Source organism: Prionailurus viverrinus, chromosome B4 (assembly GCF_022837055.1).
Source record: "Prionailurus viverrinus isolate Anna chromosome B4, UM_Priviv_1.0, whole genome shotgun sequence".
Classification (NCBI taxonomy): domain Eukaryota; kingdom Metazoa; phylum Chordata; class Mammalia; order Carnivora; family Felidae; genus Prionailurus; species Prionailurus viverrinus.
The window spans coordinates 40,888,658-40,960,746 of record NC_062567.1 but is presented as its reverse complement, the minus strand read 5'-3'; the positions used below and the strand labels follow the sequence as shown (position 1 = coordinate 40,960,746).

Genomic DNA, 72,089 nt, shown 5'->3' with positions numbered 1-72,089 from the left:
CTCTACCCTATTTACTGTAGTTTTGGGCGGGGGCTGGGGGGACAATGGAAGGTTCTGCAACAGGCCACTTTCTCACTTGGGCCTTACGGTTCAGCAGATCCTCTGTCACTTAAAGTGGCAGTGGCAGATGGGGCTGCAATTGGGAGTGCTTGGCAGGCCCATATAGGTGACTCACAGCACAGACCCTTAGTATTTTAGAGAAAACCACCGCCATCTTCAGCACATAATAATTCTCCTTTTGAGAAACAGCACTTGGCATACTGGGCCACCAACCCATAAACTTGGGCAAGCACTACCGCACTCTATCATCAGGTGGCAGTGGTATTTACTGGATCGGAGCTGAACAAACCCCGAAAGCACAAATAAGTTACATGAAGAAGGAGCCCCAGTGCTCATGGTCCCCAATTCTGTTATTTCTAATTATTTCTCCCACCCGGTGCCTACGACCTGCTGGGGGGAATTCCTTGACGTCGGTTGACAGGGGAAAAGAAGACGTGGGCCTAGTTTACAGATGGTTCTTTATGAAATGCAGGAGGGCACTTGAGAGTGGACAGATGTCACCCTACAGCCTTTTTCTTTACCCTCAAAGACAGCAGTAAAGGGAAATCGCCCAAGGGGGCAGAATGTGAAGCAGTGCATCTGGTGGCTCATTTTGTTCGGAAGGAGAAATGACCGGATGTGCAATTGTATGCCAAAACATGGGCTGCATCCAGTGGTTTAGCTGGATAATCAGGGGCACGCAAGGAACATAATTAGAAAACCGGTGATAGAGCAATTTGGGGAAGAGCTGTGAGGATAGATATTTCTAAACGGGCAAAAAAAAATGTGAAGGTGTTTGAAATGCATCTAAAATGAATGTTCACCAAAGGGTGACCTCAGCAGAAAAGGTGTTTAATAATCAGGTAGGTAGAAAGACCTGTTCTGTGGGTATCAGTGGGCTTCTTTCCTTAACAATTCCTGTCATTTTCTAATAGTCTCATGAGTTAAGTGTCATGCTAGCAAATTTGGAGGCAACGCATGGGCTTAGAACATGAACTTCCACTCACTGAGGCCAACCTGGCCACGACCACTGGGCATGCCCAATCTGCTGACAGCAAAAACCAACACTGAATCCCAAAAGAACACCATTCCCCATGTGATCAGCTGACTGGTTATATTCGACCGCTTCCATCACAGAAGAGGCAGTATTTTGTTCCTACTGGAATACACAGTCTGGTCTCAGACATACCTTCCTGTATGCAGTGCTTCTGCCAAAACTACCATCCATAAACCTACAGAATGCCTTATCCACCATCATGGTATGACTCCTGATCAAGGAACTTATCTCAGAGCCAAAGAAGTGCAGCAGTGAGCCCATGTTTAGGAAGTTCACTGGTCTTCCCATGTTCCCCACCATCCTGAAGTAGCTGGCTTGATAGAATGGTGGGTGACCTTTTGAAAATTTAGTTACAGTACTAGTAAGGGACAATACCTTGCAGGGCTGGGACAACGTTCTCCAGAAGGCTGGATATGCTCTGAATCAGCATTCAGTATAAGGGGTTGTTTCTCCTATAACCAGCAATCATGGGTTCACGAATCAAGATGTAGAAATCAGAGTGGCACCACTCACTTTTATACCTCCTAATCCATTAGCAAAATTTTTGTTTCTGGTTCCCATGACATTATGCTCTGCTGGCCTCGAGGTGTTAGTGCCAGAGGGAGGAATGATTCCATCAGGAGACACAATGATTTCATTGACTTGAAATTTAAGACTGCCACCTTGGACTTCTCATGCCTCTGAATCAACAGGGAAGAAAGTTACTGAACTGGCTAGAAGATTGATCCTGACTACCAGGAGGCAATTGTGCTATTACTCCACAGTGGAAGTAAAGGAAATTATATTTGGAACATAGGAGATCCTTTCGTATTATCATGCCCTGTGAGAAAGGTCAAAGAAAAACTATAATAACCTAATCCAGGTAGGCCTATTAATGGTCCTGACCCTTCAGGAATGAAGGCTTGAATTATTCCACCAGGCAAAGAGTTTATGACCGGCTGAGGGGCTTGCTAAATGAGAAGGGAATACAAAAAGGGGAGTAGAAAGATAGAAGGAAACACCAGTTATGGCCAGATGACCATTTACAGAAATGAAGTTTGTGATTGTCATACTTTCTTTTTATTTTGTGTAAATGCATTTATAGACAGATGATAGATGGATAGATAGATACATAGATAGATAATAGAAATACCTTTAAAAATATCTTAAATATATCTTAAATACTTTAAGATGCCTTAAATATCTTAAATACCTTAAAAATATATTTTCTTTCTTCTCTTATTTATCATGTAACATAAGATGTATTGACGTTATATTATAGTATTTAAGTACCATTAATTTCACACCATGGTATTTAAGTTATGATGTATCAATTAGAAGAGTAAACTTTACAGGGCGCCTGGGTGGCTCGGTCGGTTAAGTGTCCAACTTCAGCTCAGGTCATGATCTCACAGTTTGTGGGTTCGAGCCCTGCATCAGGCTCTGTGCTGACAGCTTAGAGCCTGGAGCCTACTTCGAATTCTGTGTCTCTCTCTCTCTCTCTGCTCCTCCCCGGCTCATGCTCTGTCTTTCTCTCTCCTTCAGACATAATAAAAATTAAAAGAAACATTAAAAAAAAAAAAGAAGAGTAAACTTTACTCAAGCTCTTTACTTCTTTTTCTGAGAAAGGGGTTAGTACATTTTCAGTTGTATACAGGATAATTATGTACTGTTAAACAGAATTATGATCTTGTGAATGTCTTTATTTGGAGATTAAGCGGGGTTTAAGGAGGGGGCCCTGGGTGGCTCAGTCACTTAAGCTCCGACTATTGGTTTCAGCTCAAGTCATGATCTCACAGTTCTTGGGTTTGAGACCCGTGTCGGGCTCAGTGCTGACTGCTCAGAGCCTGGAGCCTGCTTCAGATTCTTTGTCTCCCTCTCTCTGCCCCTCCTCTGCTCTCACTCTGTCTCTCTCTCAAAAATAAATCAATGTCAAAAAATTATTTAAAAAAATATAGGGTTTAAGAAGATGTGTATGGGTGCCAGCCAAGTTTACAAGAAATGGGCTTGTGATAAGTTAATTTTGTGTCAGCTTGACCAGGCCATGCATTGCCCAAATAATCAGCATGATTTCTGGATGCATCTGTGACGGTGTTTCTGGATAAGATTAGCATTTGAGTGGGTAGATGACTGAAGCAGATTGCTTTCACCAAGGTGGCTGAGCCTTGAGGGGCTGATAAAAAGGGCTAAGGGAATGAGAATTCACTCTCTCTCATCTTTGAGCTTTAACATCAAGTTTCCTGTCCTTGGACTGAAACTTACATCCCTAGCTTTCCTGATTCTCAGGCATGTGCCCTGAGATTGTAATTTACACCAGTGACTCTTCTCAGTATCTAGCTTGCGGACTACAGATCGTGGGACTTCTCAGCCTCCCTAATCATGTAGTCCAATCCCTTACAATCTCTCTGTCTTTCTCATTTATTTATGAAGTTGGCTTGAATTTTCTTCTTCCCAGAAGATTAATGCTGTAACTGGTACAGTTTAAGAATTTTGTATTTAGTACCCGAGAGTGCTTTCTTAAAAGTGTGCTTCGCGAACTCTGGCATTTCTACCTCATTGAGGGCAGATCACCATATGTTCCAGTTTCATATAGCCAACCCAGCAGATTATTAGGACCAGATAAAAATGTCCCTCATGAGCATGTAAAGTTTCAAGTTATGAATGAGGGCCCCCATATCAATATGATTTAAGCGTCTCTCGTACAGCCCTATGTTTCTTCCCTCCTTACACCACACGACTCCATACATAATATCCCAGTTACTGCCAGGCCCCATAATTTTTTTCATCATGTAAATTATTACCTCTCAAAACATACACTATTCTTCCCTATTCAGATTATGTTCTTTGTCATCTGGAAGTTATCATCAAGAGGCATTGGCAGTAAGGAGAAGACTCATCCTACGAGGTACCTGCTAAAGATAAGATTATTAAATGGTTTCCAGTCGTAGAAAGACTACTGTTCTTTGGCAGCAGATTTTTTAAAAAGTTATAGTTTCTGAGGGCACAGAGGAATTTTGGAATCCAAGATTCACAGACTCATCTGGCCTAAGAGTCCCATGTCAGGTCTCTGGAACACGATATTCATTTTTTCTACTCAAGGCTAATTTTTACTGGCAGGCATACATGACTTTTCCAATGGGATTTTGAGCCAAATTCTTATCACAGTCTACCCTGAAGATCCAGAACAGGAAAATTTTCATCAGAGCTGCCTTAGAGACACCGCAGATTTTGTACAATTCATCCAATTTTCAGCTAGCGACTAGAAGCTTTCATTTCCTTTTTCTAAGTTTTCTACTAGCCAGCCCTCACCACAATGCCTATCATTACCTCCATACCAACCACGGGCCACACTTTCATATACCCCAACTCTTCATCTTCCACGCCACTCACAGAAACTGACGACAAGTAAATATCTTATTGTTTTGACTCCTCAATGGAGTCTTCCTTGTCCTCACCCTGACAGTTTAATTTCAAAATTCCATTTAGAAAATCCACTTCTTGAAACCACTCAGTTACCAGTTTTTCTAAGAAGTGTGGTACCTAGAAAAAAAAAATGCTGAGTCAAAGGCATGTAATGCGTTTTGCAGAAGTGCAACACAGGACAACAAGAATGAGTTGTCCCTCAAGGGAAATGAGATAGGACAAAAGAAGGAGTAAATAGAAGTGGCACATTAATGGATATCAAGGGTGATTTTTTATCTCAGGATCATCTTTAGAAAAGCCATTTAGACGACTTTGTCTCAGGAGCGGAAAGCAGAACAAGGGAGGATAACTTATCCATAGCTGTAGTCTTACATTGGGACCAAGTTTACATGCATGGTACTACCTTTACCACATTCGTGCTCTGTGCATGCATGTCCACGGAGGAAAATGTCACTCTTCCATGGCAACTGGTAAGTCACAGGCTGGGAGGTGAGGAGTACATAATGAGGGCACGAGGAAAGGTAACCTCGGGCATGCTTTGAATCAGTTGTCCTAACAATTAGTCTAAATAATTGTCCAGAATCCCTGAACGAGGTATGGCCACGATGGTCTGAGGTTCTCAAGGGATGGTCAGTGCAGAAACGATGGTAGAGTGACTATAGGGGAGATGGTGATCATATGTCGATGATAACCCTGAAGAAGATCTGTGGGTCCCAAGGCAAATTCGTTAGTAGAGTATGACTCTACCTTACCAAACATAGTGTTGCCCCATTCAATATCATAAAACGTCAGTGTAATCAGTCTGCCACCAGGCTAGCCAGCTGTCCCACCCTGAATTGGTATTTTCTCTGAGACTCAGATTCAGCCTCTGTCTTTGGTAGCTTAGGCATTCATCAATTGCAGGCCATCCTTGGGTAGTAGAAGACCATGTTGATTTCATGAATTGTCTGCTATTTGGCTGCGTGGCCACTCCATATTCGTCCGTTGATCAACTGTCAGTGTGTCTGGAGAAAGAAACTGCTAGATGCCCACAGCACATATCATTTTATCTTCCTGATTATTGAGAGTGTCCTCCTCGATTGCGGATACCACTTGTTGGAAGTTACATGGGAATGAGTATCTTCACAATTTGTGCCCATTCGGATCATCCTTATATATTCTTCTCTCCCAAATTTCTTCGTCCCTAATTTTCCAATTTTGTTCTTTTTTTTTTTAATTTTTTTTTCAACGTTTATTTATTTTTGGGACAGAGAGAGACAGAGCATGAGCGGGGGAGGGGCAGAGAGCGAGGGAGACACAGAATCGGAAGCAGGCTCCAGGCTCTGAGCCATCAGCCCGGAGCCCGACGCGGGGCTCGAACTCACGGACCGCGAGATCGTGACCTGGCTGAAGTCGGACGCTTAACCGACTGCGCCACCCAGGGGCCCCAATTTTGTTCTTTTTGAGTTCTCAACCAGCCATCTAACCTGTCAATCTCTGACAGTGAGCCAGTTTAGATTTATATCTCTAGGTATTCATCTTTCCCGCCAGATGGGCAACCAGATATAACACCCAAATCTGTACTGAATGTGAAGATTTAACTTCACTTTTGTCTTTCAAAGTCACCCCCCGAATGGACTGTGGTGCGGCATCTATTTCTAGCTGGCATATTTTTCATTTCCACTGACAAAGATTTTCTTTTTACTTCTCCACATACGAGCATATGGAACCTTTTCCAAAACCACATCCGACCCTACCCCAAAGCCCGATACATGGTTGGAGTGAAGAGAGAAAATTAATACAAGATGTACCATGGGAGTCTGAAGCATCTCTTCATGCAGTTTACTGAGCCTTTTTAGAACTGCTCAGACCTAGACTCCGATATAGCCCTTTTGAGTTTATGATAGGACACGGCTGTGCATTTCTAAATTTAGGGTCCCCTGGGTCAAATTGGTCAAATTAAATCAGATTCTTGCTGGTGAACATATACTGTATTAAAGTTATAGGATGTTTGCTACTTATTGTTCACCGGATACAATTAGCATAATGTCGTCATCAAAGAAACAAATATATTTTGGCAATAATTTCTGAGCTACATCATGTCGAGATATATCAAGACGATCTAGTTCCTTCTGGGATATCTTACGGCAGAGATCAGGACAGCTAATATATACTTAGGTTAGACAGGAAAGAAGTGCTTATGTTGTTTATGCTTGTAAATTAAAGGGAGCAATCCACTTTTGCAGAATGTAATCATCCAAGATAATGGCTGGAGGTTTTCTTTCAGGCTGGGTTAGGTTTGGGGGAAGAAATGTCATAATGATACCTGTGGCCATGTGACAGTGTCCTCCAACAAAGGGACTCAGTCTGTCTTTTTCCCAAGTGAGGGATTCCTGATCTGGAAAGAGCTTCTGCTAGTAACTATGTAAGTGGGGGGCTGGATAAAGGACAGGGAGTCCTCTCTCTGAAAATTTAAGTTTAGATTCTGGCCACTATTTCTAGCATCTTCTCAGCATATCAAGCAGCTACTTAGTCCTCCCCACCAACCCCATTTCTAGGAATCAACCCCAAAATCAACTATCCATGGTCACAGATCTCTGTGAATCAACACCCTGATTACCAGTCAGTCTCTCTGGCTTATTGCAGAAATTGAATACACCTCACCTTTAAAACCAGCTAATTACCAGTGATCAGAAACCTGATTCCACTGTCGCATCTTCAACTGTATCTCTGGTCTCCAAAAACAGTCGTCACAACAGGCCATCACCAAATGGGTTCTTAAGGTGTTGTTACAAAGCATGCCCTCTGAGCCCTCCAGGGGAATATCACTAAAAAGTGGTTGAGTAGGTTGCACAGATTAGATTCATTTCAGCATAATAATTTCCCGGAGCCTTAAGATTCTTTCCTATCCTATGTTGTGCCCTGGAATTTCCAATATTTAAGCGTCATTAACTATATCCGGGTTTTTAGTAGCCAGCCAAGCTAATCATTAATTCACCTCCTAGATGATGAGGCAAACATTAAATCCTAATTCGGTGTCAAAAATATTCATCTCTGTCAATTCATCTATTTATCCCATTGCAATGACGTTCTTAGAATTCACTCTAATGTAGGCTTTCAGGCTCTTGGCAATACAAATTAGCTAGTCGTGTGATCCTACCTCATAAAAAAAAAATCCTTTATCTTCTCTGTTCAGGCTCTGTTGATATCTAATTCTCTAACAACGAGTCTGATTATAATAAGAGTCAGTGGGATTGAATGCTGATATAGCTCAGAGATGTCTCATTGAGAGAGATCTCTATTTGAACATATCTAAAATTTGTATCATAATGTTTACCCCAAACTTTAGATTTATCCAGCGTTTTCTACTCAGTTAGTCATAACATCCTGTCAGTTTAACCCCCTGAACATTTCCCTAGTCAATTCATCACTGCCCATCTTAAGAGGTGGCATTTTAGTGCATCGTCCACCTTGGTCAATGCATACGCTATTTCATGGTAACATTTAGTCTACCTTGGTCCTGTCCTCTGGTTGACACGTGCAAAACAAAAGACAGAGCCATTCCATACTAAATGTTATACCAAATCAATGTGATGACAAAGAACAGATGGTAAAAAATAAGTTTCTGAGGGGCTCCTGGGTGGCTCAGTAGGTTGAGCGTCGGACTTCTGCTCGGGTCATGAGCTCTCAGTGCGTGAGTTCAAGCCCAGCGTCAGGCTCTGTGCTGACAGCTCAGAGACCGGAGCCTGCTTTGGGTCCTGTGTCCCCCTCTCTCTCTGCCCCACTCCTGCTTGTGCTCTGTCTCTCTCTGTCAAAAAAAAAAGTTGTTGAAAACTTACACCTTTTACAAACTTCGTGTCATCATTTATGAATTAGTTAGTAGAAGAAAGCCTTTATCCTCTCCAGAAATGTTATAACTATATTCCCACTGAAATTGAGGGTTTCCCCACACCCATTCCAAATCATCACTTTAATCTTAAAGGCACATTTTTTAGTCTGATAAGCTGTTTTATTATTCCACTTTACATTTCTCGGATATCTCTTGTGTTGAAACACCTTTGGATACATTTATTGACTATATTTCTTTCATTATTTGGGTAAACTATTCATTCCTTTACCCTTGTTTGTTACTAACTTCTTAATCATCATTTATATGTGTGTGTGTGTGTGTGTGTGTGCACTCATCATATATTAATTCATTCAATAAGACTTTTTGAATACACATACACATACACACACACATACACACACACATACACACACACACACACACACATAGAGTTCCAGGCGCTGTCCTAGGCACTGAGATAGACCAATAAATGAAACAGATAAAAACTTTTGATTTGGAACTTCCATGTTACTGTAGGAGACACACAATCAGCAAAATGAATAAGTAAATATGTAATCATACCATATATATGTACATGTTCCTGGAATTAAGACTTACCTCTGTGAGCAGCAAGTGGGGTTAGCTTGAGTTTGCAATTTCAATAGAATTATCATGAACAACTTCACTGAGAAGGTGACATTAAGCAAATGCTTGAAAAAGTGATGCAATGAACCTCATTGCTGTTTGAGGACATAAATCTCTAGGCAGAAGGAACGGGAAACTCAAAGTTCATGAGACCGTGAAGTCACTGTGGCTGGTGTGGACTGAGTAAAGGGTAGAACTGTTGGATCAGTGAGTCCATGAATACAAAACTAAAATATGATGAGCACTTTGGAGGAAACATGTTTGGTCACTAATGAAGACATTATTAAGCGAAGAGGCAGGATGAAATAAGAGAAAGTTCGCAGTCTGCTGGGGTTCTGGAGAGTTATTCAACTATGAACACACTTTATCTTTGAAGAAAAGGGAGAGGTAATCCTAAAGACTATAAGGGATCATCAGGGCCACCACTCTGACTGCAAGCCCAGAAGATACAGCAAAAGGAGGAAGAGGGGCAGCGGGGCAAAGCTGTTTGCTTCTCAACTTCAGAGTGTGACTCCACCTCCTGAGTTTCAGAGGCCCCTACTCAGGGCCTCAGGGACAAGACTGCCCCCCAGAGCTGAGAAAGCAGGGCCACCACCTAGGACCCTGGGGATGACACTGCTGTCCCAGGGGGCCCACAGGGCAGAGCATTCAGCCAAAGAGAATTACCCTTGAGCCCTAAGAGTAGTGGAATTTTCCTAAGTTTTAGACTGGCCTGGGACCTGTCACCCCTTTATTCTTTCTGCTTTCTCTCTTTTGGAATAAGAATGTCTATCCTAAACTTGTTCTACCATTTGTCTTGTGAGTATATAATGTACCTGTTTCAGTTTCACAGCTAGAGGGTTGTTGTGTCTCAGCATGAATCACACTTGGAGGTTCACCAGACATAATTTAGATAAGACTTTAGACTTGGAATTGATGCAGGATAGGTTAATACTTGAGGCTACTGGGATGAGATAAAAGTATTTAACATGCAAGGACGATACACAGTTTGAAGGGCCAGAGGATGGAATATTATGAACTAAATTTTGTCTCCCCAGATTCATATATTGAATCCCCCATGGTGCTATATTTGGAGACACGGCCTTTAAGGAGATCATTAGGGGTAAATGAGGACATAAGAGTTGGGACCTAATCTGACATGACCGGTGTTTTCATTTTTTATTTATTTAAATATTTTAATGTTTATTCATTTTTTTTTCAACGTTTATTTATTTTTGGGACAGCGAGAGACAGAGCATGAACAGGGGAGGGGCAGAGAGAGAAGGAGACACAGAATCGGAAACAGGCTCCAGGCTCTGAGCCATCAGCCCAGAGCCCGACGCGGGGCTCGAACTCACGGACCGCGAGATCGTGACCTGGCTGAAGTCGGACGCTTAACCGACTGCGCCACCCAGGCGCCCCTGTTTATTCATTTTTTAGACACAGAGAGACAGAGTGTGAGCAGGGGAGGGGCAGGAGAGAGGGAGACACAAAATCAGAAGCCGGCTCCAGGCTCTGAGCTGTCAGCACAGAGCCCGATGAGGGGCCCAAACCCACAAACCGTGAGATCAAGACCTGAGTGAAAGTCACACAGGTGCATCATGACTGGTGTTTTCATAAGAAGGGATGAGACACCAATGAGATCTGTTTGTCAACGCATGCATGCAGACAAAAGGTAATATGAGGAAACAGCGAAAATACAGCCATCCGCAAGCTAGGAAGTAAAGTTTCATCGGACATCAGTTCTCTGGTAGTTTGACCTTGGATCACCAGACCCCAAAACTGTGAGAAAATTAATTTCTATTATTTAGAAATACCACCGAGCTGGTGGTATTTTGAAATGGCAGCCTGAGAAGACTAATATAAATAAATCCCTTTGGGATTGGATTGAGGGAAGCAATATGGTTTATACTAGCCATGGTATTGAAGGGGTCTTCTCTCTGAGGACTTGCCTTTTTCTCTAAAAACTGGGTCCTGAGTCAGAAAACTGACCCAGCAGAAGTAGGACGAGGTAATAGTTTATAACTTTGGGGGAATGGTTTCCCTTAACCTAGTGATCACCCAGTTTTGATTTCTTTTTATTGTAGGTGTTGAGCAAAACCCAGTAGTATGCTTGCAAGGTCTGATTGCTAAATTTTCAGGATCTTGTGAGCCAATCATTAAATATAGTTGTCATTAAAACTTACATTATCAGGTGTCTAGGTGGCTCGGTTGGCTGAGCATCTGACTCCTGATTCTGGCTTAAGTCATGATCCCAGGGTCATGGTATTGAGCCCCAAATCGAGATTTGCACTAGGTCTTTTGGGGTGCCTGGGTGGCTCAGTCGGTTAAGCATCCAATTTCGGCTCAGGTCATGATTTTGCAGCTCGTGGGTTCCAGTCTCGCATTGGGTTCTGTGCTGACAGCTCAGAGCCTGGAGCCTGCGTTGGATTTTGTGTTTCCATCTCTCTATGCTCCTCCCCTGCTCACATTCTGTCTCTGTCTCTCTCTCTCTCTCTCTCTCAAAAATAAACATTAAATAAACATAAAAATTTTTTTAAGTTAAAAAAACTTTTAAAAAATCCTCTCTCTCGCTTCCTCTTTCTCCCACTCATACTCTCTCAATAAAAGAAAATAAAATAAGATAAAATAAAATAATAAATTACAGTATCTAAACCTAAAATTAAATAAATTATATTTTAAAAAAGGTAATAGATACTTAAGCATAAATCAATTTTTGGGTTTTTTTTTACTGTATTTTACCATTATCTACACATGAAGTTTTTTACGTCTCCTATGTCTATATAATAGAAATACTATATAACTATAAACTGCTACATATCTCTTTTCAACTTTGGTGTTACATCACAGAAATCAGAATTATACAATCTTTTTTTTTCTTCTCTGTAGCACCGGGTTAAAGACCAGCACGTAAGTAAAAATATCCTTTTTAGCTCAAGACAGATCAATCTGTCTTGCCTCAGGAACATTTAATGTATCTATAACTTTCTCTTGGTCAGTAATCTAGATGCTACTCCACACTCAACCCTCATTACAATATTGTGACAATCTTGTTTTAGAGTTGAGCTATGCCATCTGACCTTTAAGACTCCAAGATCATATCAGTCTCAATGCTGTCTATAAATCCAATTCTGTGAAGACATCTATTGTAATCCTTGGCCTGGGAAGGAAAGCTTCAGTAAGCTTCTTCCTGATGCTTATGTTCTTCTTACATTCTTATCACTTTAATAGGGTGTCCATAATACCATCCCATAGAACATTTGGTGGATTTTCTGTCCATCCAGAGCATATCAACTATGGAATGCCGACTGCTCTAAGTACTGTTGTATTTTTATCTTCTCTTCAACTAACTCCCATAGCAATTCTGGCATTTTACTCTGCTTAGCATGAGCTGTTACTTTCTTCAATCTTCTTTGAGTTATTTCAGCAGTTTTTCAACACTGTCTCACAATATGTTGTCAACTTACTAAATTTTATGACTAAGAGAGGACCCCATTGTTGATATAATCTCCCTCATCCAGCTTTGTGTTTCTCTCTTGGTCTAGCACCCTTGGAATCCAACCCCATTGTGTACTCTCTAGGTTGTCATTACATATTGTTAGGTCTGAATTTCTCCTGAGTATCAAGGGTAACAGTTAATCTTAGTTATCGGCCTTACGGTCAGTAGGGGAAGGAAGGGATCTTCATAAGGAGGGTGTGTATTTTCTTTGATGACAGAGGATCCAGAATCATATTTAAGCAAGGATAAACTCTAGACTTTAACAATGGAGAATACGCCACTTTCAAAGGTCTACAGAACTCAACATTTACAGGGTTCTAGGTTTTTTTTAAGGTTTTTGAGAAAGATTTTGTGAAAAGACACTACAAATGGTGGAAAGTATTTGTGTGTGTGTGTGTGTGTGTGTGTGTGTGTGTGGCAAAGGAATTATTTCCATATTGTTTAAATACTATTTTACAACTCATTATACATATTTTATGGGATTATTTGCCTTCTTTTTAGTGAGCTGTAAGATATAATGGATATAAGATATATATCTTACACCTCACTAAAAAGAAGGCAAATAATCCTGTAAAACTGGCGAAATATTTGAATAGAGAATTCACCAAAAATATATATATTAATTGTCTTAAGCATATGGGAAAATGCTCAACAGGTCTTCAGAGATATGCAAACTAAAACTATATTTAGATATCACCACATACCTACTGGAATGATGAAAACGAAAAAGACGGACCAACCACCTCAATTTTTGCTGTTGATATAGAGCACTGCAACTGTTGTACGTTAATCGAGGGAATAGTACAAACTCCTTGGAAGATATTGTACGTTTATAAAATTAACCACATATTTTATTTTTAAGAACAGCCTTATTGAGGCATAATTTATATACAAAAAAACTACACGTATTTAATGTGTACAATTTGATGCGTTTGGACCTATGGAAACACCCATGATACCATTACCACAATCAAGGAAATAGACATATCCATCATCTCCCAGATGACATGTTGAGTGTTCTTATCACAAAAAAAGAGGGAGAGATACAAATAAATTTTCTATATGACCTAGGAATTCCACTGCAAGGTATTTCCTTGAGGGGCACCTGGGTGGCTCAGTCAGTTAAGCATCTGACTCCTGATCTTGCCTGGGATCATGATCTCACGGTTTTGTGAGTTCAAGCCCCACATTGGGCTCTGGCCTGACAGCACAGAACCTGCTTGGGATTCTCTCTCTTCCTCTCTGTCTCTCCCTCTCTCTTTGCCCCTCCACCCCCTCTCTCTCAAAATAAATAAATTAACATTAACAAAATTTTTTAAGGTATTTCCTTGAAAGATTAGAAAATAAATGTCCACAAAAAGACTAACAGAAATATTTATGCTGCTTTTATTTATGATAGTCAAAATGTGGAAATAGCCATATGGAGTAATGGATAAGCAAATTATTATATATTCACACAATGAAATTCTCCTCAACAATGAAAAGGAATGAACGGCTGGTCTGCCATAATATTGATAAAACGCAAAAACATTATACTGTGCAAAAGTTATGAGACTCACAAAAGTGCACACTGTGTGATTCTGTTTACAGAATATTCTAAAACCAGCAAAACTCATCTCTGTTGATAGTAGGTTAGTGGCTGCCTCGTTCTTGGGACGAACCGCAAAGGTACATCAGCAAACATTTTACGGTGTTGGAAATATTTTATATTTTGAGTCAAATTTTATATCTTGACTGTCGCTCTTCAGGAACAAAACCTAAATTTCACCAGCCATCATAGTGCAGTCCCTATATTCTCTTCTATATGTATTTCTAATAGTCCTAAGGGTAGAATATTTTGGTGACAAGATAGAATACGTTCAATTCTCCCCAAACTTTCAGTCTTCTTTCTGTCCCAAAATGGAAGGAACCCTTTTGTTACCTGCATTTCATCTTGCATAATTTTGTTTTGAGAGCTGATAGACAGGACCAGAGCTATATATTTAAGCCCATCCAGAAGAGTTTAATGCTGTGTTAAACAGGATTATTCTCTTCACATTTTTTTCCCCTTTTCATTTCTTCCACTCTGTTCTCAATCCCTTTTCCCTTCACAGTGTGCCTGTCAGAACGAACGTGGTGTTAATCCTGAAACAGCTTGTAGGAAGTCAGCTATTTCTCTGTAGTTTGTTAACGTATTTACTGAAAGAGAATATGAAATCATTTGAAAATTTTCTGCTGAGGACAGTTTTGAGAAGGAAACTGTTTCCTGCTACCCTAATACTAGCATAATAGCATTACCATCTTCAATTTTGATGATAACGTTCTGAGCGCCTTTTAACTTTATTTTCCTCTTTTTCTTTTGTTCAGTGTGTGTATGTTTGTGTGTGTGGGGGGGGGTGGTGTAGGTGTGCCTGTGACTATGATTGCCACTGAGAGAGAAAACAGTTTTTGTTCTCGTTTCAGTAACCCATTTAAAACACAGCTTTCTTATCTTTAATTTCATCACCTTTAAGACAGTCTTTCTAAACACAGGATCATCGAGACAGAATGACTTAAATCATGCCTTTTAATCAATTAATATTCTTATCTCCCGTGGCCCTGGAAGGATGCTAGTTAGGTGCTGCTCTTGAAACAATTGAAAAATAGCTTCTGGAATATTTTTTTGTTCGAATGTTTCGATGGGGCTCCCCTGTTGAGAAAGTCAGAATCTATGAGTTTGTTACTTCTTTACGGTTTAGTTAACTTCCTCCTTCTCTAGTAATGGGTTGGTTTTTTTTTTTTTTTCATTTTACAGGAAGATATTGTGGGGAGAAGACAGCAGTTTGACTCAATCATAGATGCGCTGTTAACTTTCATTTTGTTTTTCCAAAGTAGAGTCACCGTAGTGTGAAGCTGCTATAAAAAGAAAATAAATAAACAAATAATAACATTTTGACACTAAATTTAAAACTTTGAAGACAGGCTTTGGACGGGATGACACAAAGCTCCCTGTAGTTACCCAGACTGCTGGCAGCAATCAAGGAACTGACGAAAAGAAACAAGGTAAGGACATTCACAATTGTTCAGAACGAAGGTTATTTATGAAAATTCTGACATGCAGTGTTAAACAAAGCCTTCAAAGGCATGAAGTGGATTTTGTTGCTTTTTTTCCCCATCAAGGCAGAAAAATCCTTTTTTGGGCTAACGTCTCCATAAAATGAAAATTGTGATGACAAAATTCAGATTTGCCATGGACTGTTTTGACTTCTTAAAGGGAGATCGACTTATCTTATCTGAACTGATAGTGGCGAGGGATTAACCACAGCTTAAACCTGTTCAAGATTTCATTTCATTTTTACTGAGTATTTAATAAAACCACTACTGGAGAAAATGTTAAATCTGATCCATGTCCACATTCAACATGCAGAATGCAGACACAATAGGAAAAGTCTGGCCAATTTTTCTCCTGTTTTAACAGTGAGTGGAGTCAAGATAAATTGGACTCTGGGGGTGCTTAAGAGCAGAAAGTAGCCTCCTCTCCCGCTCTCATTGAAACAATTGCTAGTGCTCGGACATCCTTGAAGATGTCTCTGGCAACCTTACACAAGATAAGAAAAGAAAATGTACCTAAAAAAAACGAGAACTAGAAAACCACTTGGGAGCTTTGGATGCACTAAATAGCAAGTTTGGAATATGTAAGATCTGAAGTCTAAATCTAGCAGAAAAAGCTTTCAAAGTTATTTCAACAGGGGTCATAAAAAAGGTGAAGAATAGAGGCAATGAAACGAAAATGCAGTAAATACAACAATGGATGGTTTCGAGATGATGGTGGGTTTTGAACACTTGCCATTTAATTTCTTCCAGCCTACTAGTTTATGCAGAAATCTAAAGTGCTGCAGTTCATAGTAGAATGCGCAAATACTTTATTCCTCTTTTTTTGACAATGTAATCATTTTGTCTAAGGTTAGATCAAAGAGGGTTGGGGACAATGGGATCAAATATTAGCTGATCACATGAAAATATCGGAACCAAAAGTTTTACAGAAAGCTTTCTAGCCACTCATCCAATCAGTGTTAATTTCTATCTTACATCTCAAACAGTGTGAATTTACACATTTTATGTATAAATAAATTTTATATATTATGTATATTATGTATATGTATATAAATATATATAATTTATACATTATGTATATTATATATTACGTATATTTTATGTATTATGTATATGTACGAAATATTATGTATATTCTGTAATTTACTACATAATATTATATATATTATATTTAACCTATATAGATGCATAATTTGAACTTCAAAACGCCCTTGTTAAATTTAGTGCGTGAGACAATTTATTTTTAAATATTTTATTTTTTCATTTTTCTTTTATTTTATTCGTTCCACTTGTTGGTAATTTGTGATTTTTTCTATAGCTGTCAACTAGGGACAAGGGAATTTTATTTGGTTTTAAATTTATTGGTCACCCTAGATCTTTCCTCTTATCTCTCCTTGGAGAAAATTAGAGATGATTTTAGTATATGTGCTGCGGAAGACAGCTTGAAGATCAGGCTCAGAAACTGAAACTAACTACTTGAGTCCATGAAACTTTTCTATGGGGAAAGTAATTGGAATCCTTAGCTGTTTAGATTACAATAGGGATGAGTGTAAAACTATTTTAGTTACATTTATTCATTAAATAGGTTTTTGCCGAGTTACCCTGGGATGTTATCTGTTTCTTACATTCCTTTGTTGCACAGATTATGAGGGCTGAGCAATTTCTTTGAAATTCATCTCTCAATACTAAATTCATAGCAGGAAGGAAACATTTTCAGGGGTTTTTTGTTTGTTTGTTTTTTGGATAATTTGAGAGAGAAGGAACTTATAAAATGAAAGCTATTTAAATTGAACGTTAGAAAATTAGATTTTAGGGCTCAGGAAATGGATAGATTAATTAGAGAACAAACAGGTAGCATGTTTAAATGTGTACCTGCAGGTTCAGAAGTGCAATAAATGTCCAATTCATTAGTGCCTTACATCAAACGAAATGCCACTCCAAGTCTCCATCCCGATGAGCTGGCAGGACATTTAATCTTTGCCAATTGGTGGTATTGAGAAAGTTGGGGGGGGGGGAGGGGGGAGGGAGGTACTTCCAGGGTTATGTGAAGTTTCCCAGCTTTTAGGCAACATAGAAACATCAAGACTCTTGAGTCACTCCTTTTCTCTGATTATTTGTGACCAGATATATCCCAACAGTGATTAGCCTTTTGATTTTAGCCCTGCTAATTCTGTGCTGCGCCTAAAACAAAAGCCACACTGTTTCTTTGCCACATTCATGGCGCCGACATCTTTATTGACGCTGATATGGTCTGCCCACGAGATCTGACGTTGTCACATGCACCACAAAGTTACATCGTCTACCAACTCTGCCCTGGAAAGGACTCTTGTGTCATAATGCAAATTAGCATTTCTAATAGTATCAGGAGGTACGTGCCCTTCTTTCTTTGTGTTGGCTTCAGAGGCATTTCCTCTTTTTAAAACTCCTCCATGATTCTTGGATTCAGCCACTTAAAAAGCTAGATTTTTTTTTTTTTTTATGAAGGGTCATTGATTTCAAGCAGGTTCGCGTTTTTTCCGGCAATCATTCTGGAGGTAAGGATTCCAAAGAGCCTGGCTACCCACTTAAAATAATAAATTACGTTTTAAAAATTCCACTTAGGGGCGCCTGGGTGGCTTGGTCAGTTAAGCCTCCGACTTCAGCTCAGGTCACGATCTCACGGTCCCTGAGTTCGAGCCCCGCGTTGGGCTCTGTGCTGACAGCTCAGAGCCTGGAGCCTGTTTCCGATTCTGTGTCTCCCTCTCTCTCTGCCCCTCCCCTGTTCATGCTGTGTCTCTCTCTCTCTCAAAAATAAATAAACGTTAAAAAAAAATTTTTTTTTAAATAAAAATTCCACTTAATATTGAGGTAAATAGTCTTCACACACACCACAAGATAAATAAAATATGGAAAGATGGGAGAGCTATAACATGAGAAAAAAAAATACCACAAGCTTTCATTTAGTTACTTACTACGATAAGCCTGAACTTCTGAAAACATATCAACATATATATTCTTTAATTAAAGCCAGAAAGAAAGATAGTGTCACTTAATGGATGAGGAGATAATAGGCCCACAATAGGTAAGAAAATAAATTTATACGCCAGAAACCTTTGATCAAGATTTTGAACCTGAGGCTCTTTCGTCCACTCTGCCAATTCCCAGACAAACAGAATGGCATGGTGACGTGTTGACTTAGTTGATGACAGAGAAAAAGGAGAAAACGACTTCTTTTCTTGACACCTGACACTTAAAGAAAACTAGTAGGGAAACAGGGAAATTCATGAGGTAGCACTTGCAAGGTGATCACAACCCCATTAGAAAGAACGTGGACTCAAGTTCTGAACTACGGCATCAAAAGGTTGAAAAGACAGATGTGCGTTTTGTTTCTTCCCTTTTGGACTTTTGCCGCACTGGATGTAGGGTCATTTCTCTTACCTAGAAATCTCTCCATTTGTACTTCAGACCACAACCCCTCTGCCCTCTGCGAGAATTTTTTTTTATGTTTATTTGTTTATTTTTGAGAGACAGAGAGACAGTGTGAGTGGGGGAGAGGCGGAGAGAGAGGGAGACACAGACCCTGAAGCAGGCTTCAGGCTCTGAGCTGTCAGCTGAGACCCCTGACCCATGAATGGTGGGATCATGACCTGAGCCGAAGTCAGACGCTTAACCGGCCGAGCTACCCAGGCACCCTGAGAATTCTTCTTTTTAATTTAATTATTCCCTCTCCCTCCTGCCTGCGTTGACAACCTATCCCTTCCATGTTAACCATCCCCAAATGCATGGAAACTTTAAGTGGTGCATCTTTTTTTTTTTTTTAAATCTACAATAACCGCTCATCTCATTCTGACTACCTACCTTCGCTTCCTCTAATTCCCACAGCACAAGTTTTTGGAATCCACCTGCTGATTTCACTTCCTTACTTCCAGCAGTCTAACATTCGTCTGTATGACTCTGAAACCACTCGATCAAGGATACCAGTGGCCTCCAAGGGTTCTATTTTTGCTTCTATCTCCACAGCTGCCACCCCTGTTTAAGAGATCACCCTAACTTGACTTGTCGGAGTTATAGCTCCCAAAATAGTCTCTCGGCTCACGAGTCATAGGAAACTTTAAAAACATAAAGGTGACAACGCCAAACACCTACCTAAAACAATTCAGTGGCTTCCTGTTACACTTTGAAGAAACTCAAGCTCTTTCGCAGGGGTTTCAAAGCTGAGCATCATTTTCCCTCTACCTAGTTGCAATCTCTGCTACTTCGGGCTCTATCACACGTGTTACTTTGCCACATTCTTTTCAAGTTTTCCTGATTCAAGGCCCTGGCATTTGCTGGTCTCTTTGCTTAAAAGGCGATTTCTGGTTTATTTCACATAAATGGCCGCTGCTCATGTTCTCTGTCCAGGTGTTAATGTCATTTCCACAGAATGGCGCTCCTGGCTACCTTTCCCTGTCATTTTTCCCTTTTATCGATCAGAGCATCCCGTTTATTGCCTTCCCACGCTTGTTGCAACTTGCAACTTTTAAATTCAGTTTCATCAGTTTACTGGGTCTGTTTCACCAAATATAAATTCTAGGAGGGCAGAGATTGTGCATGTCTCGTGTGGACTATTAAATTTATGGAAACTAGCACATCGTAGGCGATTACTAAATATTTGGCAAAGAACGAACAAAAAAACAAACACAATGCTGGTTCAAAAGTGATGCATTGCAGATACTACAGCCCTTGCTGACTGCAGAGCTTTTGAAATTGCGGATGCTCAGAAGAAATGCACAGCTAACGACCAGACTTTTCAGAAATTTGGCAGAAATCCACGAAGTTAGACATGATTCCCCATTATCTTTCTCACAGAGTTGAAATAATAACACTTTGGTGGCTCAGAAACAATGCTAGTTTTCTCTTTGTTGCAGTCCCTCTCCCTCCTCACGGTACTTAAAAAAAATACTTTATTATGAATTTCTATGAGTGTCAATATCTTCATATGTTACTCATGAGGGTGTAGATTACTGCAGTACTTGTGGAAGAGCATCTAATTGATATACGCCAATTTGCTTATTGTTGAATTTTTTTTCATAAGGTAATTAGACAAGTATGTGAGATATTTAAACTATGCTCATGCTAGTTCTGGATAAAACTGAAAAGGGTGGGGCAGCCTAAATACCCATCAGAAGACTTTTATTTTTTTCAACAGCATAACTACATGAAAGTATTATCAGCCATTAAAATTATGCTGTTAAAAGGGGCACCTGGGTGGCTCAGTTAAGTGTCTAACTTCAGCCCAGACCTCGATCTCCGGTTTTCGAGTTCGAGCCCCGTGTTGGGCTCTGTGCTGACAGCTCAGAGCCTGGAGCCTGCTTGGGATTCTGTCTCCCTCTCTCTCTGCCCCTCCCCTGCCTGTGCTGTCTCCCTCTCTCAAAAACAAGTAAACCTTTAAAAAATCCCATAAAATAAATAAATAAAATTATAATGTCAAATTATTCTTTTACTTACGTATAAATTTAGCCATTGCTCTGAATGAACAACCACCCCCAAATTTTCGTGGTTTAAGACAATCCTTGTATTGCCTGTGGTTCTATGGTTTAGGAATATGGGTACATTCAGTAGGAATGTCTCCTGTCCCCTCTGTTATGCTGGACTCCAGAACAGTGAAAGTAGAAATTCTGAAGTCCCGTAAGCCCTGGACTCTGAAGTTTCAGTTCTCTTCTACCACCGTCTTGGTTAAAACAAAGCATTAGGCAATTCATATTCAAGGGTTGGGAAACACTGTATATCTTTTGATGACAGGAGCAGCAAAATGTGGCAAAGTGATGGGGGGCACAGGGGGACACGATTCACTGGGGGGGCCATTCTTAATGGTCAACCACACATGAGAAGAACCAATTGTTAACCGAAAACATTAGAATATAAAACAGTGGGTACATGATGATGGCACTCGTTTAAAATTGTGTGCTTGTGGGAGATGTTGTACATGTGAAACTATGGATAGAAGGATGTTAACCCAAAAGATGATGCTGGTTATCTCCACATAGTATAAATTGATATGTGCTTTAAATGTAGTATCTTTCACTCATCCACAAAGGAAAAACAGTTCATTCAACAACAGAACAGTTCTTCACTAGGTGGAAAAGATAGGAACGATAAACGCCCTCCATAAGTATGCCCGTCTATTAAAGTAACTCCTGTAATTTTTAGAATTTAATAAAACTTTACAATAAGGGCGGATACTTTCTAATCATACAAAATAATACAAGATACAAGTGTTTTATTTCAAAAAACCTATATGCCATGTTTCCCCAAATGGGCACTCATAAAAGAAAAACAATTCTTCACTGAATATTTATTCTGTTCTCCTGACTTTGCAGCGGAGGAACTATCAGACCAAAACAAAACAAAACAAAACAAAACAAAAAAACCTGTCTTGTCCAAGTTCCCTTTGCTTGTCTGTAGCAGAAAGCTCAATTCCAAATCTTCATGAACTTTCATGTATGACATACTATCTATCCTTTAAAGCAAAGTTGTCATTAGTTAGAAAGTAGAATTTCTTAGAAATATTTAAGGACTGTTAGGATGTGCTGATATTGCACCATAGAAGAAAGATACTGAAGGCCCTGGGGGCAGCTCCAGGCCTAAAGAAATTCTACCCTAAACAATTCTACCTATTTGATTCCTTGGACTATAGCAGTAAAATCCACGGCATGGTAACACGTGGATTGAATGTAACGATCGTAAGACATTTCAAAAAAAAACCAAGGTTGTTGTTGTTTTCTACATAACACGCAGAAAGAGTATGTTTGTGTCATCTTGTGAAATATCAGAATAAATTGCCTAAAGAAGTTTGTTAGTTATGATTATGAATACAAATTTCGTATTTCTTTTACCTGTCTCTAAATACAACTTTTTTCAGGTGTTAAGGACAAGTATAAGATGACTCGTTTAAAGTGCGTTTTAGTGACAATATTATCCAGCACCAACCTTCTTCTTCTTCTTCTAATTAGTTTAATGGGTGAGTAAATTACATTTTTTTTATGTCTTTACTTATTTTTTTCTCTCGTAGGGCTTCCTACTGAACGATCATTTTCTTTTCTGCCTCATTCATGATCTTTTCTCATTATTCTCACTCTTTTCCCATTATTCATGATCCGTAAGGAGTATCAATGAACCGATTGTTATGAATTACATGACCTACATAAAGCATTGGGAGACACAAAAATGATGAAGACGAAATCGTTCACCCGAATAATCTCACATTCCATCCAACATTCCCATACCAATGGCAATCACTATCTTGATTTCTGTTGCATAAGTTGGTTTTGCCCATTTAAGCATTTTTCTATGAATAAGATCATGCAATTTTTACGTATTCTCTGCATCTTGTTTCCTTTGTTCCACATCATGTTTGTAGGATTTTTTCGTGATATAACATGTAGCAAAAGTTCATTGACTCATTGAATGGGGTTGGAAAAATGTTCATGCAAAGAACCAGAGAGTAAATAAATTTGGTTTTGTTAGCCATACAATCGGTATTGCAAGTTCTCCATTCTGCATTTGTGGTATGAAAACATTGCCCATGATGCACAGACAATTGAGCTTGTCTGTGTTTCACTGAAATTAGACACGGAAATTTGAATATCATATAATTTTCACATGTCACAAAATATTATCCCTCTTTTAATTGCTTTGATTTTTCTATTATTTTTTACTGTTGACTATTTTAAAATGTAAAAACCTTTTCATCTCTGATTTTGGCTTCAGGTTGTACTTTTCAGATCCTTGCTATAGAGTATTTCATGCTCTATATCAATCACTCTATTTTGACGGACATTCAGGTTGGGCCACATTTTGACTACTGCAAATGATGCTGCTTTGAACATCTTTACACATTTAGTCTTTTAGGGACTAGTGGATATTGTGTGGGATATACTTATGAGAAGAATTATTAAGCCATGGAATATGCATAGGTCAGTTTTAGCAAATATTTCCATAGATAGTAGATAGTCCAGCCCAAAGCCTAAGAGAATGCCAGTTTTTTTTTTAACATACTGGTCAACACTTTGTTCCCAATTTTACCCATTTTTGGCATTCTGATAAGTGTGTGTTGATACTTTATTGTGACTTTAATCGACATTTTCCTGATGACCAATACTGTTAAACTCCTTGTCATATTTATTGCTCACTTAGCCACAGTATTTTGTGATGGGTATATTCAGATACTTGCTCCATATTTTTGTTGAGTTACCTCCTTGGTTTTTGTTTGATTCATAGTGTTATTTAGTATAGTAGATAAAAATATTTTGTAAATGTCTTCTACTATGTAAATATTGTAAGTACACTAAAAATATTCTTTAACTATGAAGCTTAAGTTTATTTTCTGTATGATGTCTTCCAATGAATGGAAGTTCTTAATTTTTAGACAATTTTAATCTAAAAATTTATTTTCTTGGGACGCCTGGTTAGCTCAGTCAGTTAAGCGTCTGACTTCACCTCAGGTCATGATCTTGTGTTTAAGAAACAAAACAAAAAAAAGGAAAGAAATGGGGGTGAGAGAGAGAGAGAGAGAGAGAGAGAGACAGAGACAGAGATAAACCAAGCAATAGACAATTAAAGAGAATAAACTGATGGTGATCAGAGGGGAGGGAGGTGGGGGATGGGTTAAATAGGTGGTAAGGATTAAGGAGTGCACTTATCATGATGAGCACAGGGGGATGTATGGAAGTATTCAATTACTATATTGTACACCTGAAGCGAATGTATGTTAACTAACTGGAATTAAAATTTAAGAAAAAAAGAAAAAGGCGTTAAAGCTTTCCCCTTCTATAGGTGCTTGGCATCAGGTGACTGTAGGTGATAATTTAATTGTTTTACCTTCATATATCACCAGCATCCCATTTACAACTGGTGTTTGAATCCATGCCTCTAAAGAGAATCACATGGACAATTAATACTCATCCTTAAGGTTTTGTTCCTTTAGACCCATTTTTGGTACCAAAAACTGATTCAGTCTGGGTGCTTTCAAGAAAATAGTCTCGGAAAATGCTAGAACAGGGCTTTAATATGGGAATTAGGGATAACACGGCTGTGGAAGGAGCCGGGGAGGGATGATCTGGAAAGCTGTGTAGCTGGAGGAGGAATAGTTACTGATGACTTTGGCTTAAAGCATTAATGTGTTTGGAGAACCTAGAGATTTGGGGAAAGTCTAAAAATACATCTAGCTGTCAAGAGTACCAAAGGCAAACTCATTAAAAAGCTCGGGATGACCCGTTGGGATGAGCACTGGGTGTTGAATGGAAACCAACTTGACAATAAATTTCATATTTAAAAAAAATAATAAAACAAAGCAAAAAGTACTACAAAAAAATAAAAAAGGCTTGGCACGTTCCTATGCCCTATGTCTCTGAGAATAATGGCTCTGCCCTACTTCCGCCTTCAAAATCTCACGTAGAGTCTTTTCAATGGTTAACTCAGAGCCATAGAGTGATGGCGATACCTAGTTGACAATAAGCAGTCAACACACATAGTGTTAATTTTGTATTCTGTTTTATTATTTTCATTGCTTCCTTAGAGGTTAAAACATGTGTCCTCCATTATAACAGTCTAATATAAATGAGTACTTTTATTACCCCAGATAATGCTAGGATTTCATTATATTTCACTTGCCCCAAGACGGTAAAGGTGACTTAACACAGATAAACTCACACTAGTAGCCCCGTGAAGGCTGATGCATTACTGGGGTAGGAGTTGAAAGGAATATCAGCATCCTGTCAACTCCTGAACTGCTATCTTTTCAACTAACGTGACATTTGTTTTTCACCTTGTTGTGTGATAGATGTGCAATTCTGGTCGTGATCGTGACCTTTAACCTCATGACCTTGCCTTCCCTAATTGATCTCAAAATACGGTGGCATAGTGTTTCATCTGGTCTTTGATATATGTGTCTGTCTCATTTCCAGCTACACAATATCCGCGTACTCATCATTTCTGCCCAGATGATTGGATTGGCTTCCAAAAAAAATGCTATTATTTCTCTAAAGAAGAAGGGGATTGGAATTCAAGTAGACATGACTGTATCACTCGAGGTGCAGACCTAACTATCATTGACACGACAAAAGAAATGGTAATTTAACGCACCATTCTTACAAAATTTCGTAAGAAGGGGCATTCACATGATACAATAATGTAAATTTTTTTCACACATGCCCGTCTACGAAGAAGATGTTTAGAACATGCCATGTGAGCTAAAGTTGGAAAACCTGCTGATGTTCGGTTTGAATAGGGTTAAGACTTAACATCAAGCAATAGAGTTGACAGCTATGTTTATATTTTAAGGAGTATAAATAGAATAACTTCACAAAATTTGGAATCCTTTTATTGTTTTTAAGTTATTTATTTATTGAGAAAAAGAGAGAGAGAGTGCACGAGCAGGGTAAGGACAGAAAGAGAGGGAGAGAGAGAGAGAATCCCAAGCAGGCTTCAACCTCAGAGCCCGACATGGGGCTCAAACCCATGAACCGGGAGATGATGACCTGAGCTGAAACCAAGAGTCGACACTTCACCAACTGACCCACCCAGATGCCCCTGGGATCCTTTTAAAAGCCAACACTCCACAAAGACATAATTGTTTCACGAAGGATGGGATTCTCCAGGCTACCCCCTTTGAGGAACCTTCCTCTGACTTCTCAGTCTTGCTTTGCTGTCTGTCTCTGAGATCCCTTAGCAGCTCTCGTTGGAGCGCTCACAACCAGCAGATGTGATGGAAAGTTTTCTTAGATTGAAGCACGGGCTTCCAGTGAACACACACTGTGTTTTATCTGAAATTGTTGCATTTGCTATACCACAAAGGCAGGTACAAATTAAAAGCTTTATGGATCTTTGTTTAATAAATACTGATTTACATGGCAAAAATCCCAGGAGGGAAAGAAATCTCCAAGAATTTTAATAAAGGATTGCAAAACTACATACTTCTGCACTTGTGAAATCCACTCTTTCCCTGAATCATGTATGCAATAAGCAAATGCTTTTACTCCTGTTTAGTCTTTTTAAAAGCCAAGGGGTCAAGGGGCGCCTGGGTGGCTCAGTGGGTCAAGTATCAGACTCTTGATTTTGGCTCAGGTCATGATCTCGCAGTTGGTGAGTTCGAGCCCCAAGGACTCGTCTGCACTGTCAGTGTGGAGCCTGCTTGAGCTTCTCTCTCTCCCTCTCTCTCTGCCCCTCCCCTGTTCTTCCTCACTCTCTCTCAAAATAAATGAATAAACTTAAAAAAAAAAAGTGAATGGTCAAGATATGATTTCACTCATGTGTGGAATCTAAAAAAAAAAAAAATGGGGGGGGGGCGCCTGGGTGGTTCAGTCAGTTAAGCATCTGACTCTTGATCTCAACTCAGGTCATGATCTCACAGTTCGTGGGATCGAGCCCCCCATGAGGCTCTGCACTAATGGCATGGAGCCTGTTTGGGATTCTCTCTCTCCCTGTCTCTCTGCCTCTCCCATGTTCATGCTGACTCTCTCTCAAAATAAATAAACATTTAAAAAAATAAATAAATGAATAAACAAAAAAGCAGAAGCAGACCCAGAAATATGAGAACAAACTGATGGTTGCCAGAGGGGAGGAGGATGGGGGGGCTGGGCAAAATGGGTGAAGGAGACTGGGAGATCCAGACTTCCAGCTACGGCATGAATAAGTCACGGGAATAGGAGGAGGCACAGCATAGGAAATATAGCCAATGATATTGTAATAACCTTGTATGGTGACAGACGATAGCTACACTTGTCATGAGTATCGCATAATGTATAAACTTATTGAGTCACTACGTTGTACTCCTGAAACTATGTAACAATGGATACCAACTATCCTCAAATTAAAAAAAAAAAATTAAGGGTCAATATAAGAAGAAATATAACTTGAATAATGCACAATTAAAAAGGGTTTACAATGTAAAACAGCACAGCACGGCATTTAAAATTGTTAAAAAGAGAATTTTCTTACTTCTGTGGGGAACAAAATATATTTCTGCCCTCTACCTGAGACTGGTTCAAATTCAAACGGGTGCAAACCAGATCGGGGCAATTTACAGATCAATGGGAAGACACTCAACTTTTGTTTGCAACAAAAGGTAGAGAAATCTGAATAAAAAACCCCAACAAACTAGGCACGTTAAGAGCAGACACAGCAAATCAACAAGTTAGATGCCGACTTAAATTAATAGGAAGAGCATCCTTAGTCAGTAGTTTCACTGGCGAATTTTGCAAGACTTTTGCAACGAATGTTCTGGGAAATTCTTAAGTTTCCCTTTACAGTTCCTCCTGGGGAAAAAATGTCTAAATCAGCAGCAAGGTGGAAAAATGACGAGTGCTCGTAAAAGTTTTGAGGGACAAAGAAATATCAGGCAAAATATTTCTAGAATCTTCACTCCCAGGAATCTTGTCAGCACAGACTAAAAAAAAAATAGTGAATATCATGGGTCAAAAGCATACCAAAATATTAGGTTTGAACTTAAGAGAAGTCATTAAGCATATCTGATAAGAATCATTGCACTTTTTGGATCAAGAAAAGAGACTTTGATCCTACAATTTCCTGGTACATTTTGAAGGTCATAGATGCCCACCGTGTACTACACGATCTGGGCAAAATTTAAGTGACCAACAAAATGAGGTAAAGCAATCTGCGAAGGAGTGATAAAAATAATCTATGGAAGAATTTTAAAGGACTGTTTATTTAAAACAGCTTAATTAGAATATTATATATGCTTACTTAAATTACAAAATGTTTTCTTTAGTTAAAATGAGATGAAGCTTGTTTCATGAAATATTGCTCATATTTATTTCCACTAATGTAGAGTTGTCTTGCATCTTTAACAAGAGGCCACATTGGTATTCCTTTAGTGAGCAAATAATAATTAACATTTTTCATGGATAGGTTTTAGGACACTCACCTCCCTGTTGTTCCCTGTCACTAAGACCACAACTACCGAAACTCATCCAGATACACCTCTTAGATCACATCCTATATGCAAGTGCCCCACAAGGATTCAAATACTTCTTTCTTGTAAAATAAAATTTCACTTTGTTTTTGTTATAGCCATAATCTTCTCTTTAGCCAGGAAAATATTTTCTAACTCTATATTTACATAAATTTCTTCAACATAAATGAAACCCTATGAATCCAGGGGCAGTGTTTGATTAATCTGGTTCTTTTATAAACCCAAAGCTTAGCTCAATGAGAAATTTTTTTTCAAATAAATTTATGAAATGCTGCAGAAAATGGTATATTAAAATGCAAAGATTATTAGTGTCACTGTTATAGATGGGAATGGACCACAGTGTTGTGGACCATATCCCTTATATTTATCATAGAATTGAAACATGGAGTGATACAATGTCAAGGTTATGGTTTCCCAGATATTTAGTGGCATGATAGATTCAATAACCTTCTATATATAATTCTATGGTAAAAATGCTCCAAGGTAGCAAGAAATTTCAACATTGAATAAGGAGAAAAGGAGAAATAGGGTAAAATTATATTTTCTTACTGAATGATCTCATCAGAAATAGAAATTTTGGGGGCACCTGGGTGGCTCAGTCAGTTAAGTGTCCAACTTCAACTCAGGTCATGATCTCACAGTTTGTGAGTTCAAGCCCCACATCGGGTTCTGTGCTGACAGCTCAGAGCCTGAAGCTTGCTTCAGATTCTGTGTCTCCCTCTCTCTCTCCTCTTGCCCCCCCCTCTCAAAAATAAATAAACATTAAATTTAAAAAAATAGAAATTTTTGGCAGAAAAAAAATTGAGAATTAAAGGCTGAAGGAATTGGCTATACGAAGGGTGTGTGTGTGTATGTGTGTGTGTGTGTGTGTGCACATACGCACATGTGATCATTTTGGGAGAGAATATGAAGTAAGATATAACTTTAGAATGAATGTGTTAGTAATTACTGGGAAGTGGGAAAACATTATAATAAATATCTGATGATTAGAAAGGCTGTGCAACATCTTCCTTATAAGGAAAGGAAAAATAAGATAAAAACATGGAGGTAAACCCTAAGAGACTCTTAAATGCAAATAACAAACGGAGGGTTGATGGGGGTGGGGAGTCAGGGGGATGGGTAAAACAGGTGATGGGCATTAAGAAGGGCACTTCAGATGAGCACTGGGTATTGTATGTAGGTAATGAATCACTGGGTTCTACCCCTGAAACTAATACTACACTGTATGTTAACTAACTTGAATTTAAATATATATATATATATATATATATATATTTTTTTTTTTTTTTAAAGAAAGGCTGTGTGAGAAATCACTTGCAAACTCTGGCTTTCCAGAAGTTTAAAAGTTTTAAATCCTGGAGGAATAGATTTCCATGTTGAATATTTATAAATTTGGAATCAAAAAAGGATCTTAAGAAAATTTATCTCACATCTTTGTTTGCAGATAAGAAACCTAAGGGTCAGAGGGTAAAATACATTTTTCAAAATCCCATAGCTATTTTTTGGTGACATCTGTTGTCTTGCTCCCCATAAACTGCAAAGCAAGAGGAGCACAATAGTTTGTACTAAAAACTAAAAAAATATATACAATTTATTTTGTCTCTAAAGGATTTTCTTAAGCGATACAAATGCACTGCTGATCACTGGATTGGGCTGGAGATAACAGAAAATCAAACACTACAATGGGTAAATGGAACCATGTCTAAAATATGGTGAGTTTCTTTCTTTGGGGAATTATTTAAATTTAGATAGCACAACCCTCTGTAGAGCCTCAGCATTAGCTATATTTCTCTAAAACCCAAGAGTTCGGTATGTGTTGGAAAAATGGGATTGGGAAAATTGTATCATGTATTGAGATCAGTTCAAAGAGTCAATAAGGGAGGTTGGAAATCAGGATCTAAGAGGAAAGGTCTTAGCTGGTTATTTTGAAAATATGAATTTTGAGATTCATAAACACAGACCAAGAAAAAGCCAAAAATCTTTTGCCTGATTTTAACCTATCTTCTCCAAATTGTACCTATTCTTCAAACTTCATGCTCCCTGTTTGCTGATATCTCTTACAGTTCAAGGTCAACTTACTGTTCATTTTAACTTGAATTTATTTGGGCTTCACATCTTCCATTTTGCAATATAGAAAGCTGGATCTAAAGACCTAAATTTACTGCACACGTGACCTTAGCGTAACAACTCACACGGTGACTGCCAGCTACTTAGCCACTTAGTTTATGTTCGAATTTCCCAACAGCAACACAACGGACATTTTGGACTGAATAATTCTTTGTTGCAGGGAGGGGATACTGTCCTGTGCATTTGAGGATATGAGCAGTGTCTCTGGCTTCTACTTATTAGGCAATTCCTCCCCAACCTCTATTGTGACAACCCAAAGTGTCTCCAGATGCTGCCAAGTGTCACTTGTGTCTGTGTGTTTGGGGAACAGAAGGCAAGATCCCCCTGGCTTAAGGACTATTGGCTTATATAAACTGATAGGTCCACTGATCATAGAACTGTGTTAATGGCAGTTTAACAGGTATAAACTCTTAGAAGAGAGACTGTTATGGTCCAATTTGGTACAGATATCTTCCCCTTAGCAAGAGAAGTCTGTGCCACACCACATTTTTTTAGGACTCTGGACAGATATTTTTTAAAAAGGGGTCATTGGGCAAGAAGAAATCATAGGAGTTTTTAGGAAAACTGTTTTTATTTATATTTTAGAGAGAGCACAAGTGGGGGAGAAGATGGGGGGGGGAAGAGAGAGAATCTTTTTTTTCCCAATATTTATTTTGAAAGAGAGAGAGAGAGAGAGAGAGAGAGAGAGAGCAGGTGGGGGAGAAGCAGGGAGTGGGGGGGGGGCAAGAGGTTGGAGGGGGGGTTGGAACACAGAATCCAAAGCAGGCTCCAGGCTCCAAGCTGTCAGCACAGGGCCCAACATGGGCTCGAATCCATGAACTGCAAGATCATGACCTGAATGGAAGTCAGACGCTTAACCGACTGAGCCACCCAGGTGCCCCGAGAGAGAGAATCTTAAGCAGACTCTATGCTCAGTGCAGAGCCAGATGCAGGGCTTGATCCCACGACCCTGGGATCATGACCTGAGCCGAAAGCAAGAGTTGGACACTCAACAGACTGAGCCACCCAAGGGCCCCCAAGTCACAGGAATTTTTAACACATAGTGTTTAACCCCTTTATCGTAGGTTTCCGGTGAGAGGAAATGAAAAGTGTGCTTACCTCGATAACGATGGTGCGGCAACAGCGAGATGCTACACAGACAGAAAATGGATTTGCAGGATGCAAATGCACTAAATTCAGGTTTCTATAGTGGAATTACAATACAGGTACAATGATCTTTGTAGCTGGTTTTCTCTCCTGTATAAGTTAATTTTCAACACTCTACTGCTTTAGCCTGATAATACATCTTGATAGTTGTTAAAATAATTTCCTTCAACTTATTTTTCTACTCTTCACATGGCCTGTACCTTTGCTTTTCTGTAACATTTTAGAAGAATCTTGTAATTTCACAGGATCTCTAGGTCAATTTGAGAAGTGTTGTGTGTATTTATGGTATTATTTTTCTATTTATTTATATGTTTTGTATTGTGTTGGTCTTCTTGAGTGATCTGTAATTTTTCTAATGAGTCGTGAATGTTATTTATTATATGTGCCCATATTGAATGTATCTGATGTTTATGTTATTGCAATTGTATGATTTTATTACTTTTTAAAATAGTTACTTTATATATGGAAATGTAACTCTTTTGGCTATTCTTCTGTTCAACATACATTCTGAAAACGTCCAATTTTTAACAATTGGTGGATTCTTTTAAATATTGTAAGACAGCACTTTTATTTTTTCTTATCTTATAACTGTTACTTAATTCTTGTCTAATTAAAATGTGTAGGACTTCCAGGACAATATTGACAGTGAACATTTTTGATGTGTTTCACATGTTAAAGAAAATGCTTCTAACATTTCAACATTACCAGTGTTTTATCTCAGTGTTTTTTTAATGCACTTTTTTAAGTGAAGGCAGATCTTTTCTCTTCCTGTTTCCTAAAAAAAAAAAAAAAAAGTTTTTATAGAAAGGGACTTTGAATTTTCTCCTGTTTTTTGTTTCCTGCATTTATTTTGATGTTCTTCCTTAATCTTGCAACGTGGTTAATGACACTAGTTCTCTAATATTAAATAACTACTCTGTATTCCTAGATAAAATTTAAATCAGTCATAATGCTATATGGTATTTATTCTAAATTGATTTATTCTGATATTTATTTTTTAATATCTCATATCTAAATTCATGAATGCGATTGCCCTAAAATTTTCTCTGGATAAGCAGGGATCAAGGTTTCAACAAATCAACAAAGACATGATTGGAAGATTGTTGCTTTACCTTTACGGTATAAAATTGCAAATGACAAACTTAATACATCTAAAACATTATTGACCAGATTTTATGCATATCTTAGATTAGATTCACATTTGTGATCGTCAATGCACCACAGTGCCAACCTTTGAGAGAATCACTGGAAAAGAATATTTATGAAGAATATGGCATGATGATGTAATCAGAATGAAGTAGACGGTGCTAGACATGTGAAAACTCAAGCATATGCACGTTGTTTCAATTTTTTGTTTGTTTGTTTAAAAATGTGTTTGAGGGGCGCCTGGGTGGCGCAGTCGGTTAAGCGTCCGACTTCAGCCAGGTCACGATCTCGCGGTCCGGGAGTTCAAGCCCCACGTCAGGCTCTGGGCTGATGGCTCAGAGCCTGGAGCCTGTTTCCGATTCTGTGTCTCCCTCTCTCTCTGCCCCTCCCCCGTTCATGCTCTGTCTCTCTCTGTCCCAAAAATAAATAAACGTTGAAAGAAAAAAAATTTTTAAAAAAATGTGTTTGAAAGCACATTTTTAAGAGCCATGATAGTGTGAATAATAATAGCATTGCTAACTTTTTCTCATGAGGAGCGAAACTAGCCAGGAAAGACACACTTAGCAATAAAGAAGGCAGAGATGGTCCTTGGACCTGGACGGGAAGAAGTGATGTGTGGACACTATTACAAACCTGCGTCCAGACTCACTGGACAATAAGCAAATGCATAATCAATCTCCTCTATCCCCTGTTTTGAAGATTTATAGATAAGTCATAATACCTTTCGTGGGCTCGTGAATTCTGTAACACATTTTAATCAAATTGTTTGCTTAAATGGAAGCTCTCCCCCACCCACCCCAAAATTCCCAGAATCTGTCAGACTTTACAAGATCAAATATTTATCAGTCAATAATCACACAAGTTCTTTTCAGCTGTAGATCATAATTTTGTGCGGTTATTTAATATTTATTTATACATATTTAATATGAAAAACAGTGAATTCTATTCCATATGGTAGTAGTAATATTTATAAACTTTAGTCATGTGTAGTTTTAATAAAATTTTACTTCCTCTCTCTTATGGCTTTAATTACACCACCAAGTGGAAGTCCTAACCTTCAGCATCTCAGAATGTGACCTCATTTATAAATAGAGTCATGAAAAATGTAATACAAAATGAAATCATTAGTATGGGCCCAGATCTCTCTAAGACTGGTGTCCTTATAAGAAGTGAAAATTTGGATTTAGTGATGAACACTCACAAAAGGAAGATTATGTGAAGACACATGGAGAAAAAGTGGCCATGTGACTGAAGTGATATATCTATAACACAAGGAATGCCAAGGATTACCAGCTACCAAGAGAAGCCACAAGTGGCAAGAGAGGATTCTCCTCTAGAGCAGTCTGGGAGAGCATGGACCCTGTAGACACCTTGATCTTGGACTTTTAGTCTCCCCATCTGTAAGACAATAAAATTCTCTTGTTTTAAGCCCCGCAATTTGTGGCACTTTGTTACGGCAGCCCAGCAATCTGATATTTTGTATTATCAAGATCAGCTTATCTCCATTTCTATGTTCCATCTTTCTCAGATATACACCTAAGCTAGGGTGTCCCTTCCTTGTTTCAGGAGACTTCTTTAAATTAAAGAAAATATGTCCTCCCAGCATCTCAGCCTGGTCACATTTGGTTTTATCTACCATTCTGCAAAAGCGGTTCTCATCAAATCATGCCAATCTGTATTTCCATACCCAGTGAAACTGCTTCAGTTAACATCTCACAAGTCACCTCAAGCAGAATGTAACATTTCTTTTCTATTCATTCCTTCTTTAAATACTGTCTTCCAAGAATTTTTGTGACATCATGTTCCCCTGATTTCTCTGCTCTTTTCAATTTCTGTCTCTGCCAGATTTGTTAGTCTTCCTATAGTTTTAGGCCTTTCATCTTCTCTCTTCCTACTCCTCCCTGGGAGGAGGGATCCTTTATACATTAGGGATCAACATCTACTCTAAGGGATCCTAAATTTACATATTCAACAGTGATACTTCCTTTGAGTTCCATATTATCTAACCGTGGACTCCATTTTAACATCTGAATTGTATCTCTTTTCCTCAACCTTTTATTTAAATTCTAGTTAGTTAACATTTAGTGTAGTATTGGTTTCAGGAGCAGAATTTAGTGATTCGTCGCTCTACCTACAACACCCAGTGCTCATCACAACAAGTGCCTTCCTTAATACCCATCACGTAGCCCATTCCCCACACACCTCCCTCCATTAGCCCTCAGTTTGTTCTCCATTAAGAGTCTCTTATGGTTTGCCTCTGAATATGTCTATAATTTATCATCTTTCCCTCAAAATATAGCTCTCCTCAGTCCTCTAAATGTAAACACCATCCAACTAAGTGTATAAAAACAGAAACCTGGTTTTACCCTTAACATTGGCTTTGTTCCTCATCTACCATTTGTAGTCAATTTAGTAGGAATAAATAGAAATACTCGGCAGGTAACCCACGAGCAGAACTGTTTGCTGGGTGTGTATTGCTGGGGGAAGAAGGTGTGAATCTGAGATGAAAATTCTTGAAGTAAAGTGATGGTTGAAGGAGTAAATGAAAGAAGTACATTCTCAAAACCTAAGCACAATTTAAAATAGTACACCTCTCGGGGCGCCTGGGTGGCGCAGTCGGTTAAGCGTCCGACTTCAGCCAGGTCACGATCTCGCGGTCCGTGAGTTCGAGCCCCGCGTCAGGCTCTGGGCTGATGGCTCAGAGGCTGGAGCCTGTTTCCGATTCTGTGTCTCCCTCTCTCTCTGCCCCTCCCCCGTTCATGCTCTGTCTCTCTCTGTCCGAAAAATAAATAAACGTCGAAAAAAAAAATTAAAAAAAAAAAATAGTACACCTCTCTTTCAAGAAAGTTAAATTTTTACTGTTCACAATAAATCCTATTAATGTTTATATTGCAATTCACTGCATCTCCAAAGCTTTAATACCAGCCCATCATCTGTTGCCCAACAGTCACCTAAATTAATGCATAACTGGAACACTTCTTCATTTTCCTTTTCCCATATGGTAGCCGGGGTAATGGTACTAAATCTTGAAACTGACCTGGTTATTCTGCTAACTCAAGCTTTTTATTGGCTTCCAATTGCTGTTGACATGAAAGTGAAAATGTGTGACATATAAGACACCTCTTATTTTCCATCATATTTCACATCCCGTTTATCCTTTCTTGGGTCCAGTAACACTACCTTTGCATTTTTAAAAAGCATAACATGCTTATAAATCCAAAAGGGTTTTTTTTTTCCTATTGTTGTTTTATCTGGGACTTCATGGAAGCTTCCCTCTTCTTCTACCCATTTCTACTCACTTAGATCTCAGTTCATTTGTCACACATTTAAAGATGTTTTAGCTAAATTAAGGGACAACATCAGATCCCCCTAAGTTATATCCTCATAAGTGACATGCAACTTTTCTCCACAGTACCTATCAATTGTTATCCAACCAATATTTATTGAGCATCTACTGTGTATCGGGCATTGCTTTAAATAATAGGGATAGGATAGGAATCCAAATAGGGAAAAACTCTTGCACATAGAGCTCAAGTTGTAGATGAGGGCTCAGAAAATAAAGTAACATTTTAAAAGGTACAAAGAAAAGGAAATTGTTTGAACAAAGAAAAAATATATCATTTTATTTGGTTAATTATTTTATTAGTGTTTATGAATCAGACTAGAACATAAGGGTCAGTTCAAACATGGGGAAAAGAACGGTTACTGGTATTCTGTTGATGTTATTACCATAAAACAAACAACACTGCAAACCAGAAAAGGATCATGGTGATCAAGGATACAAATGTCACCTCAAAGCTAACTTTTATGACTAGGTCTGGACAAAGAAATACCCCCAAGATAGAGAATACAAATTGAACAAAACATGAAAATGAGAGTCCACCAAGAAACAAATACAAAAATGAACAGATTGAAATTCTTATGAGGAATGGGGCACTTACAAAATCTAAAAGCACCTCCTTCCCGCCAAAGCAACGATTGCACTCAACAATATCAACACTGGAAAAGACTTTATTCAGGGTTATTGCCATCAGGGAGATAGGCCAGAACTCAACCTGAGCTAAAATCCACTGAGAAAAAGAGTAGGATTGTGAGGAATAAGGGAGATGATTCATTTCAGAAAGACGAAATAAAACCTGTGCTGCTTAGTAAGTTTACAACCTATTTTCCCAGGCTTTGCAACCAGCAAGTGCTAAAGAACTGAAGTCTCTGTGTTGCCTCTAAGAATGTACATCTGTTCCAATCAGACAACTTTTGCCTTACATGGGCACGGGCAACTTCCAGTAAGGCTGTAACCTCTGTAGTACTCAGCCAATGAGGAACCGGGGGCGGGACTGCTCCCTAGGAGATAAATTGTCCGCTATGACTGCCCCCTAGTGTGCCTTTCCATCAGACACGCTCTTGGGAGAACGTCGATTAAAAATCCTTGTTTCTTTGTGTTAGAGTTTCTGCGTCTCGCCTTTGATTGGGTCAGCGGGCTTATTTCGCACAGGGTTTTTGCAGAGCTGGGGTGAAGGAGGGGTCCTACACCATGTGCGTCTGCTAAACAGCTGTACCCAGATGGAAACTAAACCTTTTCAGGTTTTCGTGATAGGCGATAGTTTTAAAATTTGGAGGTAGGTGCCCCCTGAAGTCAGCCTCCTACCTTCCCACAGAATCTAAGAAATAGAGGTGCTACTTTTCTTTTTTTGTTTTTGTTGTATTTTATTTTATTTTCTATTTTATTGATTGATTGATTGATCGACTTACTTACTTATTTGATTCTCCAGTTAGTTAACATTCAGTGTAGTCTCGGCTCCAGGAGTAGAACCTGATGGGGTTTTGGAATGGTGGGGGGGAATCCAGAGCCAACTCCAAGAAAGAATTCTTGAGACATTTCTGGCACACACACACACACACACACACACAAAAGATGATTTTATTAAAGCACAGAACCCATGGGGAGGAAGAGCTGTCCCTGGACCATGAGGAGAGACTGGTTATATACTATGGGGCTGGGGGAAGTAAAGTCCAGGGGAAGTTTCCAGGGAGATTTTCATATGTTAAAGAAGACTCCCAGGATCCTTAGAGGCCTAGCTATTGTCAAGCTAAGGTTGTTTTCCTCTCCAGCAAAACATTCACATTAAGACAGTAGGGAGTTCCTGGAGAAATGTTTTACTCTGCCAGCCTCAAGTTATCATCAGTGGGCTGCAGGCTATAAGGAAATTTAATTTTATCTGCCATTGCCTTCCGCCTTTGTTTTCCACATCAGAACCTAGTGATTCATCACTTACATAGGATACTCAGTGCTCATCCCCACAAGTACCCTCCTTAATACCCATCACCCATTTAACCCACCCCCCACCCCACCCCATCAACCCACAATGTGTTCTCTGTATTTGTGTCTTATGGCTTTCCTCCCTGTGTTTACCTTATGTTTCCTTCCCTTCCCCTATGTTCATCTGTCAACTTTCTCAAATTCCACATATGAGTGAAATCATATGATATCTGTCCTTCTCTGACTGGCTTATTTCGCTTAGCATAATTACCTCCGGTCCCACCCACATTGTTGCAAATGGCAAGATTTCTTTCTTGATGATTACACTTCAGAGGACTGACTCTCCCTTCCCTAAGAAAGACATTTCTGGGTTGTGAAACCTTGGAAAGATTTTTTAAAGATTTACATTTCAAAAGAGCCGAGAAATATTTCCAACTACAAGTTTTTTTTGAAGTAAATGGTCTAAAAATGGGGCGGTCAGGGGCTCATAGATAGGAAGAGCCAAACTTGTCTCAAAGTCAAGTTTGGTGAAGCTGAAGGGAATGTTAAGGCCATCTTTGTCACTCTCCACAAAATATTAACCAGTTACAAAGGGAGAAGAGTCACTTTACATGAAGTCCAGTAGACATCACATTAACTGGGTGCACAAAGTGAATAGCATCAACAAGGGAACAAATAACTCTGAAAGGATGCAGTGAGAACTTCTCACTGTTTCTGCCAACGAGTCAAAATTTGAATCTACCACGAGGAATAATCAGACAAATTCAAATTAAATAGCATTTTGCAGACTAGCTAGAGGGGCGCCTGGGTGGCTCAGTGGGTTAAGCCTTTGACTTCGGCTCAGGTCATGATCTCACAGTTCGTGGGTCGAGCCCCGCGCCAAAGCTCTGTGCTGACAGCTCAGAGCCTGGAGCCTTCTTCAGATTCTGTGTGTGTCTCTCTCTCTGCCCCTCCCCCACTTGCGCTCTGTCTCTGTCTCTAAAAAATAAATAAACATTAAAAATTTTTTTAAAAAGAGAAGAACCTGCTATAGTATCCAGAAACATCAAGGTTGTGAATAATAAGGATGTCCAAAGAACTCTTCTAGATGGAAGGAGACTAAAGAGACATACAAACTATATGCAGAAAATGATTCTGAGCTAGATATTTTACTCTAAAGGACATTTTTTTTTTTAAACAATTGGCAAACCTTAAAGCGAGTCCAAGAATTAGATGGTAGTGCTGGGTCAATGTTAGAGGTGTGTGAATTTTGATCATTTAATTTGTGATTAAGTAGGAAATTTTTTGTGTGTAGAAAATATATACGAAAGTATCCAATGTACTTGCAATTCACCTGGGTGGTTCAGTCAGCTGGGGGTGGGACTTTGGCTCAGGCCACTATCTCACTGTTTGTGGGTTTGAGCCCCGCGTCGGGTTCTGTGCTGACAGCTCCGAGCCTGGAGCCTGCTTCGAATTCTGTGTCTCCTTCTCACTCTTTGCCCCTCCCCTGCTCACACTGTCTCTCTGTCTCTCTCAAAAATAAGTAAAACATTAAAAAATTCTTTTTAATATAATAAAATGTATCATTCCGGCAAGTAATTCTTAAGAGGTTCACGAAACAGGAAAGTGTTTTTGCTCTGTACCTGTAATCTTATCAGTTTGTAATTTAGATTAAAATTGTATAAAATCTGAAGCAAAAAAACCATATTTAATGTTTTAGTCAGAATTTCCACCTTTAAGGTCTATATCAAAGAAAAAGAAATGAAAGGGCTACCATTTAAAAAAATATTCACAGGCATCTGAGTGGCTCAGTCGTTTAAGCCTCTGACTCTTGATTTCTGTTCAGGTCATGATCTCAGGGTTTTGAGTTCAAGCCCTGCATTGGGCTCTGCGCTGACAGTGTGGAGCCTGCTTGGAATTCTCTTTCCCCTCTCTCTCTCTGCCCCCGCCCTCTCAAAATAAATAAATAAACTTTAAAATAAAATAAAAAGATATTCAGAATGTTTATTGCAACATAGCTTACAGTAGCAAAAACCTGAGAATGAAGTTAATGCTCAACAAAGCACTAAAACATATATAAATCCATACTACAATGCAACTCAGAATAATATGAAATTAACACAGAATATTGTTACACATAAACCAGCAAAATACAGAAAAGCAGATAAATTTGGTCACATTTGTTATAGCATGAAAAATGAATAAAAGTCCTGAGTATAAATCCATGGACTCACACTGGATTATATAATCACATAAAAAATGGGAAGGGCATATTTTGGATTATTTACATGGGTTACTCTGAGATTAGGACCAATGTAGACGATGGAGAGAAAATGGAGAAGACATTTTGTTGTTTTCAGTTTTAAATTCTCACTCCTTAAGGTTAATATTAGAACCTAATAGGCAAAAGCTTTCATCATTGATTAGTTCACTACTAATTTTTTTTTTAATTCTAATATTGGCAAATCCATTTGAAAACACTGCTGCAAGTTTCAGAGTAAATTTTGTTTTCTTTGGTAGCAGCACAGCTATTTTCTTTAGCTGGTCCTTTTATGACAAATCTGTAGAAGAAATGATAAATACATTGTTAATCATCGCTGCTAACGACATCCATTTACGTTTTCGGCTAATTCCCTCCCTTAATCAAAACGTAACTCAGATTTCAGGGCATTTTCAAATCCTTTTAATTCACTAAAAGTTACAGTATGTCTGTTACTTAATATTGCTGCCTGTGATTTCGCAGAAAGTTCCCAGAGAGTCTGTTTAGAAGTGACAGAACTGAGAGTACATTTGTGCCCACATCCTTGGTCTAGTCTTCTTTCCATTGTTGTATATGGTGTAGTTTTTAAACAATAAATGCACAACCATTATTCTTTTCTAGTCTTTTGCTTTGAAAACAAAACCAAAGTATCCATCATTACTCCAGGCAACATTAACCTGATTTTCATCCTTTCAAATGTTTTAGTACCGAGAACTATTTCAGAGTTGATTTTGGTGGACTGAGAGGTGCTTTATGAAGATAAGTTCTACGATAGACAGTAAATCAGATAGTCTTTTTGAAAAGACTCACGTCTTTGAATCTAACGGAGAACCATCCACCCAGGTCCATGCCTTTTCCAGGGATGTAAAGTTGAGCCCAATCCACACGTAGTTTGATTGTTTTAGGTTTTTCTGTATAAAAGCCTAAGAAGTGAGGAATGAGTAAGTGAACAGAATATTTTAATAGTTTTCAGACATATTAAAACGATTTAGGATTTTATTGGACAATTAGTATCCTGCATGAGCATTCTGATAGTAATCAATTCATAACTTACTTACACACATTGCACGTTTATTGTAAACATACATATACGTATACACTACCTGTACATGGAATGCAAGTATTCAGTCCAGGGCTAGCATGAGTCAAGTAAGGCACTGGCTTTGAGCACAAAATTTAGGAAGGTGCCAAAAACTCAGTAATCAAGGTAAATGATAACTGACTGGAAGGGTGGGAAGAAATAGGACGTAAGTCATTTTTTAAGTTATTTATTTACTTTTTTATTTGTTTACAGAGGAACAGATACAGCATGAGTGGGGTAGAGGCAGAGAGAGAGGGAGACAGAGAATCCCACACAGGCTCCGCACTAACAGTGCAGAGCTGGGCGTGGGCCTCGAACCCACAAAACCGTGAAGTTATGACCTAAGCTAAAACCAAGAGTCCGATGTTTAAAAGACTGAGTCACCCCGGCGCCCTGAGGTAGGCTATTTTTAACTCCACAGAAACTAATGCCATAACCCTGGCCCTAAACCACTAACCATTTCAATGTGGTCCTGAATGATTGGTAGATGAGATTTTCTTCCCAAACAATACCTATAACTGTCACTCCAACTTTTCATCTCATTAGAGAACCAATAACACTTTTTATGATATTTGAGCCATTCTGATGGGCACAATCCTGTAGTGACACAAAGGAAACAAAGAAAATTAAATTACATACGTATCTCTGGACACTGAATACTTACGTGTTGTATAAGAGTGGAGCTGTATGATAAAATCACTCACAACAAGGGGTTCAGATTTACAAGGTGTCCAAAACACAAATGATAATTCTTGGGAATTAAGAAATCAACTTAGTAAGATGAAGCAAAACTTAGACAAAGGGGAATGTTTTTCATGCCCAGATCCAATGTAATTTCTAAAATAACATGAACCATTTAAGCTGTATATTGCATTAATGCTACTTGAGAGATTAAACATTATTTATACCATTTTCTTATAATTTAACCAAATAAAGCTTTAAGACTTCTCTACTTCCTTTATGTGCATAAATCCTTAATGATTCCCTTTTGATATTAACTAATATTGAGAATTTAGTTTTTTCAACCTCTATATAATTACAAGTTTATATTCCTCGATTTTCTTAAATTAAAATTAAACTGAGGTCTTAAATTGTAAATACCTAAGACTTTGGCATAATAATGAACGAAAGTAAATTGTATGTGTAAATATGACGGCAGGTCAGTATATCTATTCCAACTTATGGCCATTAAAATCTCCTTTTTTTTTTAACATTTATTTATTTTTGAGACAGAGAGAGACAGAGCATGAACGGGGGAAGGTCAGAGAGAGAGGGAGACACAGAATCGGAACCAGGCTCCAGGCTCCGAACCATCAGCCCAGAGCCTGATGCGGGGCTCGAACTCACGGACTACGAGATCATGACCTGAGCCGAAGTCGGACGCTCAACCGACTGAGCCACCCAGGTGCCCCTAAAATCTCTTTTTTTTATTGAAGTAAAATTCATGTAACACAAAAGCCACCATTTTAACCACTTTAACGTGTATGAATTTTTAGCATGTCCACAATGTGCAAATACAGCTACTATCTAATTCCGAAATATTTTCATCACCGTGAAAAGAAACCCCATAAATATTAAGCAGCTAGGATTCATCTTTCCATCCCCATTAAGTTTTGACATTGGAAAATGTGAATCTGCCAAATTTATTCTTCTTTTTCAAGATTGTTTTTACTATTCAGGATTTCTTGCAACTTTATATGAATTTCAGGATCACTTTGTCCATTTCCGCAAAAAAAAAAAAAAGGGCATTGGAATTTTGATAGATCACTTTGATTGGTATTGCCATCTTAAACAAATTTTAGATATATACAAAGAGCAGAATATTAGTCATAAAAGGAAATAAAATGCTGATACATGATGTCACACGAATGAACCTTGAAAACATTATGCTAAGTGAAAGAAGCAAGACACAAAAAGTCAAATATTGTATGATTCCATATATGAAAATGCAGAATAGGTAAATCCACAGAGACAGAAGACGGATTAGTGGTTGCTAAAGGCCGGGGTGAAGGAGTAGGGGATTTTTTTATCGGGAGTAGGAATTTCTCTTCTGGGTGATGAGAATGTTTGGGAACTAGATAGATTAGCCGTTGCACATTCAAATGTCCTCATGCCATTGAATTGCATTATTTTACTTTATTTTATTTTTATTTTTATTTTTTTATTTTTTTTCAACGTTTTTTATTTATTTTTGGGACAGAGAGAGACAGAGCATGAACGGGGGAGGGGCAGAGACAGAGGGAGACACAGAATCGGAAACAGGCTCCAGGCTCTGAGCCATCAGCCCAGAGCCCGACGCGGGGCTGGAACTCCCGGACCGCGAGATCGTGACCTGGCTGAAGTCGGATGCTCAACCGACTGCGCCACCCAGGCGCCCCTGAATTGCATTATTTTAAATGGTTAACTTCATGTTTGTATTTCTTCAATTAAATAAAAAAAGTAATAGGAAATTAATATCTCAGAATTGGATATACAGCATTTAGACTGACTTTAATAAAAGTTTAATGGTGTCTGTATGATTCCATGTTTACCTATCAAAGCTTTCTTAACATCTAATCAGAGTGTAAAATATGTGTTAAAATTACAGTATCTTAATTACTTTGAGACTTATACGTGTAAAACAGATACACAATCCAAAAGCAAAGAGTACCAATAAGTAAACCATAATATATATGACATTTTCATATGTGATCAAGAGAATAACACAAACTAATGGAGTTATTTGGCAAGTAATTATAAAATAAATTAATCAACACATTTTTCACATAAACCGAAGTAAATGTTGAAGGCTCAAAAAGGTAAGTGTTCTAAAGTTAAACTGAAAATAATGGGAAGCAGAAGGGACAGTTTTCCAAAATTTTGCATGATTGCAAGTTCTAAGCATAAAATCATAATGGATAATTTGTTGTGTATAATCACTTTTATTCATTTTGAATTTCAAACCAGAATAAATAAGAGACAAAAATAGTTATTGGCAGCTTATTTATACACTGCCTTATAATCGCAGTTAACTTTCCATATTTATGTGTTTCAATTTGATTTTAAGTTCCTGAAGGGAACAGACAGTTTTGTTCTTTTTTTACAGCTTTCCTCCCACTGGAAAAAGAATAATCAATATATATATGTACATAAAGATATATACATATATATATGTATGTGTATGCATATGTATGCATACCTGTTAAATAGGATTTTTCAAATTTTGAAAGCCAAAACAATTAAACTCAATATAAGCCAAAGCCTTGAGAGATACCTGTATGGTCCGTAGCTTGTGAGCCACAGTGGCTTGTGTCCTTATTACTTAAATTTCCTCTTGTGCCATTATTCATTTTGGGGTTTCCAATGTCATCGTGTTGGGTGAGATTTGAATTATTTCCTTTTTGGCATTTTTGCAATACTCCCTGAGAAACTTAACAACAGGATTATTTTAACATAGGGTAAATATCTTTTCTGTGCAATGTTTCAGAGACAAATTCTTTGGAATGATTCTGATGATTCGAACAAGAAACAGCTGAAGGGGTAACTGGGAAGTTTCTTATTTTCATGTTCATTTAATGAAAAATAACTTCAAGGATGACACGATTAATTCGTTTTTAGAATACATATTTGCTGCGGATCTATTCTGTGCCAGGCATTGTCCTAAGAACTGGTGATACAGTAGGAAATAAAGCAAAATTCCTCCTCTAGAGAGCCTACATCCTCTTTCCATGTTTTCTTAATGCCTTACTGAAACCTATGATACTGTGTTTAGCCTATTCTACCATAATTATTTATTTAAAATCTATTTCTTTCATTAGAGATTCTTGACCCTGATAATCCTTTTTTTTGGGGGGGGTGAAAATTTGTGGTAATGCTTGGGGTATAGTAGCTGTTCAGTAAATATTTGTTGGACAAAAAAATAAACTGAATGTAATCTTAGATAAAACATATAAATATTTTTAAGGAAAATAATGGAATTCTCTTTATTCACAGTTTTCTAAGAAATCCAAAACATGGTTTCCAAATACATCTCTCTCTCTCTCTCTCTCTCTCACACACACACACACACACACGCACACACACACACACACACACACACACACACACGTTTTCTTCCTATTAGAATGTATGCCACTTGAGAACAAGATACTCACCTGATTTGACTACAGATTAAATACATTACAATGGAGAATGCTATATGGCTTTATACACAGTAGCTTCTAATTAAGCCTTTGTTAACATGACAGAAAATAAGTAAGTGAATGAATGAATATGAAAAGAGTAGTAAGAAGAACGTAAACATTTCCATACTTGTATTTAAAATCTTTCAACTTACCCAGTAAACACAGGGAAATCAAAGTCAAAACCAGAATACCATTTATGGTTCCAGATATTCCCAGTAAGATTTTAGACCAAGGCAACATCACAGAAGAATCTGAGGGATTAATCAAATGAATTAGCTTAGAAAAGTAATTTCTAAGAAGTGAAAGCAACTGTAAGACGAGGATTGCAAATAATATTGGTTTTGAATTTCAAATGATATCAGGCAATCACAAGCTTAAAACCTAAATAAACAGAAAAATAAATATGTATTTTATTCAGTAATAGTAACACTACTTGGTTAGAGCTATGATGCATGTTATATCAGATCTTAAGAAATTGCTAATATTTGACATAACTGACCAGAGGGATAAAGAATTTTAATGTATACACCTAATAATTCCCCAAGCACGCATGCATACACACGCTCATTTGTGTGTGTGCACTTACAAATACACACATCTATATTCACACAAATAGATACTTTCTAATTAATAAATTTGCTTTAATGTAATAATATTCACAAGTCATTCAACCCATCTCATTTACTAAGAAAGCAATACAAATCAAAGCTAAATACGACTCCTGGTACCAGCTATTCTAATCTAAAAAAAAAAATCCTAAAATCTTTTCTAACTCATGTAATAATGATGCTTCAGCTTCTCTTTAGACGGTAAATTCTTTAAGAGTGACGACTATTTCCTTTTTCATATGTATGAAAATACTCATTTTATTTTCCATATACTGCTAGGTTCAAGATAAGATGTGCATTCAGTGATGGCTGTTATCAACAAACTGGTGTCATAACACAGAAAGTAAATAGTCTCATCCAGCGCCTCAATTATATACGTTGTTATTTTTCTCAACCTCATTAAAAAGGACTTAGGTTGGTGGACATTAGCTTGTGGAATTATATGAGCAATTATTTTATGTTGAATAAATTGACACCTATATTTGCACAACATTTTATGTCATCAAAGATAATTTTTGCAAATGTATCACAATAATTGATAAGAAGCCACTCCCCCTAACTATGATCATCCTTATTGTTCAGTCAATAAATTGAATTATAAATGCTGAAATTCATATTCCAAATACCCTTTAAGTCTATGGGAGTAAAAAAACCACATTTGAAGATGCTGAACCTGGTCGAGAAAGAGCATCATAAACCATATAAAACAGTATGTCAGAAAAATAGTACATAGCTTTTATCTTATAATATTAACAAGACAGTAAAATAAGATATGTTGTATTCATTCACTTAATGAATTCCCTGTATTTCCCAGATTATTTTTTAATATTTTGATATGTTAAAAGTTATCATCAAAAAATTCAAAGTATTCAACACATGTAATAAAATGTCATTTATTCATTTAAAAAAATCAAACACATGATTATCAGAAAACATTAGGAGAAAGGGTGCAGAAGCCTTTTCAAACTGAGGCTCAATTATTTCTCTTAAGCATCATGAAAAGAGTTCCACAGTATGAATTTGAGCCATATTAAGGTTTACGATTTTGGAGGAAATAACATTTTCACTATCTTGTGTTTTCTCCTGTAGAGAAATTGTAGAGAATTCTCCTGCACAGAATTTAACTTACAAGACTTTAACGTCAGAAAATAAAAATAATTTTAAAAATCCAAAATCAGGGGCGCCTGGGTGGCGCAGTCGGTTAAGCGTCCGACTTCAGCCAGGTCACGATCTCGCGGTCCGGGAGTTCGAGCCCCGCGTCAGGCTCTGGGCTGATGGCTCAGAGCCTGGAGCCTGCTTCCGATTCTGTGTCTCCCTCTCTCTCTGCCCCTCCCCCATTCATGCTCTGTCTCTCTCTGTCCCAAAAATAAATAAACGTTGAAAAAAAAAATTAAAAAAAAAATCCAAAATCAATCACTCCTAAGTGTCCATACAAAAATCTTAAATATATTATTGTCGCCCAAACATAAAATGACCATGGCAGATTTATACTAGGAATCCAATGCTATTCAATAGTAAGAAATTCATTTTGTCTTATTAATAGAGCTAGAAGGAAATGTATGATCATCTCAATAGTTGTAAAAAAATGCAATTGATAAAACCCAACAACTTTATGCTAGAAAATAAAGCAGGAATTGATGGATACTTGTTCAATATGCACACCAGTAACAGGTGTTTTTTGTTTGTTTGTTTGTTTGTCTAATGAATTTAATTGAGAAACACTGGAAGTTTTCCACAGAAGTTTGGAAAAAATTAATTAACTCTCATATAAAAGTTAAAGGGGAAAAAAGTCTTTAAACTAACTATAGATAACAATAATTTGTTATTGAATACACACTACAAAAGGCAAATTGTGACATCGGAAACATAAAAGGCAAGCATTAAAAAGGAAGAGTTTTTGTATGAGATTGAAGTTGTTATCAGTGTAAAATAGACTGATTATATCTATAAGATGTTTTACAGAAGTGGATGGTAACCACAAAGCAAAGCCTACACATTATTAGATGCATGCACTAAAAGCAGAGTGAATCAAAGCATACCGCAATGAAAAACCAACTCACAAAGGAAGGCAGCAAGAAAAAGAGAAAAGAATAAAGGAATTACAAAACAGCTAAATAGCAGGTAATAAGATGGCATTAGTAAGTCTTGTCATATCAAGAATTATTCTTAGCATAACAGTCTCCAGTTCCATCCACGTTGCTACAAAAGGCCATATTTCATTCTTTCTCATGTGGCATGGAAACCAATTTGACAATAAATTTCATATTAGAAAATAATAAAATAAAAATAAAATAAATAAGTAGTGTCTCAAAAATAAAAAAAATTAAAAAAAAGAATTATTCTAATTATAAATGGATTAACTCCTCCAATCAAAAGACATGGAGTGGCTGGATAGATTAAAAAAAAACAAAACAGGATACAACTGCATGCTATGTACAAGAGACTCACTTCTTCCTTAAGGATGCACGTAGGCTCAAAAAGAAGGGACAGAAAAAGATATTCTATGCAAATGGAGACTAAAAGAAAGCAGAGGTAGCTACAAGATAGACATTAAGTCAAAAACTGTACCAAGAGACAAAGAAGGTCATCATCATATAATGATAAAGGAGTCAATTTATCAAGAGGATATAATAATCAGAAATATATATGCACCTGACATCAAAATGGATAAATACATTAAGCAAATATTAACAGATGTGAAAGGGAGAAATAGACAACAGTGCAATAATAATAGAGGGCTTCAATACCTCATAGTCAACAATGGATAGACCATCCAAACAAAAAATCACTATAAGAACGTGGAACTTGAATTATTACTTTAGACCAAATGCACTTAACAGACATACCCAGAACATTCCATCCAATAACAGAAGAATACACATTCTTCTCAAATGCACACAGAACGTTCTCCAGGATAGATCATATGATAGTTTATGAAACAAGTCATGGCAAATTTAAGAAGATTGAAATCATATGAAGGATTTTTTTCCAGTGACAATGGTATGAAGCTAGAAATCAAGACAGCAGGATAACTGGAAAATTTACAAATATGTCAAATTAAGTAACACACTCTTGAACAAATAATGAGTCAAAGAAGAAATCAAAAGGGAAATTTTTAAAAATCTTTAAAAAACAAACTTGAAAATACAGCACAAAACTTATGACAAATAAACATGAAAATACAGCACAACAAAACTTACGGGACGCAGCAAAAGCACTTCTAAGAGAGATGTTTATAGCCATAAATACCTACATTGAGATGAAAAGAAAGATCTGGGGTACTGGTTGGCTCAGTAGGTTGAGCATCTGACTTTGGCCTGACTTCGGCTCAGGTCATGATCTCGCAGCTTATGGGTTCGAGCCCCACTTCAGGCTCTGTGCTGACAGCTCAGAGCCTGGAACCTGCTTCGGATTCTGTCTCTCCCTCTTTCTCTGACCCTACCCCGCTTACACTCTGTCTCTCTCTCTCTCTCTTTCAAAAATAAAGAAACAGTAAAAAAAAAATTTTTTAAAGGAAGATCTCAAATAAACCACCTAAATTGAAGACACAAGGAACGAGAGAAAAAAAAAATTAGAGGGAGAAAACATTTGCAAATCTATATCTTATCTGATAAAAGGCCAACATTCAAAATATATAAGGAACTCATACAACTTATGCAAATCAATTGCAAAAAAAAAATCTTATTTTTAAAGGGGCAGAGGATCTGAATAGACTGTTTTCCAAAGAAGGCATACAAATGGCCGAGTACCTGAAAAGTCTTTCAACATCACTAATCATCGGGTAAATGCAAACAATACCATAATGAGATATCACTTCACGTCTGTGAGAATGGCTATCAAAAAGAGATAACAGGTGGGGCGACTGGGTGGCACAGTCGGTTAAGCGTCCGACTTCAGCCAGGTCACGATCTCGCAGTCCGTGAGTTCGAGCCCCGCGTCAGGCTCTGGGCTGATGGCTCGGAGCCTGGAGCCTGTTTCCGATTCTGCGTCTCCCTCTCTCTCTGCCCCTCCCCCGTTCATGCTCTGTCTCTCTCTGTCCCAAAAATAAATAAACGTTGAAAAAAAAAAATTAAAAAAAAAAAAGAGATAACAGGTGTTGGTGAGGGTGTGGAGAACTTTGAACCCTTGCACACTGTTGGTGAGAATATAAAATGATGCAGTCACTATTGGAAACAGTATGACAGTCCTTCAAAACAAGAAAAATAGAGCTACCAAACCTTTCAGCGATCCCACTTCTGGGTATACCAAAAGAATTGGAATTAGTATTTTATTTTATTTTTTTGCTTATTTGTATATTTTTGAGAGAGAGAGAGAGAGAGAGCAAGCAAGGGGGGGGCAGAGAAAGAGGGAGAGAGAATACCAAGCAAGCTTTGCATTGTCAGCAAGCAATCCAATGTGGGGCCCGAAACTCACAAACCATGAGATCATGACCTGAGCTGAAAGCAAGAGTCAGACGCTTCACCGACTGAGCCACCCAGGTGCCCCATTGAAGTCAGTATTTTAAAAAGATATTTGCCACTATTAGATTCATCATGGTATAAAATGGTACCCTCGTGTGGAGTGATATTTGGGGGAAAACGAGCAAAATTACATGAGCATTTGCATTAGTATCCAGCAATCTCTCTTCTAGGAATACATCCCAGTGACATGTTGGCAAAACATGAGAAGACAATGTGCAAGGCATTGCAATGCTATGTATAATAGGAATACAGTAGAAAAGCAATGCAAACATCTTACATGGCCAATAATGGAACTAGTGGAATAAACTATGGCACATCCACTTCATAGAGAAATGTTAGCCTGTATGTAGGATTGAAATGTGTGGGAGGAGAGGGCAGGGTGAAAGCAAAAGATGGAATCTGGATTTTGGGGAGTTGGGGATCTCTGGAAGTACCTTGTTATCTAGGTTTGACTTTGAAAATACATAAATGTTTTAAATAATTATAAAATAATTATAATTATATCGTATAATAGGCATTGTATATATTATTACAATTGCACAGTGTGTATACTTATACATAATTATAAAAAGAACTAAGTCAAGGTGAAAAAAAGGTGATCCCTAAAAATAAAATGGAAGATGAAGTAAAGGGCCCTAACTGGATATTTAGTGGCTTAACCATGGAGAGGAATTATTTCAAGAAATTTTTTTTTAACATTTATTCATTTTTGAGAGACAGAGTGCAAGCAGAGGGTGGGGCAGAGAGAGAGGGAGACACAGGATCTCAAGCAGGCTCCAGGCTCTGAGCTGTCCACACAGAGTCCGACGCGGGGCTCGAACTCAGGGGCCGAGCAGTGAGATCATGACCTGAGCCGAAGTCGGACGCTTAACTGACTGAGGCCCCCAGGCGCCCCCAAGCAATTTTAAAACATAATGGGACTGTGCATGGAATATACACTGAGGGCAAGAAAAGAAAAACCTGCAAAAACATCTCAATCTATATTAAGTAACTATATTATTCGTAACTCTATTTCTACAGTGATTCTGAAACTTTAGATAGTGGCAAAAATGTAATGTCTTATTTTCATTACCACCAAGACACGAGGAACAAAATACACAAATATGTAATCACAAAGTTAAGTAAAAGCCCTGTGTATCATGACAGGACTTAACCTGTCAATTAGACTCAAACGTATGTCACACCCCAAGCTTTACTAAATATTAGCAAACTTTACTATTAGCGAACGATGCGTTTATTGGTAAAGGATGAATATTAGCAGATGCCACTTAAATAGCTAGGAGTTGCACATTCATTATTTGCAGCCACCTGAGCTCCTTTTCTGCACCAAAACCCATTTTGGTTTCAGAGTGAGATCTACAAACTGTGAAAAAAAATTTGCACAGAAGAGCCGTTACATTTTGTGGTCTTTCAAGTCAGTATCTCTATTTTCCAAACTGAAATTATCCACCTGGTGAAAAATACACTCAAAGTTTTTGACAAGCTGAATTAAAAACTAGTACCAAAGATGCCATTTTTATGAGTGAGAAGGAGGTGGACGATTGGGGCTCAACATCCATCCCAATTTTACTAATTTTGTGTATTTTTTTTCCTGAGAATGTCCTTAGGAAATTATATGACCCCAAATTTTTCTTAATAACAAGGAAGGGTGTATTTTGTCCTGAGAATGTCCTTAGGAAACTATATGACACAAGATTTTACTTTAAAAACAATTGTTGCCCTCACCTTGATAAATGAGAGAGAGCGAGAGACAGAAAGACAAGATGGGGGCAGACAGAGAGAGGAAAGCACCAAAAAACAAAATAGTCCAAGAACAGTAAAGACTGGAATGTTGGAAATTACCGTCCGTATTCACATTCAGATTAACCCACACTGAATTCTTATTCATATTAACCCATACCAATTAGGGAAAAAAAAGGAATACCATACCTTTAAATTTAAGTTGGGATGTTTCGATAGAACTCCTTTTTTTCCATTGTAAATTCAATGTCATGTATCTTTCTTCATCTTGCATCTTCAATGTGGGTGAATATATCTGTGTATATGTGTACGTTTTGTTTTCCTAAGTATGATATATAATAAGAAAATAATAAATCTGCTGCTATTCAGAGCTAGTCCTCCAATTGTTCACTCAGGGTACAGACAAGGGTACACAGTTTCATCTATTGGTGAAAACCTCAAAGGAAATGTTTTCTTTTTTTTTTTTTAAGTTTATTTCTCATGACCTACATAACACATAATTTCTAACTGTCCACCACATATTGAATTTAATATCATATATGGTTCTTTGAAAAATGTTTCCTGATAATCCCATAAAGTCAGGGAAATGGAAATTGTACCCCTTTCAGAGTCGAGTTAAATGATACATAGGTGCCTTTTGGTTTAGTTACAATATATGAATTTTCAATTACACTTCCTGATATAGTGATATTTGATTTAACATAATAGCTTGCAATTACCTAACAGTTAAATTTCCTGACCCTAAAACAAGATTGATTATAAATCATGCTAATAATTTAATAATATAATTTGAAGAAAAAAATACTGGCAACTTTTGACATTCTAAAGACATCTTAAATACCAAAAAAAAAAAAATGTGGGGAGAATTTAGGAAAGAAACCATATTTTTCAATGGCCTTTTCTGGTATTTGAGCAGAATGCCCAATATTCATGAGGCAGGACAGAGATTTCAGATTTTTTTTTCTCTTAGCTTCAGTGAGGTCTAATTTACATACCATAACATGGTATGTAATTACATGATTGGATGACTTTTAGAAAATAAATAGATGTGTGCAACATCACCCAAATGCACTTTTGGAACTTTCTTATCCCTCTAAAAAGTCCCCTCAAGCCCAATCTAAAAAGAGTAATACAGTTGTGGAAACATTCATTTTGTAAGTTGAGATGAAGTTTAAAATTTTGGTGCATAACTCCTAAATCTTTGGCAATTGTAGCAAGTCGAGAACAGAAACCTAGAAGTTTCCACAGGAAGGCTTCACTGGTGAGGCAGAAGATAGAGGAAGGTGAGCTGGGTAGAGCAGGCACCCCTGGCTGGAGTACAGTCAGTCCTAGTCTCCGAGAGGAGGCCCAGGGCCATTAACCCTGACTCCTATCTCATTCCTCTGCCTTCCTGCCCCCTAATCAATTGGCTAAAGGCAAGTGGAAGCCACGGGGCGAAGTTGTCTGCACAGGTCACTCTCCCGGGGCAAAGAATGAGATGCAGAAGGTGGAGAGGGGTGAGCTAATGCTACCTGTACAATTGTCCTTTTGAATTTTCTAGTGACTCAATGATAATTTTACTTGATATTTTCACAGTTACCGTAGGACTATTTTGTCTAAAAATTCATGTTATAGTCCTGCTATACGTATTCTACCTAGAGGCTTCAACTTTTGGTTTATTTATCAATAATTGGGTGGAAAAAGTGCATGTCCATCAGCGTCTTTCCTCACACATGCTGGAACTTACTAAAGGGACACCTGTAACATTAGCTGGACAGCAGGGATGGAAGCTATAGATGCTCAGATAATAACCTCTTCCCTTCTCATGGCCGATTTTTTTTAATACCTCTGCTGAATGTCCAGCCTATCAAGGGCAAAGACCAAAGAGCACAAAGTTCAAAGGAAACCAGCTAATGACCTGATGGCAGATCTTCTACTTAAGCGTCTTCCATCATGGACTGGATAGTGCTTTGTGTTTGTAGGAATGATTACGGATTTTAGGAGTGGATTTGACCTCTGCACCTGTAATGTCCGCGAGGATCGCCATTCACAAAGTTACAGAATGTCTCATTTGTTGTTACGATTTTCCACACAATTTTGCATTTGGCATTTTGCAGAAAAGACCGTCTGCTAATCCATTCATGCCTGAAGAAGTTACTTATCTATAAGTGACCTGCTGGGCAGGACGCTGACATGACTTCCTGAATGCACACTAGTGACACCAGCTGGTGCCCTAGACAGAATAGACAGGTCTGTGAATCAAAGCGTGCAGTTAGGGTTCACAAAGTGCCCCCCTCCCATTATTACACCTTATTTCTCCCATATGAAGAAAATTCCTTCCTTTTCCCCAGATCTTGGGGGTGTTTTTTTACATTTTTAAAAGTTTTTACTTAAATTCCACTTAGTTAACATATAGCGTAATATTAATTTCACGTGTACAATACCGTGATCGAAAACTCTCATACCCGGTGCTCATCTCAAGTGTGCTCCTTAATCCTTATCTCCTATTTAGCCCAAGACCTTGTTTTTGTTGGGTGTAGAGCTTCTAATGCCCACAGGAAGACTGTTCTAATAAGGAACATGATCAAGGCCCTGAAGAATTAGAAGCTAAGACTTCCTTTTTTGCATTTGTGCCTTCTCAACCCTTGAAACAAAAAGCGGGGAACAGCATCACTGCAGTTAGGTTACTGTTATACAAGGTGGTTAGGAGCACTATGCCTTGAACCCAGGAGATTTATAAAAGCAAGTTTTATTACAATTTCCCCTGATAATTCTGGTAAGTGAAATACTGGGCCAACACAATAGAAATACCACCAAGAACTTAGATCCTACAATAATGATAACCTGGGTCATTATATGAGCTGCACACTTTGTACAATTAGGTTGACAGAGAATAAAGAAAAGGAAACTTGAAATGGATAACAATCTAAACATTGTCTCCAGTGCCCGGAGTGGTGGATGTCTGCTGACTGAGAAACAGACCTCAGTGATATAAAAGGACCAGAGAATTCCATTTGTGGCTTAAATAAAATTATCCGGGATATAGGTTGCTCCTAGGTTCCAGAATCCTGTTGTCAAATCCTCTCTCAGAGTTAGGGTAGTAATGATAAAATAAATCAAATCCACCGCAAGTTGAGAAGTTTCTGTTGCTTCCACAAAGGGTTTTTGATTTACTGTGATAACTGGCTTTCTCAACTTAAATTAGAATCTAGCATATTAGAAAATTTGTACGATTCAGGATTTGCCGCGCCAAGCTAACTTGAATGTACAATTTCTGTAATTTCTGTTATTTACCTTCAAAGCTTATATTTAAATGTAGGGGTTTTTTTTTTTTGGTATTATGGAAATATGTAACAGAATCTAAAGTGTCACATTATAGGATGACTATAATATTTGTTAAACCTGCTGCAAAGGTCTTAGAAATAATTGGTAAACTGGAATTCATTACAACTAAAAATGGCTCTACCAAAGACACCTTGTCAAAAGAATGACAAGGCAAGCCATTGAGTAGGAGAAAATATTTGCACTTCACATTTGATAAAGGGCTGTTATCCAAAAGATACAAAGAACTCTTAAAGGTCAACATTAAGAAACAAAAACCTGATTAAAAAGTGAGCCAAAGACCTTAGCTAAAGATAATATACAGATGGCTAGCAAGCATATGAAAAGCTCCACATCATACGTCCTGGAGACAATGTCATTAAACAATGGCATGCCAGTTCGCACCTGTTAGAATGGCTCAAATCTGGAACACTGGAAACGCCGAATGTTGGCCAAATTGTGGAGCCACAGAAACTCTCCTACGTGGCTAATAGGATTGCAAAATGGTGCAGCCACGTTGGGGAACAGTTTGAAAGTTCCTTACAAAACTAATCACGCTCTTACCATACAACCCCGCAATAATGTTCCTTGGCATTTACTCAAAGGAACGGAAAAACATGTATCTACACAAAAGCCTGCAGGCAGATGTCTATAGCAGCTTTATTTATAATCATTAACGCTTCGAGGCAACCAGGATGTCCTTTAGTAGATGAATGGCTGCATAAGCTGTGGTATGGGCAGCTTGTGAAATAGTATCCAGTAAAATAAAGAAATAAGTATCAAACCAGGAAAGGGCATGGAGAAACTCTAAATGCACATTACTATATAACAGAAGCCAATCTGAAAAGACTGCCTACTAGTGCACTATATGATTCCACCAGGACATTCTAGAAAAGGCGAAACTATTGACGCGCTATAAGATCAGCAATTGCAGGAGTAGAGGGAAGGATTAATAGGCAGAACACAGAGGATTTTTAGGGCAGTGAAACTACTCTGTATAACAAACACTATACCATTGCATCCAGGTCATATATATTTATCCAGACCCATAGAATGTACAGAAGCAAGAGTGAACCCTCATGTAAACTCCCATCTTGGGTGCTAATGATGTGCCCACATAAGTTCATCAGTTTTAACAAATCAGTCGGGGCAGGTATTGATAGTGACAGATGCTGTACATGAGTGGGGGCGGGAGGATATAGGAAATCTGTGCAATTGTCTCTCGATTTTGCCGTGAACCTGAAACAGCTCTAAAAATACAGGCTTTAACAATTTTTTTTGAATCTAGCTTTTCAAAATTAACTTTAAATCCAAGTAACTGCAAAGAGTTCTAACAGCAATAAAAAGCCATCTTAGTATACTCCAAAAACACTGATAACGACCAAGGGACACTAGGAGATTTTACCTACTGGCCTTACTAATTAAATACTTTAAATCAAGCTAAATTCTCCATAAAGGGATGTACACTCAGGTTGGGCAAGGCCCCCAGTGATAAGAAGATCGTCTGTTGCTGAAGTATACTTTTTTTTAAGCATTTGTACCCATTCCACCTTTTGGGGCCAGTAAATCAATTGCAACATCTTTTTCACATGATACTTACTTGAACAATTGAAAACACCAAATTGCTTCCCAGCCACCCCATTCCTGGTTCTCACGGAGTAGTCTGAGCTGTAACAATGTGTATTGATTTTATCTAAGATTTCTCCATGACTTGAACACTATCTTATCTTATTTTGATAAGGTCACTCAACTTCCCCTAGTGCTTTTGCAAGCCTCTATAAATCAAGGTAATTCTCCCCACCGTGTTACTTTTTCAGTTTAGACTTTAACACAAGCTTCGTTCACCGTGTCAGATTCTTCATTTGCTGAATTTCAGAATGCTTGGCATGTACGAATCTGTCACTGAGTGCATTAGCTATCCAAGTTGCGTGCCCTCTACAAATTTATTTATGTGACTTGAAGCATTCATAAATGTGACAGAGGATGGGACCAAAGACAATGCCTGTGGCAGAGAGCAAATGATCTCTCTCTCAAGTAATGACAACTAATCTGAGTAAAACCGCTCTCATGTAGACTAGTATTATGATAGATTTTGTCAAATATCTCAAAGGAAACCACATATACTTTATCGTGAGTAGTTTTCAAACCCACTAGTGTAAATATACCAAGAATCTGATCTCATTATGGTATGACTTGTCTCCATATGCGTATAACACCCATGACTATTTACTAAGACTTAGCAAACTACATTTGTAATAATTCACTCTGCCCACTGTTGCCCTAAAGTTCTCAGCTCCCAAACTATCTGATACATTTTGCCTTATCTCCTACAGAGACCTTGTTTGATGCCTACATATTTGTGAATTTCCTGGTTTCCCTTCTGCTATTGATTTGTAATTTCATTCCTTTGTGGTCAGAAAAGACAGCGTGATGTCAGTCTTAAATGTTTTAAGACTTGTTTGTCACCTAACATGTACTCTGTCCCAGAGAATGTTCCACGTGTGCTTGAGAAGAATGTGTGTTCTGCTCTGTATGTGTCTGTTAGGTCCATTTGGTCTAATCAAGTTAGTTGTTTTCTTTATTGATACTCTGTCTAAATGTTTCAATCTGTTGCTGAAGGTGGGGTAGTGAAGTCCTCTACTATTGTTTCCTTGTTGTTCTGTTTCTGCCTTCTGTTTGCCAGTGTTTGTTTTATATATTTAGGTGCTCTGATGTCCAATGCATATACATTTATAATTGTTATATATTCTCACTTAATTGATCCTTTTATCTCTAGATAATGTCCTTCTTTGTCTCTTGTGAGAGGTTTTTTTGTTGTTTCTTGTCTTATTTTTCGTTTTTTTAGAGGAGGGGGGCAGAGGGAGAGAGAGACAGAGCGAGAGCGAGAGCAAGAGCAAGAAACTGAAGCAGTGTCTATGCCCAGCATGGAGCCCAACCCAAGGCTCAATTCCATGACCCTGGGATTATGACCTGAGCCGAAAGCAAGAGTCAGACACTTAACCAACTGAGCCACCCAGACACCCCAGAGAGAGAAACAAAGAGAATCTCAAGCAGGCTCCACACTCAGCACAGAGCCTGATGTAGGGCTTGATATCACAACCCTGGGATCAAGACTTGAGCTGAAATCAAGAGTTGGGCACTCAACCAACGGAGCCACCCAGGCGCCCCCACCTGGTGAGAGTTTTTGACTGAAAGTCGATTTTATCTGATATATATATACCCTCTCCTTTCTCTTTTATTTACCACTTGCATGAAATATCTTTTTCTAACTCTTTACTTTCAGTTTATGTGTGTCCTTAAATCTAAAGTGAGTTTATTTTATTTTTTTTTATTTTATTAAAAATTTTTTTTTACAACGTTTATTCATTTTTGGGACAGAGAGATACAGAGCATGAACAGGCGAGAGGCAGAGAGAGAGGGAGACACAGAATCGGAAACAGGCTCCAGGCTCTGAGCCATCAGCCCAGAGCCCGACGCGGGGCTCGAACTCATGGACGGCGAGATCGTGACCTGGCCGAAGTCGGACGCCCAACCGACTGCGCCACCCAGGCGCCCCTAAAGTGAGTTTATTTTAGGGGCACCTGGGTGGCTCAGTGGGTTAAGCGGCCGACTTGGGCTCAGGTCATGATCTTGCAGTTCGTGAGTTCAAGCCCCGCGTAGGGCTCTGTGCTGACAGTTCAGAGCCTGGAACCTGTTTCCGATTCTGTGTCTCCCTCTCTCTGCCCCTCCCCCGTTCATGCTCTGTCTCTCTCTGTCTCAAAAATAAATAAAGGTAAATAAATAAATAAATAAATAAATAAATAAAGTGAGTTTATTTTAGAAAGCACACAGATGGGTCTTGTGCTTTGTACGTTTATCCACTCAAGTACTCTATGACTTTTTATTGGCGAGTTTAATTATTTACATTTAAAGTACTTACTGATAAAGAAGGATTTACTGTGGCCATTTTGTTCTTTTCTGTTAGTCTTATTCTTTTCTCCGTATTTTTCTCTGATGTCTGCCTTGGTGGTTTTTTGATTTTTTGCACTGGTATGCTCTGATTTCTTTCTCTTTGTGTGTGTTTAACTTCTATATATATTTGATTTTGGTTGTGGCTAGATGTTTACATAAAATGTTTTACAGTTATAACAATCTATTTTCATACCAGATATCAAATTTACTGGAAAGCTATATGAATTAAAGCCATGTAGTATTTGTGTGAGGATGACAGACCAACAAAAGAGAAAAAGATCCCAGAAACAGGTGCACGGATACACAGACAACATACAACAAAGGTGGCTCTGTAGGTCAGTGGAGGAAGGACTGACACTTTAACAAATGATTGTAGTACATCTGGGTATCTATATGTGAAAAAAGGAAGGGAGGTAGGGGAGGTAACGGGTGGAATAAAGAAACAAGATTAAGAGTGCATTTATCATGGGGCGCCTGGGTGGCTCAGTTGGGTAAGTGTCCAACTTCACCTCGGGTCATGATCTCATAGTCTGTGAGTTCAAGCCCCGTGTTGGGCTCTGTGCTGACAGCTCAGAGCCCGGAGCCTCTTTCAGATTCTGTGTCTCCCTCTCTCCCCACTCATGCTCTGTCTCTCTCTCTCTCTCTCTCTCTCAAAAATGAATAAATGTTTTAAAAAAATGTTTAAAAAAGAGTGCATTTATCTTGATGAACACTGAAAAATGTATCCGATGGTTGCATCATTATATTGTACACCTGAAATGAGTACACCCTGTATGTTAACAATACTTGAATGAGAAAGTCTATGCAAATGCAAAATATTGAACTATTTTCAGTTGAACTATTTCATTAAATATTCAAAAGAATCTATAATAAAACAACATTTTGGTTTATAAAGTTCCTTAAATACTTTAGTACGGTATTTCACAGCTAAAATATGCAGGAAGAAGCTACTTCCTGATTTCCTGTAGCTTTTATTTCTTTATTTCCAAAACCTTGGTGTATACTTCCGTAAGGAAGTGACTCATGCAAAGAACCACATTATGCCATAAAGTTTCCTACTGACCTTTTCTTTTACGGGAATCAAATCAAAGATTTTGTTACCATCGAACTCAAAGACACCCATTAACTGTACTGTAAATGTCCATGTATCCACTGGTGGATGCACCCATATTTATTCTATGTGTCTATTTAATTTGTATTAATATAAGCAAGATGTCACCTTAAGCATCATTTCCTCCAGATCTTCCTTGCCAATACAAACCCGAGTAATTTCGTTATTGTTTTACTTTCTTGATAGCATTTATCTAAGGACGTCAATGGCAAAAGTGTCTTAAGGGCTCAAGAGTTGGTTGAGTATCTGACTCTTGATTTCAGCTGAGGTCATGATCTCAGTTTGTGGGATCAAGTCCCTTGTCAGGCTCTGTGCTGACAGCATTGAGCCTGCTTGGGATTCCCTCTTCTTTTCTCTCTGCCCCTCCCCTACTTGTGCTCTCTCTTTCTCAAAATAAATAAACTTAAAAAGATTTTCTGATTTTTTACATTTGCTTATTTTTGAGGGAGACAGAGACGGGGGGGGGGGCGGGGAGGGGTAGAACTAGAGGGAAAGAGAGAGAGAGAGAATCCCAAGCAGGCTCTGCACCGTCAGTGCAGAGCCCGACGTGGGGCTCGAACTCAGGAACCGTGAGATCGTGACCTGAGCCCAAATGGAGAGTTGGACGCTTACCCTGATGGCACCACACAGGCACCCCTAATGTGAAGTGATTTTTAAATGTGTTCCACGTGCATGATATCATTCGAATTTACGATCACACTTTTGGGTCAGCTTAGATGGTTGCCTCATTTTGAAAATGAAGAAAAGGGATATAAGAGAGATTGTGTTATTTTCCCAAGATAGCCCACAAATGGTGATAATTTGAGGCTAGAACTCAGAGGCCTCAGATGTGGTCTTTCCCTCCACACTAGCTTTCCCTACAGTAACAGGTAATACAACTGATATTACGCCCTCTTAAACCTTCATCAGAGACTTCCACAGCCACAAACACACTGCTCTACAAACCAGATACTTGCTTAAATCAGGCCTTTTTTTTTATGTAAACAGTGACTTCCAAAATGAAGAAAGACCCTGTAGCACTTGTATGTGTCCAGAAACAGTAGCTATTATGCAATCAAATGCAATGGAGGATATCATCTTTGAAACACTTTACATCATACAAAAGTGCAAATTATTTATAAAAATATATTGAAACCATCTGATTGAGCACTCACATAAAGTCAAAAGAAGACATATTTTAGAAAATGAGATGTGCCTGGGTGGCTCAGTCGGTTGAGCGCCCGGCTTCAGCTGGGGTCACGATCTTGCTGTCTGTGAGTTCCAGCTCCGCCTCGGGCTCTGTGCTGATGGCTCAGAGCCTGGAGCCTCCTTCAGATTCTGCGTCCCCTTCTCTCTCTGCCCCCACCCCCTCACTGTCTGTCCCTCTCTCTTTCAAAAATAAACATTAAAAATTTTAAAGAAAAGAAAAGAAATTGTGAAGTTCTCTTTTCCTTGTTTTTGCTTGCATATCCAAGTCTTTCCTCTTGGTCAATAAACTCTGAATAGACGGAGCAGGTAGCTGAATTCTGAATATTAAAGGCTGTTTTCTCTAAAACAGTTTCTACCATACATGCATTCATTCATTTGCTCGGCGTCAATTTAATATCTAGAATGTTCCAGGTCTCAAAAGTACAATAATTAAGAGTAATAACCAATAATTGAGAAAGTAAACACCAAAGGTCAGTAACAGAATTTATGCTGAGCTAATCTCTCTTTTTTTTTTCAGACATAATAATTTATAAAACACGTGAAACAGGAAAAAGTCCGTAATTTTTATGTTTGTATTTCCAGCAGCCATCAGTCACGGGCCTACTTGCTTGTGCCTAATAACTGTTTGGCGAATGACTGGCTGGGAAAGTGGGATTTGGTGACGGTGTTGGGGGGGGGGGGGGCGGTGCGGGAAGGAGGCTGTTTGCAAAAAGACCAGCGCCAGAGGCCTGCACCTGCTCTCCACACAGATCTCATGCTTCCAGAGTAGCCGATCTTGTTTAAGACCTCACACAACCACTAGGGGGCACCAGTTGGCAAGCAGAACGGAGGCGGCCAGTGAGAATCCCTGCGGGATACAGAAAAAGAAAGCCGGAGAGCAGCCTCTTAGAGAGTTAGCCATTCCTCTGCGGATCCCAACGCCTAGGCAACCATTGAGAACACAGAATCATGAGTGTGTGCTCACTCACTGCCTCGTGGCTTCTGAATTCATCCAATTAACTTTTAAGGCATACAAAAAACAATCAGTCAAGTGATGCTTGCTTCGTAGTTAATAATTACCTCTACTGATCTGTTGTTGGTCATTGCTCTCAGGACCGCCACATGGTCCACCAAGTCGGCACTGCTGGATCATCAATCATTCTTTTAAAATGTAGTTTTTAGGGGCGCCTGGGTGGCTCAGTCGGTTAAGCGGCGACTTCGGCTCAGGTCATGATCTCGCACTCCGTGAGTTCGAGCCCCGCGTCGGGCCCTGTGCTGACAGCTCAGAGCCTGGAGCCTGTTTCAGGTTCTATGTCTCCCTCTCTCTGACCCTCCCCGGTTCATGCTCTTTCTCTGTCTCAAAAATAAATAAATGTTAAACAAAAAAAAATAATAAAAAAAATAATAATAAAAATAAAATGTAGTCTTTAGGAGGCACCTGGTAGCTGGGGGAGGGTCCAGCCTCCAACTCCTAATTTTGGCTCAGATCGTGATATCATGGTTTGTGGGTTTGAGCCCCCCACGGGCTCTGCACTGACAGTGCAGAGCCTGCTTGGGATTCTCTCTTTCCCTCTCTCTCTTTCCCTCTCCTTCATGCTCTCTTTTTGTCTCTCTGAAAATAAATAAATAAATAAATAAATAAATAAATAAATAAATAAATAAAATTTAGTTTTTTAGGAATAACTTCCCCAACCAAAAACGTAAATTATTAAAATAAAATAAAGTAATTTAAGTTTAGGAGTTTTCTGTATTAGTAAATACTGCATGAGATATCTGAATATGCATTTCAAGTTATGAAAATACTAACATCTAAAAATAGTAAACATCAATGCTATTGATTCATAATTCCATTAAAGTCAACTTCTCTGTAACCAGTAATGAAATTAGTGTTTCTTTTTTCAAATTTATTACATGAGAACTATATATGCCACAAATAAACAAATTTTATTGCTTTCTAAAGGTATTTCCTCTTGAGAATGCTGAGTAGAAATAACTTACAAAAGTTCAAGATGAAATACTCTCAATGCCAGCCTGCTTTGGACACTCTATGTCAAATACCCTTCAACAGGCCCTGAGACTCTAACAATCCTGTACAATTAATTAATATTCTTTCTTTCTATAAGGATTAAAAAATGGAACTACTGAATTATGTGTTCAAAGTAAGACACACTAAGATTTGTGTAAACTTTTGTTAAAAAGTAACATGTCAAAAATTGCAATAAATAAAAATATATAATTTTAAAAATTTTTCTGAGAAGTCATTGTCCTAACTGATGTTGACTTCCTGTGTCATATTCTACCGAGAAAACAGTGGAACATGAACTTTTAACACAGCTCAAGTTAAATAATGAAGTTAGCATGAGAGCTCATCTCATTACAGTCGGTGACTTTTGCTCATGATATAAGAATAGTCCTTGGGGCGCCTGGGTGGTGCAGTCGGTTAAGCGTCCGACTTCAGCCAGGTCACGATCTCGCGGTCTGTGAGTTCGAGCCCCACGTCAGGCTCTGGGCTGATGGCTCAGAGCCTGGAGCCTGTTTCCGATTCTGTGTCTCCCTCTCTCTCTGCCCCTCCCCCGTTCATGCTCTGTCTCTCTCTGTCCCAAAAATAAATAAACGTTGAAAAAAAAAAATTTAAAGAATCGTCCAAAGACTGATTACTTGCCCCACCCACTCCCCACCCCCTGCTTTTTGAAACAGTGGCCTAATTGTAAACTGAAGCATTTAGTTCCACTAACCCAAAAAGTGTGGTGGAACATTTTTGCAAAAGAAGAAAGAAAATTTATTAGCCGAGGTCTGAAACCAGCCAATCCAGATACTATTTGAATGTTTTATATTGTTTTGAACTGAGATCGAAGGAGCAGTGAAAAAATAAAACAAATCTATGTCTAGTTTTAACTTATTCAGTATCCTGGGATTAGTCTATTGTTTGTTTGTTTGTTTGCTTGTTTGTTTGTTTAAAAAGATATAAAAATTAGGACTAACCCAGTGAATTGAGATATAGTTCTGGACTACTTATATATATATGGAAATACTTATTGGAGGAAATTAACAAAAGAAATCTCACCAGTGAGTGTGAAATTTCGATGCAAGCTTAGGAAAAGAGCAATCTACATAAATCCTCCACGGTCAAATCAGATCACATAGAAAACCACTTATTATAGTTACAAATATGACTAATTAAAAAAAAAACACCCAAGAAAGTCAATATGAAACCAAGAACTTTTACACAAATTTCACATGGGAAGATTAACAGCGGTAGAGTCAGGTTTTCATAAACTAAAAAACAATCACCATCTGGGTTTCAGCTGAATTTTAAATTTTTGAATGATCAGACGGGATGTGAAGACAACATTTTTGGTCAGGTAGATCTGCCTAAAAGCCATGTAAAGCCCAATGGATTCATCTTCACAGTATCTCGGTGGTCTACATACCACTGTTCTGTGACTCTCCATGATTCTCTTTTGGCCAAGACATGGAAAGTCTTGAGAATGCAAATTTAAATCATGATAAATGTTTGGTGGTTAACCGATGCCAGAGGAATCAATATGATACAAACCCTAGGAAACATTTTGATTGTTCAGGCTAGACTCCCTCCCAAGATACTACCAATCAATTCCATCTGTCTGAGCTGGGGGGGGGGGGAGGGGGGGGAAGAGCAGGAGACTTTTCAGCAAGCTCAAGCTGGGTATATAAATGAACCATTGGAAATGAAGCTCTTGAGAACTACCATGTCATGTACCTTTCAAAGCAGGGTACAACCCAAAGAATTCTTGGTGCCCCAAAGTTATAAGGCTCTGCGTATTATTTCTTGGCGTTGGTATCTGCACACTACCTCAGAAGTGCCTGATTCTTTCCTGGGCACTCCTGTAGTCCAAATGCAAAGCCTGGAAGAAATCTCCCGCACGATTCAAGGAAGTCCTTTATGAACGGTTTTTCTAGTAGGACCACTGCGATAGACTCGCTTCGTCGCTTCCTACCCTACACACACATTGATTTATTCATTAACTCAACAAATACTGTTTGAACGCCAATTGTCTGCCCGTCAACGTTCCAGTGGATATAACAAAACTGTTAATGTCATGCTGCTTACATCCAAATGGCGGGAGGTGGCAATAAGAATGAAATAAAGTAAAAAAAAAAAAAATGCAAAGCAATTCGGATGGTGAGCAAGTGCCCTGAAGAAAAATAGAGCATAAAAAAAGGTATAAAAATAAGGAATTGCTTTGCAATTTCTGCAAGGGCAGAAACAGAAAGATCCCAATTAAAACCTTATTACAGTGACAGGCCAGAATGACAGTGCAGTGACAGAACGGCGGATGGATTCTGTATGTATGGAAGAGGACCCAAAAACTCATAGATAGGTTCAATGTAGAGTTTACGAAAAAGAAAAGAGGAACAGAGAGCCTCGATGGCTCAGTCAGTTAAGCATCCGGCTCCTGATTTAGACTCCGGTCATGATCTCATGGTCCGTGAGGTCGAGCCCTGTATCAGGCTCTGTGCTGGCAGTGTGGAGCTTGCTTGGGATTCTCTCTCTCCCTCTTTCTCGCCCCTCACTTGCTCCCTCTTGTTCACTCTCTCTCTCTCAAAATAAATAATTAGTTTTTAAAAAAAGAAAAGAGACAGAAATGACTCAGTATCTCCATTACCAGGATGAAAATACCATTGAGCTATGAAAAACTATAGAAGAATTTGGTACAGAAGGCAAAATTTCAGTATTAGTTTTGAACATTTTAAGTTCATGGTGTCTATCTGACATTGAAGCAGAGAGGGTCAATATACAGTTGATAAATAAGTATGGAATGTAGCAAAGAGACCATGGCTAAAAAAATATAGGTTGTAAGACTATGGATAATATTAACGCCAAGGGGCTGGATGGGGTCACCTAAGAAGTCGATGTAGAGAGTGGATGTAAGAAAATGAAAGAAGGTGTTCTGAAGAAGAAATAGAAGGGATTGTCAGTGACTTGGAAAGTTTTATGCAAGCCAAATAGAGGAAAATGAGGAAGAGGAAGAAAGAAAGAGATGGGGTTGGGGAGAGAAGGAGAGGCTAGAGAGAGATGGGTAAGACAGGAAGGAAGAGAAAGAGAAAATCTACAAGGTCATCACCTGCCGATGGGTTAAGCAGATAAGAACAGAGAATCAGTCATTGGTTTGGCAACATGAGGGTCATTTGCTGACATAAACAGTGTAAGTTGGAATGCGATAAAAACCTGTTCAGAATTGTATATATGTTCACAACGAAACATTTCAACATGCTTTTACGCTATGCCTCAACTAAATGGATCTATTCAGGTGCTATTTGGCTATAGTAAAACGGAAAAGTGGATTTCATTGCAAAGGAGTAGCCACATGATATTAGTTAAGTCACATAGCTATGACAGGAGACACTGATTTCACTACTGACATGATGCACAGGCGATCCTGCTGTCACAAAAAGAATTTTGCAATCCCAGTCCACTTGAAATTTTTTGCTCCGCTGAATTTTAAGGTACATGGGGTTCTATATGTATACTCTTTGGTAATGTTCTCATTTTTTATCTTCTTTAAAATTAATTCAGTTATTTGCTAGTTTGACATACATTTTGTATCAGGGTTCTCTTATACTAATAAGAACAGGGCGCCTGGGTGGCTCAGCTGTTAAGCATCTGACTTTAGCTCAGGTCATGGTCTCACCGTTGGTGAGTGTGAGTCCCACATTGGGTGAGCTTGGGTGAGCATGAGCCCTGCTTCGGGTGATCCCCACTTCTCTCTTCTCTCTCTCTCTCTCTCTCTCTGCCCCTCATTCACTCGCACCCTCTCTCTCTCCCTCCCAAAAAAAAAAAGTTATAAACTATGACCTTAATTAAATAATTATTTTCACACCCTCTCTCTCTCCCTCCAAAAAAAAAAAGCCATAAACCATGACCTTAATTAAATAATTATTTTTCTTAAACCCAAAATAAAGTTATAAACTTCCAGTACCCCTAAAAAATACCCCTGAAATTTTGTAACTTCTTGTTTCTAAGTAAGTAAGTTAAATTGACTTCCCATAAATTACGTAGTTTTTGTGGTCAAATCAAAAGAAACGTGTAAAGGAAATAGATGTAGGGCGTTACATCCTTACTTAGCTGCAAATGAATTCTAAGACTTTAATGAAAAGAGAAAGGTAGGCTTTCCTAAAATCTGGCCGGTTGAAAAACTGTTTCAACATTGAAACTAAGATTGTTCAATTCATTATGTACAACTAGTTTATCCTGCGGTCCCCTAGCAAGGCTTATTATTAGATCTCTCCCTTTTACCATATTGTGTAATTATATCATTTTACAATTACGTTTTTACAGGTAAAATGATTTCTATATGAGGCTTATAATCTAAAATTAGACTGTAGACCTCCAGGGCGGGAATCATGGCACGCGTCTTTTCCGCTTACGGTTCTTACTTGTCTGTTTTTTATTGAGAAGCTTAGGACACTAGTGCTTCGGAGTTGAAAGCCTGGACAAATAAAGATGCTTCCTATTTTATTCGTTAAATTAATATTGGATCTGCTCTGTTGTACTGGTGGATACTGGGTGCTCATTGATGTTACCATTCAGTCACATTCAATTCGGTACACCTACCATTGTAATCAATCACTCATGTGGTCAATGAAAATAGTCTCAGCTATGATAGTCATACTGATAAATTATGTCTTCATATCCTCTTCCTTTCTGTGTCTTTGTAAAAATATTTGGCTCACATAATATGGTCTTAGCAGGTTGTCAGCCAGAGTATACCGTTCCCCTGTTTAAAGTGACTACTTAAAAATGGGCAAATGCAACTGCTGATAAGATGAAATATGAACCTACACACTCCGATCTCAGTAAACAGAACCATTTTCGCTTTCCTTTCGTAGGAGTGATTTTTGTGGCTTCTGCAAATATGATAGGTTTCATGCAAAAGACTCATTTCCATGTGTTTACTGAAGAGCCAAAATATTCGTTGTAATTATCCCTCGAAAATGTCACAGTCAAGGAGGGAGTTGGAAAAGTGGCTGTTGTCAAGATAGAGGCTGCAGGAAAATTCTACATTTGCTCATTCCTTTGTAGCACTAGCTCCTAAGGAGTAAAGATTGCATGCATCATTCAAAAAATTAATAGATCAAGGATGGAACTCTACTTTTTTGCGAGGATATGTTCCTGCTATTTCTTCTGATTGTGGTGTAGGTAATGTTCCTCAAGAGCCACACTCTCAGATAGGGGTGTGCATGCAGGGTGTTAATTAGGGAGGTGTTTCAAAATCAAAACCTCTGTCTGGGCAGAGGAAACCTTTGAACTGTGATTCAGTCCCAACAAAAGCTTTAGCGGGCACCACAGGGAACTCTGGAGCCGAGAGGCCCCTTTCAATTTGTCCCGGCATAAGGTGGGAGGTCCAAGCGTCTGTAGTCTCACATGAACCGGTCATTCACTTCAGTCGGTCCTGACAGAGGGTATGACTTTGAGAAGGTGGGGCCCTTTGACTGAAAGTCATACCACAGAGGTTCAGCTAAAGCCTTCAGTTGCCAACTCCTGGGCGGCAGAGGGACTGAGTGCCTCAGTCCAGAATGAAAATACACCACTGCATTCACTGCGGATGAGAAGTCACTTTCTAAACCAGAAGTTAGAGAAGACAGGCCCTTGCCCTTTCCTTTTCTTTTCTTTTCTTTTCTTTTTTTAATTAAAATCCAAGTTAGTTAGCATACATAGTGTAATAATGATTTCATATATAGTGTCATAATAATTGTCAAGAGTACAATTCAGTGATTCATCACTTGCATATAATATTCAGTGCTCATCCCAACAAGGGTCCTCCTTCACGCCCATCAACCATTTAGCCCACCCACCCACCAACACCCCGCAAGCAACCCTCAGTTTGTTTTCTGTATTTAAGAGTCTGTTACCTTTTGTCTCCCTCTCTGTTTTTATATTATTTTTGCTTCCTTTCCCATACATTCTTGTTTTGTTTCTTAAATTCTATATATGAGTTAAATCATATGTGTCTTTCTCTGACTTATTTCGCTTAGCGTAATACACTCTAGTTCCATCCATGTTGTTACAAATGGCAAGATTTCATTCTTTTCAATGGCTGAGTAATATTCCAGTGTGTGTGTGTGTGTGTGTGTGTGTGTGTGTGTGTCACTTCTTCTTCATCCATTCACCTGTTGATGGACATTTGGGCTCTTTCCATACTTTGACTATTGTCAATAGGGCTGCTATAAACATTGGGGAGCCTGTGCCCCTTTCAATTAGCATTTTTATATCCTTTGGATAAATACCTAGTAGCACAATTGCTGGGTCATAGGGTAGTTGTATTTTCAATTTTCTCAGGAACCTCCATACTGTTTTCCAGAGTGATTACACCAGCTCGATTTAGTTATTTATAGATTTTTGATACTAACCCTTTATCACTTATGTCATTTGTGAATATCTTCTCCCATTCTGTTGCCTTTTAGTTCTGCTGATCATTTCCTTTGCTGTGCAGAAGATTTTATCTTGATGAGGTCCCGGTAGTTCATTTTTGTTTTTGTTTCCATTGCCGCAGGAGACATGTCTAAGAAGTTTCTATGGCTGAGGTCAAAGAGGTTGTTGCCTCTTTTCTCCTCTAGGATTTTGATGGCTTCCTGTGTTATGTTTAGGTCTTTCATCCATTTTGAGTTTATTTTTGTGTATGGTGTAAGAAAGTAGCCCAGGTTCATTCTTCTGCATGTTGCTGTCCAATTTTCCCAACACCATTTGCTGAAGACAATGTCTTTTTTCAACTGGATATTTTTTCCTGCTTTGTCAAAGATTAGTTAGCCATATGTATGTGGGTCCGTTTCTGGGTTTTCTCTTCTGTTCCTTTGATCTATTCGATGCGTCTGTTTCTGTGTCAGTACCATACTGTCTTGATGATTACAACTTTGTAATATGTCCTGAAGTCCAGAATTGTGATGCCTCCAGCTTTCATTTTCTTTTTCAACATTATTTGGCTATTTGGGGGTTTTGTGGTTCCATACAAATTTTTGGATTGTTTGTTCTAGCTCTGTGAAAAATTCTGGTGTTATTTTGATAGGGATTGCATTGAATATGTAGATTGCTTTGGGGAGTATCAACAATTTAACAATATTTTTTTTTTCCAATCCATGAGCATGGAATGTTTTTCCATTTCTTTGTGTCTTCTTCAATTTCTTTCACAAGCTTTCTGTAGATTTCAGTGTATAGATTTTTCACCTCTTTGGTTAGGTTTATTCCTAGTATTTTATAGTTTTTGGTGCAACTGTAAATGGGACCGATTCCTTGATTTCTCTTTCTGCTGCTTCATTACTGATGTATAGAAATGCAACCAACTTCTGTACATTGATTTTGTACCCTGCAACTTTGCTGAAGTCACGTAACAATTCTAGCGGTGTTTTGGTGGAGTCTTTTGGGTTTTCCATGTAGAGTATTATGTCGTCCGCAAATAGTGAAAGTTTGACTTCCTCCTTGCCGATTTGGATGACTTTTATTTCTTTTTGTTGTCTGATTGCTGAGGCTAGGGCTTCCAACACTATGTTGAATAACAGTGGACATCCCTGTCATGTTCCTGACTTTAGGGGGAAGGCTCTCAGGTTTTTGCCATTGATGATATTAGCTGTGGGTCTTTTGTATATAGCCTTTATGATGTTAAGTTATGGTCCTTCTATCCCTACTTTCTTGAGGGTTTTTATCAGGAACGAACGCTGTATTTTGTCAAATGCTTTTTCTGCATCTATTGAGAGGATCATGCTGTTCTTATCCTTTCTTTTATTGATGTGATGTATCACATTGTTTGATTTGCAGATATTGAACCAGTTCTGCATCCCATGAATAAATCCCATTTGATCATGGTGAATAATTCTTTTAATGTATTGTTGGATCCACTTGGCTGGTATCTTGTAGAGAAATTTTGTGTCCCTGTTCATCAGGGAAATCTGTCTGTAGTTCTCCTTTTTAGTGGTTTAGGGGTTTCTCCTTTTTTGTCTGGTTTTGGAATCAAGGTAATGCTGGACTCTTAGAATGAGTTTGGAAGTTTTCCTTCCATTTCTATTTTTTGGAACAGCCTCAAAAGAATAGGTGTTAACTCTTCTATAAATGTTTGGTAGAATTCCCCTGGAAAGCCATCCGGCCCTGGACTCTTGTTTCTAGGGAGATTT

The 72,089-nt window shown here is 38.4% G+C and overlaps 2 protein-coding genes across 7 annotated transcripts; one reads left to right on the top strand and one right to left on the bottom strand.

Moving 5' to 3' along the window:
* The first annotated feature begins 15,209 nt into the window (after nucleotides 1–15,209).
* CLEC2B (C-type lectin domain family 2 member B) lies at nucleotides 15,210–42,737 on the top strand. 6 transcript variants are annotated; one of them, XM_047867845.1, is made up of 6 exons: nucleotides 15,210–15,450; nucleotides 22,382–22,480; nucleotides 25,425–25,588; nucleotides 30,059–30,162; nucleotides 31,642–31,782; nucleotides 42,680–42,737. In XM_047867845.1, the coding sequence occupies exons 2-5, from the start codon at nucleotides 22,402–22,404 to the stop codon at nucleotides 31,748–31,750; spliced, it is 456 nt and encodes a 151-aa protein (XP_047723801.1). In that variant the 5' UTR covers nucleotides 15,210–15,450; nucleotides 22,382–22,401; the 3' UTR covers nucleotides 31,751–31,782; nucleotides 42,680–42,737. The 6 variants fall into 6 exon arrangements, with proteins under 6 accessions (XP_047723801.1, XP_047723802.1, XP_047723800.1 ...); XM_047867846.1 differs by lacking the exon at nucleotides 42,680–42,737 and adding an exon at nucleotides 41,660–41,671; XM_047867844.1 differs by lacking the exon at nucleotides 42,680–42,737 and adding an exon at nucleotides 33,912–34,297.
* On the bottom strand, nucleotides 40,085–52,797 carry LOC125170908 (killer cell lectin-like receptor subfamily F member 1). Its single transcript, XM_047867839.1, has 6 exons — nucleotides 52,607–52,797; nucleotides 45,762–45,860; nucleotides 44,700–44,855; nucleotides 41,904–42,043; nucleotides 41,176–41,288; nucleotides 40,085–40,666 (listed from the first exon to the last, which is right to left on the bottom strand). The coding sequence occupies exons 1-6, from the start codon at nucleotides 52,689–52,691 to the stop codon at nucleotides 40,558–40,560; spliced, it is 702 nt and encodes a 233-aa protein (XP_047723795.1). The 5' UTR covers nucleotides 52,692–52,797; the 3' UTR covers nucleotides 40,085–40,557.
* Between the last annotated feature and the right edge of the window lie 19,292 nt (nucleotides 52,798–72,089).

What these genes read in the sequence shown, in the direction of transcription:
- CLEC2B (XM_047867845.1), top strand. Translation starts at nt 22,402, where the DNA reads ATGACTCGTTTAAAGTGCGTTTTAGTGACAATATTATCCAGCACCAAC. An exon ending in TTGACACGACAAAAGAAATG is followed by an intron (nt 25,589 to 30,058) that starts GTAATTTAACGC and finishes TTGTCTCTAAAG; the next exon opens with GATTTTCTTAAGCGATACAA. An exon ending in GGAACCATGTCTAAAATATG is followed by an intron (nt 30,163 to 31,641) that starts GTGAGTTTCTTT and finishes CCTTTATCGTAG; the next exon opens with GTTTCCGGTGAGAGGAAATG.
- LOC125170908 (XM_047867839.1), bottom strand. Translation starts at nt 52,691, where the DNA reads ATGCAAGATGAAGAAAGATACATGACATTGAATTTACAATGGAAAAAA. An exon ending in ATCCCAACTTAAATTTAAAG is followed by an intron (nt 45,861 to 52,606) that starts GTATGGTATTCC and finishes TTAATCCCTCAG; the next exon opens with ATTCTTCTGTGATGTTGCCT. An exon ending in TCTCCGTTAGATTCAAAGAC is followed by an intron (nt 40,667 to 41,175) that starts GTGAGTCTTTTC and finishes TTTCTTCTACAG; the next exon opens with ATTTGTCATAAAAGGACCAG.